The sequence below is a fragment of the Mobula birostris genome, chromosome 15, assembly GCF_030028105.1.
Source record: "Mobula birostris isolate sMobBir1 chromosome 15, sMobBir1.hap1, whole genome shotgun sequence".
Classification (NCBI taxonomy): domain Eukaryota; kingdom Metazoa; phylum Chordata; class Chondrichthyes; order Myliobatiformes; family Myliobatidae; genus Mobula; species Mobula birostris.
The window spans coordinates 60,455,795-60,527,883 of NC_092384.1; the positions used below are offsets into that span (position 1 = coordinate 60,455,795).

Below are 72,089 nucleotides of genomic sequence, written 5' to 3' on the forward strand. Positions count from 1 at the left end.
AATACTTAATTTAAAATAAGTAGTACAAAATAACAGAAATAAAAAAGAAGTGAGGTAGTATTCATGCGTTCAATGTCCATTTAGAAATCGGATGGCAGAGGGGAAGAAGCTGTTTCTGAATCACTGAGTGTGTGCCTTCAGGGTTCCGTACTTCCTTCCCCATGGTAACAATATGAAAAGGACATGACCTGGCCAGTGGGGATCTTTAATGATGGACGCTAGCTTCCTAAGGCACTGCTCTTTGAAGATGCCTTGGATACTACGGAGACCCTTCATAAGGACTTAGTAGCCATCTTGATTGAGCATCTGTAGACCTCTGGATTAAAGAATGTTAAGATTTACAACCTTCTGAGTTGTCTCAATATGAAATGGCTGACCTGTTCATGAGTGCATGCCCCAGTGTTCCAGACTCATCAACTTCAGTAATGCCTTGCAGAATCTTACATGTTTCTGTGAGACCAGCATTGTTCTTGTAAACTCTATAGAACAAGAGCCAATCAAACTCAATTTCTATTTATCATCGTAGAAACTAAATTAATGTAACTATGCTGCACTGATTCCAAGGTAAACATCACTTTCCTCAGGGGGAAAGAGCAAACCTACACACAACCTTCTCAACTGCAGCAAGATTTCCTTAATGTTGCATGTGTATTAACTTCCACTGAAGATCAACGTACTCCTTACCTTCTGAGTTGCTCACTGTCCTTCTAAGTTTGTGCATGTTGTGAACCAGCACATTGGTAACTCTTGTAAATGCACACCAATGTTTTACTAACTTGTTTGGCGGTTAAGTTGGCGGTTAAGAACAAAACCTATGCTGCCATTAGTTAATGGATAATAATTAAGTTTTAATTTTGAGATTGTTATAGAAGTGGTTTTGAGGTAAACGTAACAATTTGTATTATGGCCTGAAGTGTTAGGCAAAATATTGTAAAGTTTACTGCCTGAGATATGCATATTAAGGCATCTGTTAGTCTTGCGAGACCATGGATCTGCGCCTGGAAAGTCTTCACTCTCCAGGGCGCAGGCCTGGGCAAGGTTGTATGGAAGACCGGCAGTTGGCCATGCTGCAAGTCTCCCCTCTCCATGACACCGATGTTGTCCAAGAGAAGGGCAAGGACCGATACAGCTTGGCACCAGTGTCGTCGCAGAGCAATGTGTGGTTATGTGCCTTGCTCAAGGACACAACACGCTGCCTCGGCTGGGGCTTGAACTCACGACCTTTAGGTCACTAGTCTAATGCCTTAACCACTTGGCCACGTGCCCAACAGATATGCATAGACAACTGGGCATATTGCAGATAGCTGGCAACATTTGCTTTCTTCTCTGCACAGTCTTTTCCACTCTGACCAAAATTACTTTATATACACCTCATCCAGAACCACTCTGGTAGGACTGGAAACAAGGAATAGAGAGATGATGAAGTAAAGAAATATGGAACATTAAAGGTAAGGACATAATTTTGAAACTCAATGGAAAGTGGAGTTCTACAATATCTACTTTGGGAAAAGATCAAAATTGTATAAACAACCAAAATTGGGAAATCTCTAGTGAGTCATTGCTAATTATCCAATGTATAATGCTTGCATTTGTTATCTTTCTTGTTTACAGTGACATTCCTAACTCTAGAAGCCACTTAGTTTTCTGGATAGAGATCCAGTAGTAAATGGATCACCTTTCCCAAGTGACCATTCATTATTCATTGTGGATATCCAGATCGTAGCTGGGAGGCAACAAAGATAAAAACAGCCGAGGCTCAGATCCCCGGCAAACATCACAAACATAAATGTACCACAGAGTGTTAATCGTGGCCAGACGGACTAATAGTTCAAAGATCAAATTAAATTTATTGTCGAGGAACGTACAGTATATATGTCATCATATTCAGCACTACCCTGAGATTGATATTCTTGAAGGCGTTCACAGTGGAGCAAAGAAATACAATAGAATTAATGAAAAACTACACACAAACCAGGACAGATAAACAAACAATGTGTAAAAGAAGACAAACTGTGAAAATACAAAGAAAATAATAATATTGAGAACATGAGTTGTCGAGTCCTTGAAAGTGAGTCCGTAGGTGGAGGATACAGTTCAGGGTTGAGGTGAGTGAAGTTATCCACACTGGTTCAGGAGCCTGATGGCTGAAGGGTAATAACTGTTCCTGAACCTGGTTGTGTGGGGACCTAAGGCTCTTGACCCTCCTTCCTGATGGCAGCAACAATAACAGCTTCCACTTGCATATAGAATACCCTTAGCAAAATACCTGCAGGATTTTTGGCCATCTGTCATGGAAAAATACTTTGCTGGTATTGCAGCATGATAATTATGTCCCCTTGTTCGATGTTTAAATAATTAATTAATATATATATATATATAAAGAGCAGCAATTATTGTTCTCCTATTTTATTCCATTGTTTGTTAAAGCTGTTCAATGCCCAGGTTAAGATTTCCACCGCAATGCGGCAGATATTTCATTTTAGCAGTTTCTGCAAAAGCAGTGTGTCCCGCTGGTAGAACGCTCTGGTTTTGGCAGAGATAAAAAGCCCTGCTGTTCAATTTAGGAATATTGCATCAGCCAGGCAGAATTAGGAGAAAGTTCTAGAGAGCGCAGGCCAGAGAGAGATTTGTGGTGGGCAGTGGTATGGTTCGGAGCCTTCTTGCCAGGAGCTGTAGAGAGGACAGGAGGGAAGGTGCCTGAGATTGCCGTAGGAAGGAGTGACCCCATTGCACGAAGTGAATGACCCCATTTGTGCAGATGAATGGTTCCAAGGAGGAAGGTTTCATACTACTGAGAGAGAGCCTGTTGACGCTGCCTGGCCTGCTGCGCTCGCCTGCAACTTTTATGTGTGTTGCTTGAAATTCCAGCATCTGCAGATTTCCTCGTGCTTCTGTTTGTTCAAGATAGATTTTGAGTGAAGTTTGAAATGTGGTGTGTGCCTTCACAGAGACCGTGGGTGTGGCGTTTGAGTAAAGTCAATCCAGAATGCACACCAACTTTATGTGCACATTGAACTTGTTTAACCGTAACAGGCCCTTTTATTGTGTTTTTTTTCCCTCTTTTTCCTACTAACTGTTCGAAAAAGCTGAAATTTGTAAATATTGTTTATAATTTTATGTGTTCTACAATCTGTTATTTCTTGCTGACCGACAATTGTGTATGGGCAGTATTTACACAGCATTTGCTCCAATCAAGGTTTTAATTAATCTCAACATCACTATGTTCCCGTTTGGTTGAACCTCAAATCATACTGACCCAAGCCGTACATTGTTTATGAAAGGTGGCCTTCTCACCTCTGAGTCAGGGGCTACAGCTGTATACCATATATCCCAAACACACGTCATCTCCACTCTCTCTAATGTTCTAGGACCTTGGTTAGCATCAGGATCAATAGTTTCTGCTTATCTTACCAGGTTTCAAGTGGGGAAAAGAAATAGAGAAACTGAGGTGAATTAGAGTCAATCAAATGCAAAAAAGTGAATTAACAAGAGGGGAGAAAAATACAGAATTGAAGAGAGGCAAAACAAATATTAAAGTATCAGTATGCAGGAACAACTTACTATTTACAGGAATGAGGGACTGCAGTTTAATTTTCCTCTTCTGGGGTCCAAATTGAATGGCATTATTAAATTAATGTTATTCACTACTATCCAATATTTTAAAATAATCCGATATCCAGCAACAGGATGGATGGTCCGGCATCCTTAGTCCAGAAGTCGGACTGGTGATCTTGAGCGCAAGCGAGGTGTATGGCCAGGATTGGAGTCTGGGGTGTAACTGCCACCAGGATCCCGAGGGTTGGCCTTGGTGTGTGGCTGAAGCTGAGGCTGGGGACCTGAGCACAGTCAGTCAGAGCATGGGTGGGTTTGCAGCAGGGTCAGAGCCTGCAGTGCTCTCGTATTTCCTGCTCCTTTTAAACTTACTGGTTTCACTGGAAATCTATTCTACTATTGCGTAAAAAATTAAAATATGTGTAAAGTATAGGAATAACATATAATTTTCTGAAAAATGTACTTGTCAGTCATGACCAAAGTATGAAATATACTGGATGATCAGAGTTTTGCTATGGTTAATGTACCTACCTTTCTCATTACTTCTGTTTTCATTTTTTTTGTCCACATGGTGGCAACATTGTATGTTTGAAAGGTTACACAAAGCACTGAAACTCGGTGTCTGCTAAGAACATCATCATACTTCCATTTCTCTAGACACTCATAAAGGATTTGGTATGTCCTCCAAATAATATATATATATCTTGCACATCCTACCATATTTCCTGAAATTGTAGAGCTCAAAATATGAATTACTTATGACTCCCATCCATTAGAAACTCAGTTGTAGCCAAGAAGATAAAATTGCTCTAGTTTCCAGATTTAATGCAGGTATTTCTTGATACTGTTTGTGTGTGTGCATGTATGTATGTATATATATGAGAGGCTATTCAATCAAATCCCTGGAATAGGTCCATCTACCAAGTTGAAGAATACTGTGCTGTGTTGTGCAAATAATTAACGTATGTACATATAAGAGCAACAATGATCATAATCCCATTTTATTCCCTTATTTGTTAAAGCTATATATGTCCTTAACACACAGGTCATCTGCACTCTCTCTAATCTACTATCAGATGGCTAATATAGATGCAGGTTAATTGTAATAAAAGATACTACTATTAAGTAACTGTAACCTCAACATTAACCAACATCTCTAATCTTTGAGTCGATCAGCACAGCAGGTCAGCACAACATTGTGGGCCAAAGGGCCTTTACTGTAATGTAATGTTCTATGTTATAAGAAAAAAATGGGTTGATTAATTCTCCGCCTGCCATCCCAGGGGCCACAGTTTTGTGTCGTGTTACTGACTGCCAGCCAAATAGACTCAGAGTTCAAATGAGTTTCTCAGTCTGGATTATCGGCCCTGGCTATGTGCAGAGGAAGGAGGAGCCATTCATTTGTCAGAGTGGGAGGAGCACGTGGAAGGAAGCATTAACCCAGGCTGCATCACTGAAGGAAAACAGATGGTAAAGCTATCAGTGCCATTCCTGATAAGATCCTTGGAATGTCAAATGTCTGGAGGAATGGAGGGCTGATAACAAGTCGAGAGACTGATAATGTTGTGTTATCATTAATTGTCTGAGCATCCCAGGGAAAGCCTTGCAACAGTAATTAGCCTTTTTCTTTTGAATTACAGATCTAGCTAGGACAACTATAATTTATTGCCTCTTAAACTTGCTGGGTCATTTCAGAGAGCAGAGAAGTGTCAGACAGTTTGTTATGAATTCAGCTAAACAGGTAGGCATGACAGATCCCCGTAGGAGGTTAATGAACCCAATCGGTTTCTACAGGCAAACCACAATTATTGATCAAATTGATTAAATTTATATTCCCCAGAGTGAAGGAATGCTCTTAATTTATTAGTCCTGATTGTTGCCAGGTAAGCAGTTAGTAAAGTTAATCATCCAGCAATGAAAGTATTCCAAAAATTAGAAAAGAAAAATTAAGTCCATCATTAATGTTTTATTGATCCTGAAGTAGAATAGATGCATCTCTATATGCCCCATAGAGATAGAAATAATTCAAGTTAATCTCTGATCATTTCAGCTAAATTGCTTGATGTAATTAATGTATGTTGATGGAAATTCAATGTTCAGAGTAAATGTATTATTATATATATATGACCTAAAGTTTCATTTTCTTGCATGTAAGAACAAATAAATACAATAGAATTCCTCTTTTGAGTGCAAAGAAGAGTTTTTACCTAGACTTTTGTGAGCCTGCTGGTTTTGTTTTTGCCCAAAATAAGTATAATATTTTACTTAATTCTGACTGAGGTCGTAAATCCTTTCAAGTGGTTATAAGCATACTGATCAGAAATTGAGAAGGTAAGAAGGAGCTTCAAAAAACTATTATCCCTGCAGAGCCCAAGTATGAGTCTTTTACCCTAACATCTCAGGCAACTGTAACGCCTGTCTATGTTAACCTGATGTGTCCATATTTGATCTGTATCCCTCTACTCCCGTCCTATTCAATAACCTGTCCAAAGGCCTTTCAAACACAATTGTTGTACCTGCTGTGCTCAGCTCCTCTGGCCACATGCTATAATAGTCACAACCCTTTGTATGACAAATGTGCCCCTGAGTCTCATTCAAATTTCTCTCATGTCCTTCTCTTCACCATTTACACCTCGGACTTCAACTACTGCACAGAGTCTTGTCATCTTCAGAAGTTTTCTGATGACTCTGCCAAAGTTGGATGCATCAGCAAGGGAGATGAGGCTGAGTACAGGGCTATGGTCGGAAACCTTGTCACATGGTGTGAGCAGAATTATCTGCAGCTTAATGTGAAAAAGACTAAGGAGCTGGTGGTAGACTTGAGGAGAGCTAAGGCACTGGTGACCCCTGTTTCCATCCAGGGGTTCAGTGTGGACATGGTGGAGGATTACAGATACCTGGGGATACGAATTGACAATAAACTGGACTGGTCAAAGAACACTGAGGCTGTCTACAAGAAGGGTCAGAGCCATCTCTATTTCCCGAGGAGACTGAGGTTCTTTAACATCTGCCGGATGATGCTGTGGATGTCCTACGAGTCTGTGGTGGCCAGTGCTATGATGTTTGCTGTTGTGTGCTGGGGCAGTAGGCTGAGGGTAGCAGACACCAACAGAATCAACAAACTCATTCGTAAGGCCAGTGAAGTTGTGGGGATGGAACTGTACTCTCTCACGGTGGTGTCTGAAAAGAGGATGCTGTCCAAGTTGCATGCCGTCTTGGACAATGTCTCCCATCCACTACATAATGGACTGGTTGGGCACAGTAGTACATTCAGCCAGAGACTCATTCCACTGAGATGTAACACAGAGCGTCATAGGAAGTCATTCCTGCCTGTGGCCATCAAACTTTACAACTCCTCCCTTGGAGGGTCAGACACCCTGAGCCAATAGGCTGGACTGGACCTATTTCCTGGCATAATTTACATATCACTATTTAACTATTTATGGTTTTATTACTATTTGATTATTTATGATGCAACTGTAATGAAAACCAGTTTCCCCTGGGATCAATAAAGTATGACTATGACTATGTCACCTTCAGATTATGCCTTCTAGTTTTACACTTCACCATACTGGGAAAGAGACTGACTGTTTACCCTTTTCTGTGGCCCCTCATATGGATTGCAGTAAGGAGACCCCTCAGCCTCCTATGCTCTAGAGAGAATAAATCCATTCTATCCAATCTCTCCTTGTTGCTAAATCCCTACATTCCAGCAATGTCCTGGTGAATATCTCCTGCACTGTACCTAATGTTACCACATCCTTGCTGGACCACGCACGATACTGCAAATGTGGCCTAAGCAATGTGGCAACACAGCGGCAACATGATGTCCCAGCTCTCTTACTCAATGCCCCAGCCTAGGAAAGCAAGCTTGCCACATGTCTTCATCATTATCCTATCCACCTGGGTTGCAATCTTAAAGGAATAATCAACCTGCACTTTATGGCCACTCTACACATCAACACTCCCAAGGTCCCTGCCATTTCTTGTAAATGTCCTGTCAGTAGTAGATATCACAAATTGCATTATCTCACACTAAATTCCATCTTCAACTGTTCCAGCAACACACATCAAAGTTGCTGGTGAACGCAGCAGGCCTGGCAGCATCTCTAGGAAGAGGTACAGTCGACGTTTCAGGCCGAGCCCCTTCGTCAGGACTAACTGAAGGAAGAGTTAGTAAGAGATTTGAAAGTGGGAGGGGGAGGGGGAGATCCAAAATGATAGGAGAAGACAGGAGGGGGAGGGATGGAGCCAAGATCTGGACAGGTGATTGGCAAAAGGGATATGAGAGGATCATGGGACAGGAAGTCCGGGGAGAAAGACAGGGGAGGGGGGGAACCCATAGGATGGGCAAGGGGTATAGTCAGAGGGACAGAGGGAGAAAAAGGAGAGTGAGAGAAAGAATGTGTGTATAAAAATAAATAATGGATGGGGTACAAGGGGGAGGTGGGGCATTAGCGGAAGTTAGAGAAGTCGATGTTCATGCCATCAGGTTGGAGGCTACCCAGATGGAATATAAGGTGTTGTTCCTCCAACCTGAGTGTGGCCTCATCTTTACAGTAGAGGAGGCCGTGGATAGACATATCAGAATGGGAATGGGACGTGGAATTAAAATGTGTGGCCACTGGGAGATCCTGCTTTCTCTGGCGGACAGAGCGTAGGTGTTCAGCAAAGTGGTCTCCCAGTCTGCGTCGGGTCTCGCCAATATATAGAAGGCCACATCAGGAGCACCGGACGCAGTATATCACCCCAGCTGACTCACAGGTGAAGTGTCGCCTCACCTGGAAGGACTGTCTGGAGCCCTGAATGGTGGTAAGGGAGGAAGTGTAAGGGCATGTATAGCACTTGTAAGCAGGATCTCCCAGTGGCCACACATTTTATTTCCACGTCCCATTCCCATTCTGATATGTCTATCCACGGCCTCCTCTACTGTAAAGATGAAGCCACACTCAGGTTGGAGGAACAACACCTTATATTCCATCTGGGTAGCCTCCAACCTGATGGCATGAACATCGACTTCTCTAACTTCTGCTAATGCCCCACCTCCCCTTCGTACCCCATCCATTATTTATTTTTATACACACATTCTTTCTCTCACTCTCCTTTTTCTCCCTCTGTCCCTTTGACTATACCCCTTGCCCATCCTCTGGATTCCCCCCCCCCCACTTGTCTTTCTCCCCGGACCTCCTGTCCCATGATCCTCTCATATCCCCTTTGCCAATCACCTGTCCAGCTCTTGGCTCCATCCCTCCCCCTCCTGTCTTCTCCTATCATGTTGGATCTCCCCCTCCCCCTCCCACTTTCAAATCTCTTACTAACTCTTCCTTCAGTTAGTCCTGACGAAGGGTCTCGGCCCGAAATGTCGACTGTACCTCTTCCTAGAGATGCTGCCTGGCCTGCTGCATTCACCAGCAACCTTGATGTGTGCTGCTTGAATTCCCAGCATCTGCAGAATTCCTGTTGTTTGCGTTCAACTGTTCCACCCAACTTTCCAGCCATTGTAAATCCCTCTGTAGCCTTAGACACCCTTCTTTGCTATCTATGCCTCTCGCAATTTTCATATTGTCTACAAACTTACTGATCATGTTCGTTTATATATGACTACTGTTCACTAATCCCTACAGTACATAACTAGTTACAGAATTCCAGTCAGAAAAAGGCACTTTGATTACTCCCTCTGCTTCTGATACCAAGCCAATTTTTGATCCAACTTGGCAATACAACTCAGATTTCATGTGCTTTAATCTTCTGAGCTAGTCCATCATATGGGACCTTGTCAAACACCTTGCTAAAGATGGTATACCACATCTACTGCCCTGCTGTCTGCTCTCTGCTCTCCTGTCATCAATTCTCTTCCTTATCTCCTCAAAAACTCATTCAGATTTGAGAAACAAGATTTTCCCTCCCCAAACCCTTTTCTGAATGAAGTTAATCTTCATTCTGCATTCTGTTATTGTTTTACCTTGTACAACTGTAGTGCTCTATGTAATATCTGCGTTTACACTAACAAGATTTTCACTTTACCTTGGTACATTTGACAATAATAAACCAATTCCAATTCCAATCTGCTTTTCAAAGTGAACAAAATCCCTCGGATTTTTTCCTGATAATTTCACTGGCCTGTAGTTTCCTGGTTTATGCCTACTGCCCTTTTTGAATAAGGGAAAAAAATTGTGTGCTACAAACAAGAAGAAAAAAATGAAATTTGAATAACACTCTACATCCAAATGTGATAAGTACTTTGGGATCAAATGAATTACAAGTAAAAGCGATCACTAGATACAGAGATATTAAATTGGAATTAGCTTATTATTGTCACAAGTACTGAAGTACAGTGAAAATCTAATCTTGCATACCGTTTATACAGATCGTGACATGCTTGTGTATATGTCTGTATGCAAATCCATACAGTTGGGGTTCGAGAATATGTTGATCCAGAAGTTAGTTTTCATTTTAATTTTAAATACAGGTCCTAAATACTTAGTACAATTAGTTGATGAGTAGTTTTAATTACTTCAATGGAATTAAGTTTATTGTCATTTAACTACATACAATTATATAATGTATATAGAAATGAGCCAATGTTTCTTCCAAAGATAGGACTTTCAAAGGCAGAGCATAACAGGTGCTAACAGGCAGCACATACAGTATTACCACTGGAAGTTGTACAGTTAGTCAAAGCAATTTTAATTAAGTTATCACAAATTGGTTGTTCAGTGCTACACGCATGCTGACCGTGACTTCGGAATTGTTTTTCTATGTGAGGCAAACTCCAGCCATTTTGGTGAAACTAGAAGGTTAAATGGAGTGAGGTAAAGCTGTTGAAGGTGAGGGGTGGAATGTATCTTCTTCTTAAGAGAAACAAGTCACAATAAATGGTTTCTTATAGCAAGGCTGACCCAACCCATGTTAGTTCCTATTTATGATTTCACATTTGGAAACCATTTAGTTCATTGGAAACATCTGAAGACCAATCTCTTGATAAAGTATTTTATTGGTAGGGAAGAACATTCATGAAAGTCATCAATATAAGATAATCTACCAGAAAATAGAACAAAGATTTCAGAGTTTTATCTAAAACACAGTGACAATATGGAACTCACTGCCTCAGAAAGTGGTTAGAGAGAATAGTACTGATACATTTGTAGAGAAGCTGAAAAAGCATAGAAGAAAGAAAATAACAGAAGGTAGCACTGGCATTGGCTGAGATTAAGTGGGGAAAGCAGGAGTGGAACATAAGTGCCAACAAGGACAATTAATATTCTGTGTAATCCGATGTAAAAATGAATTGAGAGAGGTTACAAGAGGTTATTTGGTTTAGAAATATAGGATAAAAGTATCACTAAATCCAGAGCTCATTGCCTATCCTTTCTTAGCCTTGAGAAGCTGGTGGTGAGCTGTCTTCTTGAATTCCAGTGGATCTAATCAAGATGCACTAACAGTGCTGTTGGAGTTCCAGGTTTCCTACAATGAATAAGAACATAAGAAATTGGGGCAGGATTAGGCCATTTGACCCATTGAGTCTGCTCCGCCATTTGATCATGGCTGATCCATTTCCTTCTCAACTCCATTCTCCTGCCATCTACCCGTAAATTTTCATGTCCTGATTTATCAAGAATCTATCAACCTCCACCTTAAATACAGTCAATGACCTGGCCTCCATAGCTGCCTGTGGCAATGAATTTAACAATGCCTCTGTCTAAAAAAAAATTCCTCCTCATCTCTGTTCTAAATGGACTAGATTATGAAGACATGCAGTCCTCTTTTATTGTCATTTAGTAATGCATGCATTAAGAAATGATACAATATTTCCTCCGGTGTGATATCACAAAACACAGGACAGACCAAGACTGAAAAAAACTAACAAAACCAGATAATTATAACATGTAGTTACAACAGTGCAACAATACCATAACTTGATGAAGAAGTCCATGAGCACAGTAAAGTTCAAAGTCTCTCAAATGTCCCACATCTCACGCAGATGGAGAGAAGGAAGAAAAACTCTCCCTGCCATACCCGACCACGGTCCGACTCTGAATCATCCGAAAACCTCCAGCTCTGATCAGCTCTCCGACACCGAGTACTGAGCGCCATCACTATCTGAACGATTCAATCTCCTTCTTGGTCGCCAACAGCAGGCAAAGCCGGGGATTTTGAGGCCTACCCTCCAAAAGATTCCTGACTGCACAGTAATGACAGCAGCGAACGAGCATTTCAGAAATTTTTCCAGATGTTCCTTTGTGCTTTCATGTCTTTCTTCATCAAATCAGAATTGTCCACGGCCCCTATTTAACAGATACAATATCATTTTTCATCGGAGGGCTACGCATGCGCAGCGCGCTGCTTCTCTTCTCCTCCCACCAATAGATGTCATTCTATTCTGAGTTTGTGCCCTTTGGTCCTAGACTCCCCCACTTATGCTCTTATGGTCCTATAGGAAACATACCCTCCACATCCACTCTGTGTAGCCTTTCAACATTGAATATGTTTCAATGAGATCCCCCTCCCCCCATTCTTCTAAATTCCAATGAGGACAGGCCCAATAGCCAGTGATGTTTTTAAGTCAGGTGGTGTGTGGCTTGAGATGAAAAGAGTTTGTACTGTTCACAGCTACCTGCTCTCCTTGTTTTTCATGAGAGTACAGAGATTTTTTTTTGCATGATTGATCTGAAATCCCTGAAGTAATCATTTTAGGAACTATACTCACTAAAGCTGTGGAGCAAAAAAAAACTGTAACTGCCACATAATTTAAAGTGGTCAAAATTCTTCTTTGGAAAGACCTTGTGCCATATGCAATTTATGTTATGAAACTTAAATAATGCAAAGAAACTTTAAGAGTTCACTGTTACCTTGAAAATAAATTTGTTTCCACAGTATACTCGAACCTTTAGAGAGAGCAAAACACTTGTTTATTTTATAAAACTGTGGCGTTATTTGATATAAATCAAAATAAATAAAGGGTATTGAAGAGGGCTTAGGACGGACATTTCGTTATTATTCATTTTCTTCCTCGTTTTCCTGCTGGTCTCCTCCCCACTTTCTGAAAGACTGAGATTTTAACAGATTTCCATTGGTTGTCCTGCAGAACCTTATCTTTTGATTCTCACGATAGTTGAGCACAGGCAGTAAAACAAAATAGAGAACCCTAGCTGAGCAAAAACCTCTTGGCATCCATGAATTCCTGAAACATTCTTCCAAAATGAACAATTCTGGACAGTGATCAAACTCACCAAATGTGTTCTTCTTAAAATGAAGGCCAACTGTGCTAAGTTCCTCTTGTGTTTCTCAGCTAATCATTGTCATTATATAATACTATACATCTGGGAGCTGAATCTTAATAAAATGCAATAATATGGATTAACTTCTAACTTTTTATTAATTTTTGCTGGTAAGAATTGTTTAATATTAACTGATAATTGACAGATTTAATACTATTTTGTAGCCTGATGGTTGAAATGTTAACCAGCCTATCAATTTAAATGCTGCTGTTCATCCAATCTCTTTGGGGAAATGGTCAAAATAGATCCTCATCTCAATTAGAGACAAATTATTATTGTTATTGGAAATTTCCCTAGATTGGCAGATGCTTGGCTCCTCTACAGGTTATTGCAAGGCCCAAAAACAACAGGACATAGCTGTGGTTCTTTCCTGTGATTTTTAAAAAGATTTTATATAAAGTGTAATATCCTGTTTCAGATGTCTGCTGTGTGATGTCTAGAGCAGGACACAACTTCTAACAAACATCAATAGAGTAACTTTTTCACTGATGTTTCAGTTGATCAAAAATATTAAATGGAAATTTTGAATATGATAGGATGACTAATTTGAGTTCATGTGAAGCCCTTAAAAATACTCTACAAACAACAGTCAGCACAGAACAAAACCCGACAATTGTTCTTTAGCTCAACCCACATGACCCTATTCAGAGTTTCAAAGTCTATTTATTATCAAGGAATGTATACGTTATGCAACTCTGAAATTTGTTTGCTTACAGGTAGCCAAAAGGAAGAAATCTGAAAGAAGCAAATTTAACAAAAAATTACCAACACACAACATTCAAAAAAAAGGGAAAAAAACAACAAATCATGCAAACAATAGATGCGAGCAACATTCCGAACCAAATTGAGTCCTTAGATCCAAACCCCAGAGCAGCCTGGAGTAGGCCCAAAGCCTCAGTATTAGTTAATCATATTAGCAGGCACGGAGCTCAGCAGCCAAAGCAGCCTTTTTAGCCTCAGTGCCACGGAGAGAGGAGTGAACACCGCGGAGAGCAAGCAAAATCCTAAAGCTCTGTCTTTCCAATCTATTTGATTCAGCATTAAAATTGTCCAAACAACACATAATTCCTCACATTAAGACTCAGGCACCGCAGCAGCGAAAGGCTCCGGGCCTAGACAATGCTACCCAGCGACTCACTCCAGGCCCAGATTTCGCTACCCAGCCCGAAGCTGCTCTAAAACTCTTCAAGTTGGCTCAGTGCCTGGAGCGATCCAACCTCGCACCTGGGCCAGTTGTATGGGCATCAGAACCCCTCTGCCTCAACTTCTCCTCTCCGAAAGTTTCACTCCTTCTGCATTGATTCTGCACTGCACTAACAAAGGTCATCCGCCAAACTTGCTTCACCTTCGCTCACTTTTTCATTGTTTACAGTGATAATTTACCATAATTTACCTCAATTAAGGTATTACTAGTAATGTTTTTAGTCAAATTTCTTGCTTTTTGAACTACCAGTAAGCTGTCACATGTGTCGGGTAGCACCATCTTCAACTAGAACTGATGATTCTTTAAGCATTGGCCTTTGAAGGAGGCATGGAGAGACCAAATTATTGAACAAGTCATCACAGCTCAAATCTGCAGTGCTGTGGGAATAAAGCTCGGATGAATATTTTGAAGAATTAATGAGGACAACTTCAAGAAGCTGATCAATACACTGTTGTAGAGAAATAATTAAACTGAAGTCTGAGTGGATCATAACAAAAATACAAGTATGTTTTAGAGCTAAACTGGGCTTGTTCTCAAAAATAGTTACAACTTTCCTTATTGATAGTGCGTTCTGCGCTGATTTCCAAGCTCTCTGAATTACCTGTATCCAGTTTCAGATTCAGATTTATTTAGTTATCACATATACATCGAAACATACAGTGAGGTGCCTCATTTATGTTAACAACCAATACAACCCAAGTGTGTGCTAGGGACCACCCATAAGTGTCACCATACGTTCCAGCACCAACATAGCATTGCCACAGCGTCTGGCACAACAACAGCAGCAAAATAAGCCCTTTCCTCCCTCCCATCCTCCCACCCACCCACTCACACACATAGACCGTCCTCAAGCCCAAGACATAGTTAGATATGGCCCTTGTGGCTACGGGGGTCAGGGGGTATGGAGGGAAGGCTGGGGCGGGGTTCTGAGTTGGATGATCAGCCATGATCATAATAAATGGCGGTGCAGGCTCGAAGGGCCGAATGGCCTACTCCTGCACCTATTTTCTATGTTTCTATGTTTCTATACCAGCTGAAAAGAAAACACTAGAGCTTTAGTTCACCTGATGTCTGATGGCTCCATCCAATTGTTTAAGTGGAAGAGATCCATTATGATTTCCCAAATTATCTACCATCATATCAATCTCCTAAACTGCAGTGGTTCTGCAGAGCAGTGTCCTAGGCTTAACCATTATTTGCTGCTTCATTAATTTGCTGTTGTATTTATTTGATCAGAATTATCAATGTTCAGTGATGATTGAACAATATCTAAACCCCAGCTTGACAAACATTTCAAAACTGTGCCCAACAAGATCTTAGCAACATTCAGAGGGGCTGATAAGATGCAAACAACATTTGTGCTGCAGAAATTATCACTCAGTGACCATTTTTAACATGTAGCAGTCTAAACAGCTTATAATGCATAATGAACACTATTACCATCTTTGAATTTGCCACACCAAAACCCTAGGTGCCAATGTTGATCAGAAAAATAACTGGTGTTAAGTAAGAACATAAATAAATTTCCTACAAGAGTAATTCAGAACCAGGGGTATTCTGTGATGAATGTCTTGCCAGAGCCTATCCTCCATCTACAAGGGCAAACAAGGAATGTGTTGGGCAACTCTCTGCTTGCCTGGATACACACAATTCCAGTGACACCGAAGAATCTAAACACCATTCTGATCAAAGCAGCAAACACCTATCATCCAAAACATTTATTTCTCTACAAACCTGGGGCACCAGATCTATAATATACACTATGCAACGTGCTATAAAGATAAGAATATTATAAAGGAAATGCCATCCCAACATCCACACTTACAAACCTCCTCAAAAATCTTGTTTCAGCAAGATCATACAGCCTTCTTTTGCAGAAGATTTCCGATACTCACCATGTTCTGAAGAAATTTCCCCTCACTTCAGAACTAACCAGCCCACTCCTTATTCTGAAATTCTGTCCGTTGGTCCGGGATTTTTCAGACAGGGAAAACAACCTGCCTACATCTAGCCTGTTGGGATCTTTGTAAATTTTGTTAACACTCCTCATTCTTCAGACTTGAGAGATTACAGTTCCAGTTGACTCAATCTCCATTGAAATGGCAAAGCTGCCATGCCTGGACTCCTTGCACTTTAGATTAGATTAGATTATGAGAACACTCAGTCCTCATTTATTGTCATTTAGAAATGCATGCATTAAGAAATGATACAATGTTCCTCCAGAGTGATATCACATAAAACAGGGCAAACCAAAGACTAACACTGACAAGACCACATAATTATAACATATAGTTACAGCAGTGCAAAACAATACCATAATTTTATAAAGAGCAGACCATGGGAACAGTAAAAAAAAGTCTCAAAGTTCCGATTGACTCCTGATAGTCCCGATAGCAGGCGGCAGAAGGGAGAAACTCTCTCTGCCATAAACCTCCAGGCACCGACAACTGTCGATGCATTGGAAGCTCACGACCACAGCCAACACTGAGTCTGTCTGAAAACTTTGAGCCTCCGACCAGACCATCTCTGCCGAGCGCTTCGACTCAGCCCCGGCCGCCGAGCAACAAGCAAAGCCGAGGACTCGGGGCCTTCCCCTCCGGAGATTCAGGATCACACAGTAACAGCGGTAGTGAAAAGGGCATTTCAGAAGTTTCTCCAGATGTTCCTCTGTTCTCTCACATCTGTCTCCATTAAATCAGGATTGTGCACGGCACCCTACTTGACAGATAACAGATATCGTTCACCGGAGTGGCTGTGCAAGCTGCGTCACGCCGCCATCTTCTCCTCCTCCGTTTTCATAGAAACATAGAAAACCTACAGCCCAATACAGGCCCTTCAGCCCACAAAGTTGTGCCGAACATGTCCCTACCTTAGAAATTACTAGGTTTATCTTTAGCCCTCTATTTTTCTAAGCTCCATGTACCTATCCAGATGTCTCTTAAAAGACCCTATCATGTCGCCTCCACCATGTTGCCAGCAGCCCATTCCACACACCCACCACTCTCTGAGTAAAAAACTTACCCCTGACATTTCCTCTGTACTTACTCCCCAGCAACTTAAACCTATGTCCTCTTGTAGCAACCATTTCAGCCTTGGGAAAAAGCCTCTGACTATCCACACGATCAATGCCTCTCATCATCTCATACACCTCCATCAGGTCACCTCTCACCCTCCATTGCTCCAAGGAGAAAAGGCTGAGTTCACTCAACCTATTCTCATAAGGCATGCTCCCCAATCCAGGCAACATCCTTGTAAATCTCCTCTTCACCCTTTCTATGGCTTCCACATCTTTCCTGTATTGACAATTACTAAAGTAGGGAGGTCAAAATCATGAACAGCACTCCAGTTGAAGTCTCCTGAAGCCCTATAGAATACAATAAGACTTTCTTACCCTTGTACTAATACCATGTCATATTAAAGGCTAACATATAATCTGCCTTCTTACACATGTACCTTCAGTAACTTGTATACCAGCACTTCCAAATCTCTGACCATTTCTCACGATTAAAATATGTTCTGTTTTTCTTTGTTATGTGCCAAGGGTGATGACCTCATATTTTTCCACATTATGTCCAATCTGCATATTCCCATTCCTTTGCTTATATCTCTTCAGTGCCTCTTTATATCCTTTGTACTGGCAATTCAAAGGTTCAAAGGTTAATTTATTATCAAAGTATGTATACAATATACAACTCTGAGACTCATGGCTATCTGGAGACTTTTATACTGCAGTGTTGTATACTGCATACATACTTTCATAATAAATAAACCTTTGTACAATTTCATCAAGTTTAGAATCATTGATAAGCCTGAAAATATGATATTTGGTTCTCTTAGCCAAATTATCGATATATATGTTTTAAAGCTAGTGCCTAACTGTACACAACTAGTCAAAGCCTCCAACCTGAAAACTCTCCCCTTTGTTTTGGGACCAAACTGAGGAAGATAACAGAGCAGTTTAAGCAATGGTCAGTGTAGCAGTCGCCAATAACTAAAATGGCACTGTGTTGCTCAGATGATAATACAGATGAACAGCTGCAAGTGCTTGGAATGGGATTGCCGTCCCTCTCAAACAACTCAGTAAGGACTTAGTTTGGGGCCAGTTTTGGATGCAAAATTCATGTGGCCTTGGCAGTGAAGTCCACACCTCATGCATGAATAAACTTAAAAAGAACTTCTCAAAAGACTAAATCTAAACTTCAGCCAAGAGGAAACAGGAAATGTCTGTGTAACTATTAATCTAAGACAAATAACCTCTCCACTTAGAATAAAATTTGATAACCATGGAAATAGATCGCTCACTGGAAGGAATTTGACCCAATCATACGCAGTAAAACATATTAATCTTAAACTAATGTTGAATGAGGATGTTCTGAGCATTTCAAATTAAGCAAGTGATGAAGAATAAGAAAACAAGATAAAAAATTTAATACTAACATGTGCATCCAAACTCTGCCAAGGATGGTCCCATGCTCGACTGCAAAAGGTGGAGATCCCACCCTATAAAAACCCAGATCTACACCAACACCAACAGCTCCAAAAAATTCATCATCTCTGGGAGAGGAAGGAAACCAAGAAGATGGGCTTACCTGGGGACAATTCGAAACAGGACAGACAACTCTGGTGAACTGCTCTCAGTGGCCTATAACCTGGTAGGGATGACGAACAAACGATGTGCATCTATTTCCTCTTTTGCATGGCTTGGACAAGTAATTTCAGAAATGTGAATGTTAAAGTTGAGGTTCGAAAGCCAGTTCTTTTCATCTGGGACAATTAAGTGGATTGTTTCAGTCTATCCGTTGTACACAAAGGCTTTGAGTTGCAGTGCCACTGACAGAATGCATCTTTTGATGAGTCTTTGATGTCCCATTTCCTCAATAATTTGCACATTGCATATAAGAATACAAGTATATGTTGCTGGCAGAAACCCAGGACCCTGAAGTAAAGACCCTTGTGTGAATTATTGTCTGAGATTGGTGTTACAGAACAGAGATCCCCTGTCACCTCTCAGCACCCAACTGACAATTGTGTGTAACTGGAATGATTTTCAGCTGCCAGTCTGAAAATATACTGTGGATTTGATTTTAATGCAGCTCTGAATAGATTCACAGACTAGTAGACCAGGAAACCGGCACTTAGCTGATGGGTCTGCATCTGCATGAGGCCATTCAACATTCCACTGCATGGATGCGACAGCGATTAACGCTTATTTTGGGTGTGATGGTGGGAAGATTGTAAATATGAATTTGTTTGAATTGTTCTTTAGCACATGAAATGTGTGTAGTGCTGGGCAAAGTCAGACCTTTTGACTGAAAGCATCTCCATATGACATCCGTGGTACCTTGTGTTGTTGAATAAAGAAGCTGCTTTGTATCTTCCGGCACTTTTCTCCAATTACTTCATTTATGCAACAACAACAATGCTTACAGACATCATATATGTGGGTAGCACCCATTTCTAGTGCCAGGATCAACCTACAGAGGCAGGGCATTGCTTACAAGACTGTACCAGCTTGAAAGGTCATTGATCTGACCATTAACCTTTCTCTCTCCACAGAAGCTGCCCATCCTACTGAGTGTCTCCAGCATTTTCTGTTTTATATCAGTTTTCCAGAAACCAATTTTTTTTACTTTCATTGTACTAGTTTTCATTTGATCTCAGCCCTGATTGCTATCTTCTCAGTAGTTTCAAGTATTCGAGATTGTTGAATGTGATTTCCTCTACACAAGTGTAAAGGGGAACAAAATAATTGTTACTCCTGATCCAATGTAGCTCCAAGTACCCAATAAATATAAGTACATAGTGTACCTCCCACGCTGAGGTGTTGTAACATCAACTACAGACAAACTCCATTCCAAAATCGCATGAGAGTCAGGATATAGCCTCTTAGCGCCTTCGTTTTTTTGCTGACTCAAAGCCATGACACAGTGAATAAGGAGTGAAACTGAGAAACAGCAAAATACAGTGCAATTACTGTAACACAGCACAAAATGCTGGAGGAGCACTGCAGCCCAGGCAGCATCTGTGGAAACAAACATAGTTGACGCTTCATCAGACTAGAGAGAAAGAGATGAGGAGTTAGAAGGTGGAGGGAGGGGAGGAAGAAACACAAAGCGATAGGTGAAACTGGAGTGGGGAGGGGTGAAGTACAGAGCTGGGAAGTTGATTGGTGAAAGAGGTACAGGGCTGGAGAAGGGGGAATCTGATAGGAGAGGACGGATGGCCATGGAGGAAAGAAAGTGATGAGATTACTAGGAAAGTTGATGAGGGTAAAGCGGTGGATGTTGTCCATATGGACTTCAGTAAAGCCTTTGACAAGGTTCCACACAGAAGGTTAGTTAGGAAGGTTCAATTGTTAGGCATTAATATCTAAGTAGTAAAATGGATTCAGCAGTGGCTGGATGGGAGACGTCAGAGCATAGTGGTGGATAACTATGTGTCAGATTGGAGGACGGTGTGTAGCGGTGTGCCTCAGGGATCTGTACTGGGTCCAATGTTGTTTGTCATATATATTAATGATCTGGATGATGGGCTGGTAAATTGGATTAGTAAGTATGCAGATGATACTAAGATAGGTGGCGATGTGGATAATGAAGTAGGTTTTCAAAGCTTGCAGAGAGATTTAGGCCAGTTAGAAGAGTGGGCTGAAAGTTGGCAGATGGAGTTTAATGCTGATAAATGTGAGGTGCTACATTTTCGTAGGACTAATCAAAATAGGACATACATGGTAAATGGCAGGGCATTGAAGAATGCAGTAGAACAGAGGGATCTAGGAATAATGGTGCATAGTTCCCTGAAGGTGGAATCTCATGTGGATAGGGTGGTGAAGAAAGCTTTTGGTATGCTGGCCTTTATTAATCAGAGCATTGAGTAGAGGAGTTGGGATGTAATGTTGAAATTGTACAAGGCATTGGTGAGGCCAAATTTGGAGTATTGTGTACAGTTCTGGTCACCGAATTATAGGAAAGGTGTCAATAAAATTGAGACAGTACGGAGGAGATTTACTAAAGTATTGCCTGGGTTTCATCTCCTAAGTTACAGAGAAAGGTTGAACAAATTAGGTCTTTATTCTTTGGAGCATAGAAGTTTGAGCAGGGACTCGATAGAGGTGTTTAAAATTATGAGGGCGATAGATAGAGTTGACGTGGATAGGTTTTTTTCCATTGAGAGTGGGGGAGATTCAAACAAGAGGACATGAGTTGAGAGTTAAAGGGCAAAAGTTTAGGGGTAACATGAGGGGGAACTTCTTTACTCAGAGAGTGGTAGCTGTATGGAATGAGCTTCCAGCAGAAGTGGTTGAGGCAGGTTCGATGTTGTCATTTAAAGTTAAATTGGACAGATACATGGACAGGAAAGGAATGGAGGGTTATGGGCTGAGTGCAGGTCGGTGGGACTAGGTGAGAGTAAGAGTTCGGCACAGACTAGAAGGGTCGAGATGGCCTGTTTCTGCGCTGTAATTGTTATATGGTTATATGGTTATAAAAAGGGGAGGAGCACTAGATGGAGGTGATGGGCAGGTAAGGAGATAAGGTGAGAGAGGAAAAAGGGAATGGTGAAGTGGGGGGGGGGGGAATTGCCTGAAGTTTAAGAAATCCATCAAGTTGGAGGCCACCCAGATGGAATATAAGGTCTGCGTTGTTCCATGCACACATGCAAATATACACAGTTATATAAGAACTTAGTTACATTTCTTGCAGGTAAGTATTATAAGAATCTGACAAGTAAATACTACAGATAAATAGTATGTGTAAACAATTATCATATAGGTTAGTGCCTAATAAACTCAAAAATAGCATTCTATTTCAGCAAAATCTTATTGATACCTTTAGGTTAACATCTCAACAACAAAACACCAACTTAAAAGCAATGCTGAGGAAACAACAGGATGGCTTCAGGAAGAAACTTCTTTCGCTCCTAATATAAACCTCTGGCTTTCTGCCAGCAAATGTGTTTTCCTACTTACTACTTTCTAATTGCACAGGAAGTGACCTAATACAGATCTGAATCTGCTCATTTCAAAATAAAAGCTGGATGTGCTTATTCACATAGTAAAAGCAAATCAATTGCCCAAAGGGCAGGTCAGATAGTTTATATACATAGATTGATGGAAAGTCATGGTAGGCACGGATGTGCTTGTATGAAAGGTGGCTGACAGAAAATAATAAAATAGTGGTATTTGGGGTGCGGAAGGTTCATTAGTGAGTGGAGATGCTACTCAGCCTTACTGCCTTGAGAAAGTAACTGTTTTTTAGTCTAGTGCTCCTGGCATGGATACTGCGTAGCCTTCTCTCTGATGGGAGTGGGACAAACAGTCCAGGAGCAGGGTGGGTGGTATCCTTCATGATGTTACTGGCCTTTTTGTGACAGTTTTCTGTATATATACATCTTTGTTAATGAGTGGGCTGGTGCTGGTGATGCTCTCCACGGCTACTGCTATTAGTGATAACTGACAGTCCCACCGAAGAAATGAATGTATTTATTGTGTTATGGTTGTTCACAAAATAGTGCTGAGACTAGATGAGGTGGTATAAAGAAGTGATTACCATAGATGCAATGGAATATGAGCACTAGTATTCTTCCATGATGTGCAGAATGATTTCAAACAATGAATGCTATTAGCTCAAAAAGCATTACTTTGTGTGGCTAATGCAATATCATCACAAAAAGTAGATTTATTTGAGAAATTAACTTGCATGTTCATTGCATTATGCACCCTGACCTATGCAAGAGGTAAATTAAAACATCCAATTAAACTTTGATTTAGATTTTTCCACTTTAGTGACTTGAAATTAGTTACTTGACAGATGAGATGACATTGCATTGGTAGTGGTAAAAGCTGGACCAAGCTACTCAGAAATGAAACAGAAAGGCACAGTTTAATGAGACTGAACTGTACTGGAGACAGTTCAGGAGAGAATTGAGAATTCAGGGAGTCGTCATCAGTCCTGGGCTGTCATTGCTGAAAGGTCAATGGGTTTTCTAAAATGTACAAGACAGCAAAACAGAAGTCGATTAAAAGAGACTGACGAAGTTCAACTGCAGTAAAAACAAGATGTTTCTCCTTGTCTTGGATTCCTGGGATATGCTCATCACCAAGAAGCCATTCGTAGCTGCTATTGAAAAATGAAAATGAACAACCTTCCTAAAAGTACCAAGTACAAAGTAAATATAATAGTAAAGTACATATTTGTGTCCATATACAGCCCTGAGATTTGTTTCTTCCAGACATACACAGTAAATTCAAGTAAAGACCAGACCCAACAGGACAGACAAACAACCAATGTGCAAGAGATAACAAACTGTGAAAATACAAAAGGAAAAAATTATGGTAATAAATAAATAATCAATAAATATCGAGAACATGAAATGAAGAGTCCTTGAAAGTGAGTCCACAGGTTGTGGAAGCAGCTCAGTGATAGTGAGAGTGAAGTTGAGTGAAATTATCCCCTCTAGTTCAAGAGCCTGATGGTCGGGGGTTAAGTACTGCAGTTTGCATAATGATAGCACTGTTCAATATACAATGCAATACCATGTCTGAAACCAGCCACAATAACACAGTCATAATAGTCAGAATGGTTGGTGACTTGGACCAGTTAAGACTTCTGTGAATCTACTGCTCTTGTTCTTTTAGAATATGGATATAGGGGTTTTGGAGATGCTATTAAATGGGAAAGCCAATTAAAAACAGTAAGGAATTTTAATATGATGAAAGCAAAATGAATAAGCAGTTGGAAGCAAATACCTTCATTACCCTGGAAACTAAACTAATAAATTGACATTGAGATGTCATCATTGTCGTTTTATAGAGTCACAGGGTCATAGAGAAGTACAGCAAAAAAACAGGCCCTTTGGCCCATCTATTCCATGCTGAAACCATTTAAGCTGCCTTTTCCCAACAAATGTTTCACCTTCCAGCCTTAACCATGACCTCTAGTTATAGACCCACCCAATTTCAGTTGAAAAAGCCTGTTTGCATTTACCCTATCAATGCCCCTCATAATTTTGTATACTTCTATCGAATCTCCACTCAATTTTCTAAAGAGTCAGCCCCAACTTATTCAATCTTTCCTTATAACTCAAGTCCTCCAGACCTGGCAATATCCTTGTAATTTTCTCTGCACTCTTTCAAACTTGTTTACTTTTTTCCTGCCTCTTGACCTTCTTGACTAGCCTCTCACGAAGGACCTTGTCAAATGCCTTACTAAAGTCCATGTAGACAACATCCACTTCCTTACTTTCATCCCTTTTCCTGGTAACTTCCTCCAAAAACTCATTAAGATTGGTTAGACTTGACTTAACAGACATGAAGCCACTCTGACTATTCTTAATCAGTTCCTGTCTATCCAAATACTTATGTATCTAGTGCCTTAGAATACCTTCCAATTACTTTCCCACAACTGATGTCAGACTCACCAGCCTATAATTTCTTGGTTTCTGTTTAGAACCTTTTGTTAAACAGAACAACTCTCTGGTGAACCCTCTGGTATCACTCCTGTTACTAAGAACGTTTTAATATCTCTGCAAGGGCCCCGACTTTTTCTGCACTTTCCTCCCATAGGGTATGAGGGAACCCCTGGGAAAACACCTTGTCAGGTCCTGGAGATTTATCCACCATGATTTGCAAACACTTCCTCCTCTGTAAGGTATAGGCATGCAGTTGATGTCACTCTGCCTCAGTTCTATAGACTCTGTTTCCCTTTCCTGAGTAAATACAGATGTGGAGAATGCATTTAACATCTCCCCAACCGTTGTGGTTCCACACATGGATTACCATTCTGGTGTTCCAGAGAACCAGTTTTGTCCCTAGCAATCCTCTTTTCCTCTTAGCGTACCAGCAGAATCCCTTAGGATCCTCCTTCACCTTGTCTGCTAGAGCAACTTCATGCCTTCTTTTAGCCTTCCTGTTTTCTTTCTTAAGTGTTCTCTTGCACTTACTGTACTCCATCAGCACCTCATTTGTTCCTACTTGCCCACACCTGCTCTGCACCTCCTTTTTTCTCTTAACTAGAGCCTCAATATTTCTTGAAAACCAAGGTTCCCTACACTAGTTATCTTTGTCTTTTATTCTGACAGGCACATATAAGCTTTGTACTCTCAAAATTTCAGTTTTGAAGGACTCGCACTTTCCAAGTGCACCTGTGCCAGAAAACCACCTATCCTGATTCACACTTCTCAGATAATTTCTGATACCATCAAAATTCGCCTTTCTCCAATTTAGAACCTCAATCCACGGACCCAATCTATCTCTTTGCAAATCTACTTTAAAACTAATGGCATTGTGGTCACTAGATGCAAAGTATTCCCCTACAAAATATTCTGTCACCTATCCTGTCTCATTCCCTAATATCAGATCAAGTATCAAACACTCTCTTGCTGGGACTTCTACGTATTGATGAAGGAAACTTTCCTGGACACACTCTCCCCCATCTAGTCCCTTTACAGTGCAGACACGAGGAAATCTGCAGATGCTGGAATTTCAAGCAACACACACAAAAAATGCTGGTGAACACAGCAGGCCAGGCAGCATCTATAGAAAGAGGTACAGTCGACGTTTCCGGCTGAGACCCTTCATCAGGACTAACTGAAAGAAGAGATAGTAAGAGATCCGCCACCCCACTAGGAATAGGGTTCCCCTTGTCCTCACCTACCACCCCACCAGCCTCCGGGTCCAACATATAATTCTCCGTAACTTCCACCACCTCCAACGGGATCCCACCACTTAGCACACCTTTCACAAAATACTCTGCAGATGCTGGAGTCAAAGCAACATTCACAACACGCTGGAGGAACTCAACAGGTCGGGCAGCATACGTGGAAACGATCAGTCAATGTTTTGGGCCGGAACCCTTCGTCAGGACTATCTTTCCCTCCGCTCCCCGCCCCCCACTTTCCACAGGGATCACTCCCTATGCGACTCCCTTGTCCATTCATCTCCCCCTCCCATGCATTCCCACCAATCTCCCTCCCAGCACTTATCCTTGTAAGTGGAACAAGTGCTACACATGCCCTTACACTTCCTCCCTTACCACCATTCAGGGCCCCAGACAGTCCTTCCAGGTGAGGCGACACTTCACCTGTGAGTCGGCTGGGGTGATATACTGCGTCCGGTGCTCCCGATGTGGCCTTCTATATATTGGCGAGACCTGACACAGACTGGGAGACCGTTTCGCTGAACACCTACGCTCTGTCTCGCCAGAGAAAGCAGGGCCACACATTTTAATTCCACATCCCATTCCCATTCTGACATGTCTATCCACGGCCTCCTCTACTGTAAAGATGAAGCCACACTCAGGTTGGAGGAACAACACCTTATATTCCGTCTGGGTAGCCTCCAACCTGATGGCATGAACATTGACTTCTCTAACTTCCATTAATGTCCCACCTCCCCTTCGTACCCTATCTATTATTTATTTATTATTATTATTATTAATTTTTTTCTCTCCCTCCTTTTTCTTCCTCTGTCCCTCTCACTATACTCTTTGCCTGCTCTCCATCCTCTGGGCTTCTCCCCTCCCCCTTTCTTTCTCCCTGGGCCTCCCGTCCCATGATCCTCTCCCTTCTCCAGCCTTGTATCCCTTTTGCCAATAAACTTCCCAGCTCTTAGCTCCATCCCTCTCCCTCCTGTTTTCCCCTATCATTTCTGATCTCCCCCTCCCCCCCCCACTTTCAAATCTCTTCTTTCAGTTAGTCCTGACGAAGGGTCTCAGCCCAAAACATCGACTGTACCTCTTCCTATAGGTGTGTGTTGCTAGTCCTCTTACAGTATGGGATTCCCAGTCAATATGTGGAAAGTTAAAATACATATTACAACAAACTTAGGTTTCTTCAACAGTCTACGATCTCTTTACAAATTTATTCCTCTAAATCTCTAGAACTGTTGGGTGATCTGTAATAAAGCCCATTAACATGTCATACCTTTCTTACCTCTTAGTTCCACCCATAATGCCTTACTGGTTGAGCTCTCCAGTCTGTCCTGACAGAGCACTGCTGTAACATGTTCCCTGAGTATTATTACCCCTCCTCCTTTAATCCCTCCCACTCTGTCACATCTAAAACAAAGGAACCCCAGAACACTGAGCTTCCAGTTCTGCCCCTCCTGCAACCAAGTCTTACTAATGGCGACAAAGTTATAATTCCAGGTATTAATCCATGCTCTGTGCTCAATGCCTTTCCTACAGTACTTCCTCCATGGAAATATACACAGCTCAGGACACCAGTTGCACCATGCTCAACTTTTTGATTCCTGACTTTGTCTGAGGCCTTACCAACATCTGCCTCCACAACCTCCCCACTAACTGTTCAGGCAGTCTGGTTCCCATCACCCTGCAACTTTAGTTTAAACTCCACCATGCAGCATTAACAAAGCTTCCCGCTAGGATATTACACCCCTCCAGTTCAGATGCAAACTGACCCTTCTGTACAGGTCCCACCTTCCCTGGAAGAGAGGCCAATGATCCAAAAATCTTAGGCCTTCCCTCCTACACAAGCTGTATGAAACTGTATAATCTTCCTGGTTCGGGCTTCACTAGCACATGGCATGGGTAGAGTCTTGAGGTCACAACCCTGGGGGTCCTGCCCCTTAGCACCTTACTCCCTGAACCCTCAATGCAAAACCACTTGTCCTACCAATGTCATTGGAACCTACATGGACCACGACTTCTAGCTGTTCATCCTCCCTGTTCATCTCGATGCAAGATGTCCCAGGCCCTGGTACCCGGGAGGCAACACACCATCCAGGAATCTCGTTCTCACCCACAGATCCTCCTGTGTGTTCCCCTAACTAACAAATCCCCTATCGCTACAGCATTTCCCTTCTCCCCGAGTCACAGAGCCAGACTCAGTGCCAGAGACCCGACCACTCTGACTTTCCTCTGTTAGGTCAACCACTCTGTCCCCAGCAGTACCCAAAGTGATATACCTGTTGTTGAGGGGAATAGCCACGGGGGTACTCTGCACTGACTGTCACCCAATTCCCTGTGTCCTGTGCCTTGGGTGCAACAACTCTATATCAGAGTCAGAATCAAGTTTATTATCACTGGCATGTGACGTGAAATTTGTTAACTTAGCGGCAGCAGTTCAATGCAATACATAATCTAGCAGAGAGAGAGAAAAAAGAATAATAAATAAAATAAAACATAATAATAATAAACAAGTAAATCAATTATGTATATTGAATAGATTATTTTAAATTGTGCAAAAACAGAAATACTGTATATTTTAAAAAGTCAGGTAGTGTCCAAAGCTTCAAAGTCCATTCAGGAATCGGATGGCAGAGAGGAAGAAGCTGTTCCTGAATCACTGAGTGTGTGCCTTCAGGCTTCTGTATCTCGTACCTGATGGTAACAGTGAGAAAAGGGCACGTCCTGGGTGCTGGAGGTCTTTAATAACGGACACTGCCTTTCTGAGACACTGCTCCCTAAAGATGTCCTGGGTACTTTGTAGGCTAGTGACCAAGATGGAGCTGACTAGATTTACACCCTTCTGCAGCTTCTTTCGATCCTGTGCAGTAACCCCCCCCCCCCCACCCCACCAGTCTATTACCTCTTCAGCCTCTTGAATGATCTGGAGTTCATCTAGTTCCAGCTTCAACTCCTTAATGCAGTTTGTTAGAAGCTGCACTTCTCGCAGTCGTAGTCATCAGGGAAGAAAGAAGATTATTATAGAATTATTGAGTGACTATTATCTTTTTAAATGCCTACCATTGCGATATTACCTCATTGCCTCTGGACCTAAATAATGGACCCTCCCTATCCTTTAGCATTATCTTCCCCTCACCAGTTCATCAGTTCACTCTCACATTCTCCTGGCAGTTCGAGCAGGAAGTGCTTACTGGTCTTGGCAGTTATGAGTACATCCTGTAAATCAGTATAAGAAGATTCTGAAAGAACATGTCAATTGTGGTTCAAGGTGACGTAAGACATACTTGGCAGAGTACTATTCAAGGTCAATGATTTGAGGAGCTAGCTTACTTTATCTAAAAATTGGAACTTACACAGACGACGGTCAAATTGATTATTTATTTGTTCCAGCATCACCTACACATCCTCATGGACCACTTTGAGCCAAGCCCTTCTTTGTGACATTCATTTTCAGGTGGTGAAGGGAAGGCCACGTGAGCAAGGCATTAATATGCTTGAACATTCCAAAAAATGTACACCCAAGACCAGTTCACGTCTTTTTCCCTGCACCGTATAAATACATGAAAAGAATTCCCAGCCGATATACTCTGTGAACACAACAAAAATTAATCAAAATGAATTTAACCCTTCCTTCTCTGGACTAGGAGTTCTATGCCATAATTAACATGTTTAAGTAAATCGTTTTGGACGAGTCAAAAATTAAAGGAGCTTAGTCCAAGAAATAGAGTTGGGTCTTTTGCAAATTAGGGTTTAAGGTCATCAGGTGAAGAAGAATATATTCTTTTCACAGAATATAGTGGAACCCTAGATCTCTGTTCACCAAAAAATGATAAAGGTAAGAAGCATCAGAACTTGGATTACTGGGAAAGCATTGTCAGTGGCACACATGTAAAAATTGATGATGTGTTCTCAAGCAGTGTTGTGACAAGAAGAATGGTGATGAGCAGTAGAATAGAATGGGTCAGCGGCTGATAATAGTGGGTGATGTATGGCTGGACTGAGACATAACTTGATCAATAAGCAAATTAAAGTTGGACATTTTTTAGTCAATTATTTACATACGTCAGGGAAAATACTGTATTTCAGTTCCATTCCACTAGAGAAAATACTTGTTCATAATTTTGTAATTGGTAAACAAAACATGCAGCATTCCATTTCAAATAAGAGACTTTGTAGAATATTTTCTTTAAGAGAGTGGTCAATGTTTAATTATTAGAAAGGGGCAGAGGACTGGCTCCCTTCCACAAGGAATACAAAGGTAGTCAGTGTACTGGGACCAGTTATCCTTGCACCAACCTTCACTGGGAGTCTCTGACATACAAGGAAAGAAGAACTAAAATTACTAATTTAAGCTGTAAGCTATTTCAAGTCATTTGCCTTACAACTCAGTTTTAAATATAAATTATCACCACTATTTAAAAACTGTGTACCGATATTCAGAGAACACAAAGGCCAAAGGTTCTTAGAATTTCCAGCTCACTGCTACTACAACGCCAACGGAAATTGGGTCAAAGAGCAGCATTTCATCTTAGTTTTTAAGGAAAGGCTCATTGGTTGAATTAGAAATTCAAAGTTGTCCCTGTTGGGACAAATCCATTTTTAAGTAAACAAAATAGAAGAGCTCTCAAGAGGCAATGAACAATCTGCAGGAAAAATTCAGCGTGTTGAGCAGCATCTATTAGAGAAAAGAACGGTCAATATTATGACTTGAAACCCCACGTGGAGAGATGATACCCTAAGAACTTTGGTACAGTCATCAATGAAGCCACAGATGGATTTATTTCAAAAATTTACACTAATTCTTCACCCTATCCCATTTCAGATCAATGGTAATGTTAACCGCCCTCCCCAGTTCAGATCAGGCACAAAAGCTGTCCTTTTGGGAATTTCAGCCATAGTTAGATACTGCTGAGTGTTTTAATTTCCTAATTTTCTCTTTTCTTTTGGAATTCTGTTTAACCGGTGTTGATATTATTCAGATTATTCGTATGTCAGTGAGCATTGGTGCATTAACTGGCCAGCAACTTCAGCTTTGTAATTAATTCTAGGTTTTTATTTAGGGTACCAAACTATGCACTTTCCAATTGGAATTACTTGAGACCTGTGAGGCTAATAGTTGTCTGCCACCTGCTGTGATCTCTCATTTCAAGTGGGCTTTTGATTGAGAACAGATGTAGTTTTAAATAGCATTTTTAAACATTTAACATTATAAAGAGAAAACATATGTCAGCTCAGGTTAAAGGTTAATGAGGATATTAAGGATCAGGTACATTCCAGTCAATCTGTGGGGATTATTTCTTCCAATAGAAGTAATGTCGGCCCTCCATGGGGTCTTAGGATGGTCAAGAGCCACGAACATTGTAGTTTTCTCCTGCTTGTGAATCATTCTGTGAAATATCAACAACATGAGTTATAATTTGATTTACTATAACAAAAAAAATCAATACTTAACCGTCCCAATGGCCATTTTATTAGGTACACCTGTACACCTGCTTGTTAATTTAATTTTTTATTTTTATTTAGCACTACAGCGTGAAATAGGCCCGTCTGGCCCTTCAAGCCATACTGCACAACCCCAGTCAAACCTGACTAACCCTAACCCAATCACAGGACAATTTACAATGACCAATAACCCACCTGGTTCATCTTTGGACTGTAGGAGGAAACTGGAGCACTGGGGAAAACTCACGCATTCCATGGGGAGGGCGTACAGACTCTTTGCAGAACAGCACCGGCATTGAGCCCTGAAGTCCGGAACACTGTGCTAACCACGATACCACCATGGCACTCTTGCAAGTTTCTAATCAGCCAATTATGTAGCAGAGGAAGGTTTAACTTGTTACTGAGGTGTTTTTGAACTCACAGAAGTCTTCAATAAAGTGTCACACCAGAGATTATCAAGCAGAATTAGAACATGTGCATGTAGATTGCTGATTTTTTATGGGTTATTTTTAATTTTTATGTGTTCTTTTCTTATGGGCATGATGTGGTTTTTATTCCCTGCACATTGGGTGTTTGACAGTCTTCTTTTTTATCTTTTATATATTTTTGGGGGGAGGGGAGTGTCTTTGTTTCGTGGCTGCCTATTAGGAGACGAATCTCAAGGTTGTATAAAGTATACATACTTCGATAATAAATGTACTTTGAACTTTGAGATAGAAAACAGAGAAGAATAAACAGAGCATTTTCAAGTTGAGAGGCTGCAGCCAGTTGATGGGAGGGCGGAAAGTGTTGTGTGCTGGAATTCGGCTGTTTCCAATTTATATCAATGATTTGAATGAAGGGATCAAGTGTAGTGAACGCAGCTCTGTGGATGATACCAAGCTGAGTGGGAGAGTAGTGAGATGGAAGGATGGATGCAGAAAAGCTTCAGGAAATATGGACAGGTTAGATGAATGGGTGAAGACATGGCAGAAAGAAATATAATGAAAAACACGGGAAACATGGACTGATCTTAAGTGGTGAAAGACTGAAAACTGCTTGTGTCCAAAGGAACTGGGTGGTCCTTGCAAATGAATCACTGAAAGTTGACATGCTTGCATTGCTAGTAATTAGGATTGGTCATTATTGCAAGAGGATAAAAGTACAAGAGTAAAGAGGTATTGTTCCACCTACATAGGGTCGTGAAGAGACTGCTACTGGATTATGTAACGGTCTAGTCTCCCTGTTTAAGGAAGGAGAAGATGTGACAAAGGTTCACAAGGATGAACCCTGGGATGAGACAATGCCCTTAAAGGAGAGATTATGCAGGCCTATTGAGTTTAGAAGAATGAGAGATGATCTATCTGAAATGGGTAAAATTATTACAGGACTTGGTAGGGCAGATGCAGAGATGATCATCCGGGGTTTCTGGAATCAGGGCTTGATACTCAAGACAAAGATGAAATGAACTTTTTTCACCCAGAAGGTGGTGAATTTTTGGAATTGTCCACACAGAGATCTGTGAGAGATCAGTTGTTGAATATATTCAAGACAAAGATCAATAGATTTTTAGATCCCAGGGGAATCAAGGGATATGTGGTGGGTGCAAGGAAATGGCTCTGAGGTGGAAGGTCTGTCATAATTTTATTGAATGGCAGAGCAAGCACGAGGGGGTCAAATGCTCCCTCCTCCCTTTACCACAGAGAAACTTTTGAAAACGACAGAGACGTTGATGTCTTTATTATTTGTCACATGTACATCGAAACATATAGTGAAATGTGTCATTTTCCTTCATCTACCAACATGCTCTGGGGATGGTGCTGGAGACAGCTCACAAGTGTCACCATGCTTGTGGCACCAACATAGCAGCACACAACTGATTATCCCGAACCATGTGTCATTGGAATGTGGGTGGAAACCGGATCATCCGGAGGAAACACAAGTGGTCATAGGGCGAATATACAAGCTCCTTTGGCATGGGCATGAACCCCAATTGATGATAGCTGCTGCTGTAAAGCAATTGCGCTAACCACTACGCTACTGTGCCAAGAGGAAACACCTAAAAGGTTATAGGGAAAATGGCAGCAAATGCGACTTACTTAGAGAGGCATCTTGCTCGGCAGGGACTAGCAGGTCTGAAAGGCCTTCTTATGTGCTATATGACCCTAAAACCCTTAGATTCTACATAGCTGGGAAGGACAAGGAGACTGAATGCACTCTGCATAATCGGTTTGGACGTTGTTTTCGTCGCAGTCTAATTGACATCAGTCTAGTTGGTAACTATTATCAGACAAATCTCTGTCTCAAAACCAGTCCTTGAGGTGCAAGGTACTTCCACATCTCAGTTTCATCACTAATCTCAGCCTGAACTGGCAGCAACACATCTCCGTTTTATTGCCACTGGATTCCACATGGAGTTCAATGGAATATTCTGATCTTCCACAGGCTTCCCAGCACTCAGGCTGAGATACCCGTCTACAGAGCCTGGTCCGAGCGAAACGCTGTACAAGCGCAGCAATGCCCGTCCAAATAAATGGCAGACCTGCCCCAATACTTATCATTACTTCCAATTTATTAAAGGCCGATCCACTTAAAGGAAATTTGCTGAGCCAAGTTCAAGTTCAAGTTGAAGATCAAATTTCAGTCATATACACATACAAAGCAGCATTCCTCCAGACCAAGGTGCCCAATCCAGTACTGTACATATAACTCACACACAACACATAAAGTAATATTACCACAAATACACTAACAAATATTACAGTGCCTTTATATCACAAATTAAAAAGTAAACAGCATAACACGACTTTCATTACATACGTGGTGAAATCTGGGTGGTGGCAGGGTGTTCAGTCACCTCACAGCCTGGGGGAAGAAGCTGTTTCCCATCCAAACGGTCCTTGTCCTAATGCTACAGTACCTCCTGCCTCATGGTAGGGGGTCAAAGAGATTGCTAGATGGTTGGGAAGGATCATTGACAGCCATCTTTCATGCTGCTTTTAGCAAGTACAAATATTATAAGGTGCACCAATGCAAGTCAAACTGAAATAGTTAACTGCATTGCAAAACTATCTTTGTATAATCTGTAACCAGATTGAACTAAAATTATGTTGAGCTTTGTTTTTGTAGTGCCATAAAGCAATGCTGGTTTAAGGTCCAGTTCACTGAAGCGGAACTTGGGGCTTGGTGACCTGGTTGCTTCCCTGAAATAGCCAAGATCAAATATGTATTTCTCCGACACCACTAGAGGTCACTGTTGAGCAATAAGTTATCACAGTGTCCATTGATACAAAGCATTTCTGCTTTTCCAATTGGCGAATGAGGTTATTTGCTTGCCTTTTAAGGAAATATATATCTGCTCACTGCTCTCTATTTCTCAGTTTCACTTAGAAGGAGCAAGGGATTTGGAACTCTTATTGCTGCTGATTCTGTTTGAACATGGCATCTAGTGGGCACGTGCACATTCATGATTGAGTTTCACCATACACCTACCGGTGAGGGGCATGAGTAGGTGTGTGGCCAGTGCTCACCAGAAACGTGCAAATCAGGCAGATTCTGATATCAAGCAGCATGAAATACCAGTCTAGTCCTGGTGCTGAAGCTTTGGAGATGAACTGCCCGGTTAACGCCTTGTATTATTGCTGAGTGTCCGTTCGCACTAAAAGTATTTGTCCCATCTTCAAGGTTTCTGCACACTGGTTATCATACTTTCATTAGCAGGCATTTCTTTTGAAACGCAGCATAATTGGGAAACTAAGCGAAAGGCAAATGGAGCAGACTCCCTTGGAGAATATATTTTGGGTACACTTAAAGCAGAGGTTGATTGGTTCTTGATTACTAAGCTCATCAAAAGCTATGGGGAGTCGGCAGGAGAATGGAGATTAAGAAGTGGAAAAAATCCAACCATGATTGAATGGCGGAGAAGACTAGATGGGCCAAACATAATTTTTATGTTCTTATGGAGAAGGGAAGAGGAGGGGGAAGCTGATTCCTCAGTAGGGGGTCATATCTATCCATGGTGCTCTTGAAGCAATTCTCCAAATGGAACTTCAGGATACAATATTGCTTCACTAAGACCATTCTCATTGATTGTATCTTGTTCTTGCAAACCATGTGAGCTGTGAACTAGTGATCATATCTGTTAATGTCACTGCGACCATGAACTTTACTACTGTGGACTGGGGTTGGAGATATTTGCAACACTGTTGTTCCTCTTTTGCATCGGTTTAAAGGTGTACAGTAATTCAAAGAGAACTGTCTACATTTCATTCCTCCTGACAGAAAGCAGAGAACAGCAACCTCACAAGAATATTGCAGGTTCTCCTACAATGCTGGCTGCATCAAATATATTTGCATAATTTGAAGATAACCGAATTAGTGTCTTGAAGCCATAAAGCATGGAAATGCTGTCCATATAGAAAGGGTTCGGTCCTATATTACGTAGCCAATGTGCAACCAAGGGAAATGTCCAGCTTGTTCCTTGCCACCAGCTCAATGATAATCTGTAAGGAATATAAGGAAGAGAAAGGCAGGAGGTAAAAGACTGTAAGATCATAAGACATAGGAGCAGAATTAGGCCATCTGGTCCATCAGGTCTGCTCCACCATTTGATTATGGCTGATTTATTTTCCCTCTCAACCTCTTCTCCTGCCTTCTCCTCCTCGTGTCCTGGAACATCCTTACTAGTAAAAAACCTATCAGCCTCCACTTTCAATACACACAATGTCTTGGCCTCCATAGCTGCCTGTGGCGATTAACTCCATAGATTCACCACCCTATGGTTACAAATTTTCCTCCTCATCTCTGTTCTTACTTACTTACTTTCTGCCCTGACTGGCACTGAACATAGCATTGAAGGTCCTCCATCTCTGTGTCCCTGGCCATCTTTTTTATTGTGCCCCAGATCTGGTTCAAGGTCCTTACTTCTGCCTCTTATGGTACAGCACCAAGTTGTCTTCGGTCTCCCACGTATCAGGGGTCCAACGATGGAGTTGGCCTCTCTTCTCATCACATGCCCAACCCATCTCCAACGTTTCTTCATGGTGATTGTGGCCATGTCCTCTTGACACCGAAGGAATAGGGCGTGGCTGGAGATCTTTATTAGCCAGAAAATACAGAGAATCTTCCGGAGGCTCATGGTGTGGAATGGTGACAGCTTACTCTTGTACAGATCAGAATGCTAGTGCATGACAGAGAGCAACCTTGCCAAGCTGTCGTCATCTCTATTCTAAAACATGTAAGTACAAGCTGCTGTTCCTGCTTAGCAGGCAGAAAATCTGCTGCTAGTATCTGCCTAAAAGGACATATACTGGATCTTTTTCCAATATGGAGTGCCACTCTACAGAATCTGTAGATAACCTGTACTTTACTCTGATGAGGTTCCATGCCAAGAGGGAAGTCCTGTACAATTTGTTCTTGGCTAAGTGTAGGACTTCCATTATTGTCTGTACTGCAGTGGTCTGAGTTCTTCAACTGGCTTTCTGTGGGAAGTACCAAATTTCACATTCAAGTCAAATCAATAGAACATCACACTGAATAGATTGCTGATGAATGGGAGAATGCTTATAGCTAGCGAACTAAAAAGAAAAATTATTCAACTTGTTATAAAACTAATAAATCTAATATTGTCCCTAATTTTTTCCCCTTTATCAAACTGTCTATCTGGATCAAATGTTCATATCAATTATGCATAATGTAATATCCACAAATTGCATGTTATTTTGAGTCAAAAATTAAATAAAATAATGTGGTCAGGTATAGTTCCTCCACTATAGTGCTTTGGATATGCCAGGGATGTTAATAAATATTGTTATCTCATTAACAGATAAAATGACATACTCATGAGATCCTGTTTGCCGGTCCAAAGCAAAGTCTCAGCTGACCTTTCTACAGTTTTGTGGATGCATTTGTCATCCATCAAATGAAGCAAGAGGAAATGGGAACAGAATCAATGTTACTGACGATGCATGGCGTGCCATTCTTCTTCGTTGCTCACGATGGTAGGATGTGGTTTGTACCTCAACGCACTTTGAGGTTTCGTTCTTGATTGTGCTTTCACCAGATGTCTTCTGAGAACCATAGCTAAATTCTATTTAAGTAGGGCGGGAAAACTGAAGTTGGATTATATTAAATAGGTGGTACTCACAGAGCACTATGAAAACTGAAATGGGTTTTCCCTCATGTGAGGGATAACAGAAATGGGAAACATTTATCAATGAAGAAAGAAATCAGTAATACTTCTGCGGGCACTAGCAATGACATAAAAGTAAAAGGCTCCAAAAATAACTTTGCTATAATCAGTCAGTGATGAAACATTTAGGTAATTCCTCTGTCAATCAAGCTTGGCGACCTCCCCAAGGTATACAGGATGCCTGTGAGGCCACACTTGAAGTATTGTCTTCAGTTTTGCCGCTCTACTACAGGAAAGATGTTATTAAACTGAAAAGAGTGCAGAAAAGATTAACAAAGACTGGAGGGACAGAGTTATGGACAGAGATTGGACAACCTAGGATCTTCCTCCATGGAGCATAGGAGACTGAGAGGTGATCTTATAGAGGTGTATAAAATCATGGGGGGCATAGATAGGGTGAATACACTTAGTCTTTCTCCCAGGGTTGGAGAATCAAGAAATAGGGGGCATAAGTTTAAGATGAGAGAGGAAAGATTTAACAGTACTTGGGGAGCAACTTTTTACTCAAAGGGTTGAATATACATATAGAGAACGAGCTGCCGGAGGAAATGTTGAAGCAGTTACAATAGCAAACTTCAAAAGACAATTTTTCAGGAATGCTGATTGTCAAGGTTTAGAGGGTTATGGGTTAAATGCTTGAAAATGGGACTAGCTTGGATGGGGCATCTTGGTTGGCATAGATCAGTTGGGCCGAAAAGCCTATTCTTTTGCTGCATCACTCTATGGCTCAAGGATTATGAATCTTTTTGAGAGCATGTGCCCAAATTAGCAATAGTCTTCTAAAAAAACCTATCTCATGTGCCATGGTAATTTTCAGTAGAGATTATTGTTGATTAATGAATTAGTAAAAATAATTATGATGCCTTTTAAGGAAAAAGGATGAGTCCTTTTTCTTACTTAATGTATTCATTGTTTTACAAAACTATAAGAGAGACAGATTGAAACAAATGAAGCTTTTAGAAATCCTGTTTAAAAATTGTTAATATTTGTCTTGTAAAAAGACAATTGAAAAATACATCATTTCTAAATAGAATTGTATTGTAACCATTTACTATACCAATACTGTTGTTTACACCAGGTCTATGAAGATTCCAAATGTATCATCCAACGTCACATATTCTCCCAACTGTCCAGCTGGCACAAGCTGGCCGGACATTTCCTGTGAAAACATCTCACAGCTCTCAGCCTGTAAAAATTGTTTGTTGCTTCACTTGGCAGTAAAGAAAATTATTATGTATCTTTTTATTACGATGGGGGTTTAAAGAATTGAGGTGTGACACTGCAATACTGTATATGCCCTCTTGAATGTGCGTGCCATAAGTTCATCGTCCCTGCTCTGTAATTTCCTGCTGCAAATTATCCCCACATAACTTCAATGTGACGATCCTCCACTTACTGCAGTTTCTAGGAAAATTATTCTATTTTCATTGGCATTTACCATTCATTCTTAATTTGTTTATGCTGTCACCAGTGCAATGAAATTTTCTTCACTTAAAACAAGTTCATCAGCATGGAGACTTCAGGGGACAATTGAAATTGTTTTACCACAACACAACAGGATACTTTGGCTACAGGTTTTCACCATGAGTACTGTTCACTCGATTTTTCTATCCATTCAGTCTGTAAAGTGAAAACAAGTTTTTAGTTCTCTAGTCATTTCTGTTGTGTTCATCTGACCCTGTTCCTGAATGTCACAGAGCACAGAAACAGGCCCTGCCAGACCATTTAAACTGCCTACTCCCAGCAACCTGCACTGGGTCCGTAGCCCTCCATTCCCATACAATCCATGCACATACCCAAACGCCTCCTGAACATTGAAATCGAGCTTGCCTGTGCCGCTTGTGCTGCCAGCTCATTGCACACTCTCATGACCCTCTGAATGAAGAAGTTTCCCTTCGTGTTCCCTTTAAACTTTTCAGCTTTCACCCTTAACCCGTGACCAATAGTTGTAGTCCCAGCCAACCTCAGTGGAAAAAGCCTGCTTGCATTTCCCCTATCTATACCCCTCATAATTTTGTGTACCTCTATCAAATCTCCTCTCAATCTTCAATGTTCCAAGGAATTAAATCCTAACTTATTTAACTGTTCCTTAGAACTTGGGCCCTTGTACATTTTTTTCTGTACTCTTTCAATCTTCCCTGTAGATAGATGACCAAAAGTACACACAATACTCCAAATTAGACCTCACCAATGTCTTATACAACTTCAGCATAACACCCCATTTCTTGTACTCAATAATAAGTGATGTGTTAACACATTCGTTATTTTTCCAAAAGCTCATCCATATACCCGTAAATGATTCCCTGAAATGTCCACCTCATGCCAATTGCAAAGAGGACAGATTTTAGTTATTTGATTGGATAATTCTTGATTTTTTTTGTCAGGACAATTCCATGTGCACCAATTTTAATCATTATCTTTAAGCATAAGACCATAAGAGATAGAATTAGAATTTGGCCATTCAGTCCATTGAATCAGCTATGCAATTTGATCATGGTTGATCTATTCTCCCTCTCACCCCCATTAAACTAACTTCTCCTACTCACCTTAAACACCACTAATAAATAAGTACATATCAACCCCAGCTTTAAATACACCCATATTCTGTGGCAATGAATTCCACAGATTCATCACCCTCTGGCGAAAGAAATTCCTCCTCATCTCTGTTCTTAAGGGACATTCTTCCATTCTGAGGCTTTGCCTTCTGCTCCCAGACTCTTCCATTATTAGAAACATCCTCTGTATGTCCACCCTGTCCAGGCCTTTCAAATAATAACTAAATATTTGTTCTCTCACTTTTCACACAGCAGCATTGAAACATTAGTATAATTCTTAGATTGGTGCTATTGTCAGAAATTAAATTCCAACTTTCAATTGGTCAGAGCTTTAATGACCCCCCCCCCCAGGACCTTGACACCCACCATCATGAAGAGTTTCAAGTGGCTGGTAATAACAAGCATAAACTCAAGCCTCCCGAACAACCTTGACCCATTGCAATTTCCCTGCTGCCAAAACAGATCTGCAACAGACACCATCTCCTCAGGCCTACACACATCTCTGGAGGATCTGGACAGTAAAGACTACTCTTTGACTACACCTCTACCTTTAATACTATAAATTCAAACAAAATCATCTTCAAATTCCGAGGCCTGGGAGTCAACACTTCACTCTACAAATGAGTCACTTTCTTCCTGACCAACAGACCGCAATCAGTAACGATAGGCAGCAACACCTCTGCCATGATTATTCTCAAAAATCATGACTGCATTCTCAGCCTGCTTCTCTGCTCCTTGTACACTCATGACCGTAAGGCCAGATTCTGCTCTAACTCCATCCACAGGTGACACCACTGTAGTGGGCCTTATGCCAAATAATGATGAACTGAAGTACAGGAAGGTCATAGTGATCTTAGTAAAATAGTGTCGTGACAACAAACCTTCCCTCAATGTCATCAAAACAAAAGAGCTTGTCATTGGCTTTGGGTAGTGGGGAGGGGGAGGTGCACATGCTCCTGTCTACATCAACAGTGTTGAGAGCTTTAGATTCCCAGGGATGAACATCATCCATGTTCACACCACAATCAAGAATGCTCAACAATGATTCTACTTGCTCAAGATGCTAAAGCAATTTGACGTGTCTCCATCGACTCTTATCAATGTTATCATTGCACCACAGAAAGCATTCTACCTGGATGCATTACAGCTTGGTATTGTAATAGTGACTGGAAGAAACTGTAGAGAGTTGTGGACACAGCTCACCACATCACGGAAGCCAGCCTCTCCCCTATCTGCATGCATTGCTGCTCAGTAAAGCAGCCAGCACAGTGAAAGACTCCACTCTCTCTTCACCCCCCCCCCCACTCCCATTGGGCAGAAGATACTGAAATCTGAAAGCACACATTGCCAGGCTCAAGCACAGCTTCTACCCAGCTCTTATAAGACCATTTTAATTGTTCTCTAGAACAATAAGATGGAGTTGTGACTTCACTATTCACCTCATTCTGATCTTGCACCTGAACTGCGTTTTCTCTGCACCTTCTGCACTTCATCCTCTGTTCTGTTATTGCCTTGTCTTGTACTACCTCAATGCACTGGTAGTACAAGCTGCATAAACTGTATGTAAGACAAGCTTTTCACTGTATCTTGGTACATGTGACAATAATAAACCAATTCCAATTCTAGTTTTCTTTGTCTTGATTTCAAAATTAAGAAATTCATTACATACAAGTAATAGTATTTGGTTCATCAGGTTGACTCTAGTCCCAACACCTCATTATTTATTTCCTGCTCCCACCATGCATTTGGTCACTGTGTTTCCCCTTTGCCACAGTGCTGTGGTAATTTTACGTAATTGTACTGCTGCAGCAATTTAAAAAGACACATTTCTTGACATATGTCAATGAATATAAACCTGATTCTGATATGGGTCTCTATTGTGGACTGAGAGTGGGAAGGAGACAGGGAGAGGGGAATCATAGTTGGGAAAAGGGGAAGGGAGAGGGGAGGGAGCAGGAAGAACCCGAGAGACATTCTGTAATGATAATGAACTTATTGTTTGGAATCAAGCGACCTTGCTTGATGTTTCAGGGCTGGTGACCTGCCACTGGCACCCCTTTGCTGTCACCTGTCCCGCACCTCTACTACAGCACCCCACCCTCCCCATTCCCAACATCCTTTGCTCCCACCAGATTTACAAACACACTCTCGGCTCCATGTTGACATACGCAGCACTGTGCCAAAGTCTCAGGCACCCTAGCTATATATATGTGCCTAAGACTTTTGCACAGTACTGTATGTTTGTCAGGGACCATCTCATTCATTTCAGGATTAATTTTGTATGATCAATTCTTTGATGCTTAAATCTTGGTACTCAACAAGATAAATATTTAAATTATGCAGTTTAATATGCATTGAAGCATACTCCATGTTGGTCAATAAAGACTTTGTTGTATCACACTGATCATGATATAACCTAAAAATACATAATAAAATACAAAGACCTTGAAGCTCTGTATGCATCATGAGTTGTAATAAAAGGTAAGACAGCTTTTGTCATCTTTTGTATGTTGTAATGAGATAGAATTTTGATACAGATCTTAAAGCTAATTGAACTTCACTGGGTTTCACATTAAAAATCCATTGTAATACTTTGAACCTGAGCTGAATTTGTAACTAAGCAAAGTGTTTTTTTTTCCCTTATTAGGAATAAAGATTTCAACTAATGAGCCTGACAACAGGACTGATGTGTATCTATGTTTCATTCATCCCTATTTCAGTAGTCTGTGGTTAGCTCTGCCTTCTCCCCAGTGTCTACTTGTAACCACCTACCTACAGTGTCACTCTGTACCTATTACCATATATGGTAAAATCATCCAAGCTTCCAACTAATCAACCACTCACTAAACCCACCGTCCCTGAATGCAGCTCAGAATGAGCATAAATTATTGGTTTTATTAGCAAAATCGTCACAGTTATTAAAAAGTGACAGTAGCATTGTTAAAATATTTGTATAGCGAGATGCATGAGTTGTTAAATGCAATGGCTTTAGTACTTCTGCTTTTTATATGCAAATGAGTTCAACGTCAACTCACACAATAGACATTGTGTCAGTCTAATGCAGACAACTGTCTTGAGGAAATGTTTTTTGAATATATATAATTCAAAGCTCATTCAAACCACCATTTCCCTTCCAAGATTACCATAAAGCATAAAACACAGGAGCAGAATTAGGCCATTTGGCATCACAGGTCTGTCCTGCAGGATTACTTTTCTAATCCTCATATAAAAATAAGTTAATCTGTGGTATGTTTTCATCAGTTATAGTTCACATCATGAGCACATAATTGTTAAATGTATTGATGAAAATCCTACTGCCCTTACATCTAAAAAATGTGTTAAATATATTCAACCTCAAAACCAAAACCTTCATAGCTAGGGTTAAATTGGTATGACTAACTTACAATTTACAGCTTTAAAGCAGATATAATGTCAACTGATTTCTCCCTCAAAACACTTAAAAGAAACACCAATAAAAACAGAAGATATGTGGAGACACTCAGCAGGTCTGGCAGCAGTAGAATTAATGTTTGGAGTCAGACCCATCATCCTGTATGACTAGGCATAGCTTAAATACCATCTGTTTATTTGCCGATGACATACAGTAACTATCATTGACAAAATTTCAGATGGTAGCAAGAAGGCATACAGGAGTGAAATAAATAGCTGGTTGAGTGGTGTTGCAATAACAACCTTGCACTCAGCTCAGTAAGACAAGGCATGATGGTAGACTTCAAGAAGGGGAACACATGCCAGTCCTATTCCAGGATCAGAAATGAAGTGTGAGCAGTTTCAAGTTCCTGGGTGTCAACATCCCTGAAGATCTATTCTGGACCCAACTTATTGATGCAATTGCAAAGAAGGCAGGACAACAGCTATATTCATTAGAAGTTTGCAGAGACTTGGTATGTCACCAAATGCACACACCAACTTCTACAGATGTGCTGTGGAGAGCACTGCTCTGTCCAGTTATATCACTCTCTAGTATGGAGGGGTCAATGCACAAGATCAGAAAAAGCTGTAGAAATTTGTAAACTCAGCCAGCGCTGTCTTGAGCACCACCCTCCCCAGCATCAAGGATATCACCAAAAGGCGATGCTTCAAAAAGGTGGCATCTATTAGTAAGGAATCCATTCCCCAAGACATGTCCTCTTCTCATTGCTACCATCAAGGAGGAGGTACAGGAGCCTGAAGACACACACACAATGTTTCAGGAACAGTTTTTCCCCTCTGCTATCAGATTACTGAATGGAAAATAAACCCATATGCACTACTCACTATTTTTTTTCTTTGCTCTCTTGTTGCACTACTTAGTTACTTTGTTTTATTACTGTAATTTACATTTTTATTATTATGTATTGCAATGCACTGCTCCTGCAAAACAACAAATTTCGCAACACATGTCAGTGATATTAAACCTGATTTTGATTCTGATTCTGATCCTTTGACCCATTGTTAAAACTATAAAAAAGAGATAACAGGTTAGTTTTAAGTTGCAGAGAAGGTATGGTGGGTTAATGCAAGGGGTGGATAGAATAAAACAAATAAAGCAAGGCCACGATTGCTGCTGAAATAAGTTGTTGGGTTCAACTGGTTGTTAAATTATTGGGGACAAAAAGAGAGAGAGTTGATCAGAGCAAAAACTCACTTTCTCTGTAACAGCACTTCCTATTTCTGCTCTAATTCATCCATCTTCTTCTTCATTTGACTTTTAATGGCGGTTGGCAGTGCACCTTAAAGGTTCATTACTGCCACCAGCTGGACTGGAGTGTAGTGTAGAGAATTAGCTACCCTTTTCAAATGAAAGCAAAATTACCCCAAAAGCCGTGTAGATTGTAAGTAATGAAAGAGGATACTGTCAATTAAATTAAATTCACTCTCATAACTTAACAAAGTTTTTAGATGTATACTATCAACCCCAAAACGTTGTAATGAAGCCCGCACTTGAATTCTTTCAACCTTATATGCTTCACACTGTAATAATATATGTTCAACTGTTTTATGATGATGACAAACCTACTCAATCCAGAATGTTGTTTTCCAACAAGATGTAAGGAATGCCCAATTCTAAGTTGTGTCAAAATAATTGCTTCCCTTCTTGTTTCACCCCCTTCTCCCATAAGCCCAACAGTTTTATTAATTCTGTAGAGGGGTCACCTCTTGTGCCCATTATCCCACAAGTCTTGCCATAACCCCCTAATCCTTAACCCTACCAACTCCTTAGCTCTGATTAATTCATCCATCTATGATATTGGCTCAGTTTTTCTATCTCTATTAATATGCCTGATATATTAGGTATGCACTAGAGTTTTGCATTTCTCTGTTTTTATACCTTTTGTTAATATTATCACCTTCTAACTGTCTTCATTTCCAGGCTTTCTCTCAGTTTATTAGCCTTTAATAAATCATCAGATAATCCCCATAAATAATCTTCTCACCATCCCTGGCCTCACCCAATGAGATGTACACTCAGTGGCCACTTTATTAGGTACACCAGTACACCTGCTCGTTAATGCAAATATCTGATCAGTCAATCCTGTGGCAGCAACTCAATGCATAAAAACATGCAGACATAGTCAAGAGGTTCAGTTGCTGCTCAGGCAAATTATCAGAATAGGGGAAGAAATGTGATTAAAGTGAATATGATTGTGGAATGATTGTTGGTGCCAAATGGAGTGGTTTGAGTATCTCAGAAACTGCTGATCTCCTCGGATTTTCATGCACAATAGTCTCAAGAGCTTACAAAGAATGGTGTGAGAAACAGAAAATAACAGCATTCAGTGAGCAGGATTTCTGTAAGCAAAAATGCTTTTTTTTTCAGCGTGTCGCATCAGACAGTCAGCCATTCTTGTCTGGCGCGTGGTGTCAGGATTGATCTCCTTTCAAATTAACCGGGTCACGATATGAACATTCCTGACTCGACCTTTTTTTTTTACAAGGCCGAGTGGCTAGCTCGACGCTTGACCCAGCACGGATGGAAAGCGGCTCAGGGGGATGGCCCAACTTGGATTCGAACTCGGGAGCCTTCACTCCGGAGTCCGGCGCTGATGCCACTGCGCCACCAGCTCTCTACTTATTAAAGCCTTATTATGCTTTAATAAGGAGAGAGGTCAGAGGAGCAGCTGACATTAACTCAAGTTACCGTACGTTACGACAGTGGTCTGCAGAAGAGCATCTCTGAGCTGACAACACATCAAACCTTTAAGTGGAGAGGCTACATGAACAGAACACAATGAACGTACACGCAGCAGCCTCTTTATTAGATACAGGAGGTAAGTAATTAAGTGGCCACTAAGTGAATTCTTCCTGCCTTATGAATCCCTTCCCCATCTTTTCTGCAGCTTGAAGTTAACTTGTATCCCTTTTTTCCAAGATCTTCAACCTGAAATTTTAACTCTGTTTCACTTTCAATCAGTATTGCCTAACCTACTTAGTGCTTCTTCCACTTTGGAGTTTTATTTCAGATTTTCGTCATCTGCAGTTTTCTTGATTTAAAAAAATATGTCGTTCATCATGTTATTTCTTCATATGGCAGGCAAACGACAATTCTTCAGAGTAATCTAGAGGAGTGCATATTATGCCAGAAAAAGTATTTTGTGGTGACTTTCCTTTCATCAGATGCCATTTGTCCACTGATAACAGAAAGTCATAATTCAGCTGAAACTATTGTTCCACAAGCACACAGAACTGGAAGACTGAAAGCTGATGTGTCTGTATATACTTGTCATAACTGTCAAGAAGAGTGTTTTTATTGTTGCTGCTGTCCTGGGATACAGTATCAGTATAAAACAGGCTGTAGTGACTAGAGAAATGGCATCACGCGCATTGAGGCAAAAAGCTACTGGAAATCCAAAACTAAAACAGGAAATGTAAAATGCAATAGCAGATCAAGCAATTGTTGTTGAGAGAGAAACAAAAACAAACCTTCCAACTCAATGACTCCCTCATCAGCATGTTTCCCATATCTTCTGTTTTTGTTTTATGCTTTTTGGTGCAATTGTTACTGCAAATATGTCTGAAACAGTGTTCATGAAGACATTTCTGTACCAACTTTTGGATGGAAGCCTTAATTTAACACTCAGTTGTTAAATCAACAAATCAATTCATTGCTTGAGTCGAGTCTTGATTCTTTCTACTTTTACTGTGTTGTCTAATTTTCTTGCTCATGTGTTACGTGAAAAGTCTGGGGAAAATCTGGGGCTTCCAGTTTAAGATGGTGCTGGTAAACTTCAGCGATCTCTGGCTGGTGGCTAATAAAACAAGGAAAACAATTAAATACTTTGTTAAATCGCACTTTTTCTGGCAAACAATTGTCACAAGTAGTAGCCTGTAACTTCCCTTTGGATCCGAAGGCAGTTCATCATGGCAGAACCAAGGCCAAGTGAGGAGGACCCAAAGTGCCATAGGCTGAATCAAGGCGGCAGGGTTCAGGCACCAGAAAGTACTGATTTGACTGAACTCGATGTTTGGATGGAAACTTAACCACTGTGCCAGTTACAGGCAGGATCGAGGTGGTGAGCTCCAGTCCCCAGAGCATAATGATTTGACTCAACCGAACTTAGTGTTTGGACGGAGACTTAAGCACAGCGCCGAATTGGAAAAGTCAGTTACAGGCAGAATCAAAGTGGGGAGGGCCAGGTCCCAGAGCATATCGAGGCGATTTAACCCAATGTTTGGCCGTCCATTTAGGTGCTGGGCCAGATTGAAAAAGTCAGGGTGTTAGGGGTCGAAGCAAGGGACAAGCCAGTTCAAATCACTGCTCCATGAGGTTTTCTCGTCTGTGTGCTAAACTCTGGGATGCTCTTGTGAACTTCAGTTCTGAATGCTATTTGCTTGCTTTCTTTTTCTGCACATTGGGTATTCAACAGTTTTTTTTTACGTTTCTTTTTGGGTGTCTTTGTTTTGTGACTGCCTGCTAGGAGGCGAATCTCAAGGTTGTATAATGTATACATACTTCGATAATAAATGTACTTCTAACTTTGAAATAAATTAATTTGAATAATAATAAATAGTTGGTTTTGCCTGTTATTAACTATTTTCACCAGACATATAGAGAAAGCTTATCAGGCCAATTGTTTAAAAAAATGCATCACTTATCTTTTCCAAAGAAAATTCCCTTTGCAACATGACCACTGTAATGTTGACATTGTTCTTTAATGTGTTTAACATACCTCTGTGCTATTTGAGTACAAGTATCAACATGTTAGTGCTTTACTCCGATACCTTACCAAGTATTGTACAAAAGTAAATGAAGCTCTTACAATGTTACTTCCTATTAGCATAAACCCCTGGTTTTCTTTCTCTTACTTGCCTCTCTGTTGTCTCTCGGTTTCAAGCTCTGATGGACACCGATGGTTCTGCCATTGAAATAAACATTAAAAGTGGCACAACCATGGCCTTCTCTCTGGCACTTAAGATAACATTCATTAGAATTGTGTGCTATTTGCTCCATACATGAAACTAGATGATTAGAAATGAAAACAGAAACATTCCATCCAGAAGCAAGGAGTTAATTGATTGGTTTAGCTATGACTTTCCATGGTTTGCCAACACCAATTAAATGCAAGCAGCCATGTTTTTGATTTGCTTCCACGAGCTGAGGCAAGAAAATTTGACAACGTGGAACAATTTTCTATTTTAGGCCTCTATCGTCATCGTAGAGCTCCCCTGGTGTATCTATAAGAAGGACTGTACAGAATGTACCTCTCTGTACTCTGTCCCAACACAATGGTTTAACCCAGTCCAATGACTGCACGTCTGCTGAATTGGTCTAAAGTGTACCAGCACTCAAATGATTTCATGGGCTGATGCTCATGAAATTCTGCCAGTTATGTGCCAGATTGTGTACTAGCTTTGCTCTGAGTACTGACTCTGCAAATCGAATTGTGGTAAGTCATCAATCAGTTTCTCAGCAAACTGCATAACATTTTCATAACATAATTCACGGGATCATGTTAAACCTATCCTTGACTCATTCCTGTAGGAAAAAAGCATCAAAGACGCAGATATGTCAACAGCAAGTTGTTACGATGTAGTGGAAGTCTGCAGAGATATTGAAAAATAGCATTTTTCATTTTTACAATATTAGCTAATCTTGTAATGTGCTACTGACATAATTCTGAAATTTAACAGAAAAGAGGAGCATTAATCCCATCTCAAACACTGCACTGTCACAAATTCACTGAGACAGCAAGGGAGTAGTTAGAAGCCTTATCAATATGTTGATCTGAAAAATAAAAATAAAATTTCCATTGTCTGAAACAACTTCTGCCTTTAGATGTTTCTTGGTTAGAATAACAACTTGCAAAGATTTCCTTATTTGTCTTCCATTCCTAATAACTTGTTAATGTGAGTCTTGATTGGAGGCCACAGTCTCACCTGACATGATCTCCAGGGGTTTCTCAAGATCTTTCAGGTGTTTCCAAAGCTCTCCAGGGCATTTTCTGACCCTCAAATAGCAGCATGAAATTCCATGCTGTTGATCAACAAGTCACACAAACTAATCTACCGTATTTTTACATTGCTAGCTGACTTCCTGTTGTGCTGCTCAGAGTAAATCCATGGGTACATGTACCTACCTATTACAAGAGTGCTGCTACAAAGGACAGAATGAATGGAAAGTGCCAGGAGTGTGTTCAGTATTGCAAATCCTTGACCAGTTATATATGGAACAATTTAGCATTCATTTCCGTATGTTATCTATTATAGGTTAAATTCCACTTAACGTGCAGTTAATGTTTCATTAATGGAATTTTTAGGTGAAGACAGTTTTGTACGACTGCTGAATAAAGCACTTTTCCCATTGGACTTGCCCATGTGCAACCAAGTAGTGTCTTCCATACATTATTTATTTATTGAGCTACAGTGCAAAATAGGTCCTTCAGGCCCTTTGAGCTGCGCCACCCATTGACCCCAATTTAGGTTCAATAAGTACATTTAACGTCAGAGAAATGTATACGATATACATCCTGAAATACTTTTTCTTCGCAAACATCTGTGAAAATAGAGGAGTGTTCCAAAGAATGAATGACAGTTAAACGTTAGAACCCCAAAGTCCCCCCAAGCTCCCCCCCCACGCACAACCAGCAGCAAGGCAACGACCCCCCCCACCGCATCCCCCACCAGCAAAAAAGTATTGACGCCCTCCACCAAGCACTCAAGCGTGCGACAAGCAACACAGACTTGCATTACCCCAAAGACTACTCATTCACCCAGTAATCGACATACCACAGACTCTCTCTCTCCCTAATGAGGAAAAAAGAGGTGTCCCCATAACCTAGCCTAATCACAGGGCAATTTACAATGACCAATCAACCTACCGACCAATATGTCTTTGGACTGGAGGAGGAAACCGGAGCACCTTGAGGTAACCGACACAGTCATGGGGGAGAACGCACAAACTCCTTACAGACCGCAGTGGTATTGAGCCCCATTCACTGGTACAGTGAAGCGTTGCGCTAACCACTATGCTACCATGTCGCATACATTGTTTAGTAGAGAATAACACTCCATTGTACATGTTATTTAAAAAATGGGAGAATGGCTTTGAAAGTCTCTCTTAGGGTTTAGATAAAACAAATCTATTATATTATTTCCTCTACTGGTTCTGAGTAATCCCTTGTGGTCCCACTGGACATCCTTAACACTTGCATTAGAGGAATTAGCATGGAAGCAGGTATTGAAGTGTGGTGTTATTCAGCGATATGGAAGCTCGAAGGGGTAGTGATGACTGTGGAGAAAAGGAAGAGCAGCATGAGAAAGACATAAAAACTTCTTCTGATTCCTCCAAACATTTATTCTGCATTCATCAGCAAACATCATCACCTTGGATAAAACGATGGAAGGGAGGTCACTGATGAAGCAGCTAAATATGGTTCAGCATTGGACACTTCCCTAAGGAATTCCCACTGTGATGTCCTAGCAACGGGATGACTGACTTCCAATAACCATCTGCATTTCCGGTTGGCTCATTATGGGAAGAATATGGAAGCTCTGGACGAAGGTACAAAGAGGTTTAACAGTATGCTGACTGGATTAGACAGTATGGACTTTAAGGCGAGGTTGGACAAACATGGGTTGTTTTCTCTGGAGTATCAGGCACCAAGGGGAAACCTGAAAGAAGTTTATAAAGTTATGGGAGGTGTTGAAGGGGTCAGAAAGAGTCCGAATTTTGCTCCCATGGTAAGAATGTCCAATACTAGAGGTCATCTATTTAAGGTGAGAGAGGTGAAGTTTAAAGAAGATGTGCAGGTCGAGTTCCTTTACACAGAGATTGGTAGGTTCCTGGAACAAACTGCCAGGAATGGTGGTGGAAGCAATTATGATTGTGGCACTTAATAGGCTGCTGGACACATGAATTTGCAGGGAATGGAGTGATCGTGTGCAGACAGAAGAGATTTAGTTTCATTTTGCATCATAATTGGCACAGATATTGGCCGAAGGCCCTGTTAATGGTCTGCACTTTTCTATATTCTATAATCATGATTATCTTCCCTTGTCTGAGAAATGAGTCCAGCCGTCAGGGTGCATCCCCCTTGAGACCCATCGACTTCAGCTTTAACAAGACTGCCTGCTACCACACATTCACTCCCTTTGGCCTCTTCTGGCTTCCTTGGAGCTTCCTGCTTGATATCAAGTTCATCTTTGTCACCAAGAGTCCTTACACAAATTTAATTGTGGTACTGGTGGTGTAATCAGGGTGCAGCTTTTCACAGTCAATTTAGACTCTCTGCCATCTGAAGCAGAAACGTTGCCAACTTTAAATACATGGCATCTGCAAAATGCCATGTCTCAAGAAGGTGGCATCATCATTAAGGACTCCACTACACAGATCATGCGCTCTTCTCCTTGTTACCAGCAGGGAAGAGGTATAGCTGCTTGAAGACTCAAACTCATTGAACAGCTTCTTCCCCTCTGCCATCAGATTTCTGAATGGTAAACTATGATCACTAGTTCTCTATTTTTTATCTCTTTTTGCTCTACTTATTTATTTACCTATATACTTATTATAATTTATAGTGTACAGTTTTTTATGTTATCCGCTGTATTACTGCTGCAAAACAACAAATTTCACGAGATATGTCAGTGATTATAGACCAAAACATATGGCATGGAGGCCTGGAGGTGGGGCACGGGCCCATGATCAACTCCATTCACACTTATCTCGCCAATTATAAGGAAGATTGGAGCCATCAAGGAGGGTGTAGAAGCCAAGAGATTATTCGGTGCCATCTACCAGCCTCTCGCCCGCCGCTTCCGGAAAAGGTGTCTGCGTGTGGTGGTCCCTCTCTCGCCCGCTGCTCCCAAGGGAAGGTCCTTGCGTTTGATTGATCTCTTTCTCCCTCAGTGATGTTGACGGATGGCTCCAGGGCAAGGCTTAATTAACACTAATTGGTCTCTAATTCAGGTTTATGATGTCTTCCAGTTTCTAGTTCTACTTCTGGCCACTCTGTTTTTGCTGCTATTTTTGGGCGATTTTTGAACTGGGGAAGCCTGTAGGTAATGAACACTGAGCTGAACAGTACAGAAATATGCCTTTTGATTTTGTGTTTTTTGCTCATTTTTTGTCCCTGTTTGTGCAATTTATTTTGCGCTGGGGGGGGAAGGGGGTTTGATGTTCGATTAGTTCCATTGTTCTTTGTTTCGTGACTGGCTGTGGGGAAGATGAATTTCCAGGTTGTATTCTACATACACACTTTGATAATAAATGTACTTTGAATCCTTGATTCGGATTCAGTTGCTGTGTAAACCCAGACTGATCCTAATTGGTCCCTCACACTATTGCACTAGAAAGAGGGGTATCAAACTTACACCATTAAGACTATTAATTATCTTTTTACCTCCACCCTTTGATCTTCTATTGGAATAGATATCTTAAATATCTAAAACACTCTTTATAAACATGTGATTTTAGTGCAAAGCTATCAGAGTCTTTTCCAGATAATGCAGTTTGCAAAAATGGAAATATTAGATAATAGTATCAACATCCAACACATCATTCTCTGCATTTCCGCCATCTTCAACATGATCCTACCACCAAGCACATCATTACTTTTGCGCGCCCCCCTCCAACTCTGCATTTCCTCAGGGATTGCTCCTTCCATGATTCTTTTGTCCATTCATCTCTCCTCACATACATTCCTGCAAACAACAGAAATTCTCCACCTCCCATTCACCTCTCCCCTTACCTTCATTCAGAGTCCCAAAGAGTCCTCCCAGGTGAGGCAACACTCCACCTGTGAATGTGTTGGGGGTCATCTATCATATCCGGTGCCCTTGATGTGGCCTCCCCCCACATTGGTGAGACCAGACGTAAAATTGGGGGACCGCTTTGTCGAGCACCTCCACTCCATCTGCCAAAAGCTGAATTTCCCGTTGGCCAACCACTTTAATTCCTTGCCGTATTCACATTCCATCACGTCAGTCTATGGTCTCCTCTTCTGCTATGATGAGGCCACCCTCAGGATGGAAGAGCAACACCTCATTTTCTGTCCATGTAGCCTCCAACTCGATAGCATGAACGTTGATTTCTCCTTCAGGTAATTTTTTCTTTCCTCCTTCCCTCTTTTTCTGTTGTCTGCTCTGGCCCTTTACTTCTCCTCTTCACCTGCCTATCACCTTCACCTGATGGGCTTCCTTCTTGCCCTTGCTCCTGTGGTCTATTCTCCTCTCCTATCAGATTCCTTTTCCTCCAGTCCTTTACCTTTCCCACCAACTGGCTTCACTTATCACCTTCTAGCTAATCTTCCTTCCCCTTGTCCACCATTTTATTCTGGTGTCTTCCCCCTTCCTTTCTGGTCCTGATGAAAGGTCTCAGCCTGAAACATTGACTGTTCATTTCCTTAGATGCTGCCTGACCTGCTGAGTTCCTCCAGCATTTTGTTTGCGATGCTCTGGATTTCCAGCATCTACAGAATTTCTTGTTTTCAACATCAAGTAAGTGCTTATTTTCAAAAATTAACCACTTGGGTTGCATCTCATGATTAATTATAGTATTCCTTGACAGTGTCTCCCAAAGCCGCAGCTTCACCACTTAAAAGAACAAATCGCACTGTATCCTAATTTGAAAATATCCTTAGTCAGGTTGCAGTCTTGAACTTCATGAACAATCTCACCACAAGGACTATAGGAGTACACAGTATGGAAGGTCAGACCAGACCAGCAATCCAGAAACCTGGATGAAAAATCTAGAGATTAGGTTTAAATCCTACCATGAATTCAACCACTTAGATTCTGTGGATGGAGACACAAGAAAGTCCACTTTCTGAAATCTGGAGAAACATTAAAAATGCTGGAAGAACTCAGCATTTATAGAGGGAAATGGACAGTTGACGTTGTGGGTCATGAAGTCCAGATGAACTGTCTCTATTCAAGGTGTTCACTACCCATTTACCTACATAAGTGCTGCCCAATCTGGAGAGTTCCTTCACAATTTCGAGGATAGATCTTGCTGATGACAGGCATGTGCTCTGTTCATGTCAGGCAAGGGAATCTTTCCCCTGTTGTAGCTATGACTTGAAATGATTTTATTGCTGGGTAATTTTAAATTGCACTTTGGTTTAAACTGGTTTCACTCAAAGAAAGTTTCGGTTTATGAAACTGTAAAGTATATTTGGTGCAAGTCATCTTGTTAAAAATTACTCAGTTTGTATTTGTCTCAACAGTCCACAGATGCCATCCTTCAGAGTCAATGACAGTCACATGGCAAGTGACATCGAAACCTGTGTTTTAAAACAGAACATTAATTATAATTAGAGCCCTAAAGCCATAGAACACTCCAGAAATGAAACAGGCCCTTCAGCCCTTCAGACCTATCAATAAAATCGTTTCAAGTCATAGCTACAACAGGGGAAAATTCCCTTGCCTGACATCAACAGAGCACAAGCCTGTCATCAGCAGAATCTATCCTCTAAATTCTGAGGGAACTCTCCAGACACCTATGGATCAGGCCCATCTAGTCTGTGCCGAACCATTAAACAGCCTAGTCCCATCAACCTACACCCAGACTATAGCTCTCCATATCCCACCCATCCATGTACCTATCCAAAGTTCTGGATAGGTAAGATTTAGAATCAGATTCAGGTTTAACATCACTGACATATGTTATGAAATTTGTTGTTATGGTGGCAACAGTCCATTGCAATACATAATAATAAAAGCTGTAAATTAAAGTAAGAAGTCTTTATTTTTTTTTAAAGTTAAATTAAATAAATAGTACAAAAAGAGAAAAAGTAGTGAGGTAGTGTTCATTTACTTTTAAATTTGAATTGTGGAAGTAAGTTGGACGTGCGCTTCTCTTTCTCGCACTGGTACTTCCTTATTTAAGTGTCTTAAAGCAGTTCCATTGCCATAAAAAATTCAAAGCAGAAAGTGGTCTTTCTTTTGGAAAACCTTTTCTTACATTCCCTTACATTGGTGCAACCGCAATAAAGGTCAGAATTTATTTTCAGTGGATGCTTACTTGTTCAGTGATGTATAATGTCAGGTCTTTTCTGCAATAACTGCTTGGAGTTTTCTGACTTTGACTTCATCCTGTCATATTACAAATGCAACCATGCACCACTTCCTCTTTCAGACACCACATCCCCCTCTCTGTTCAAGAAATGATTAGTTACTGTAAGCTCGAGCAGTTCCTGTACAATACCAGTGGCTACTTCATGTGTTTTGCCTTAAAGGTGTCTGAACTTGAAGGAAGATAAAAACTAGGTTCTGCATGTAGAAGGACAAATATTCATTTTGCAAAATATCTAGGCCATTGAGTTATATTTGAATACTGAGAAAAATGACTTAAGTTAACAGTTGCTATCCCCACTATCACACTCCCTCTCTCAGAATGGTTGAGAATATTGATGATTTTAATATTTGTAACTTCTGAGAGCCACAAAATCACTGTCATATTAAATAATGTTTCAAAGTCAATGCATTTCAGAGAATTTAAATACAAGGAAGGTATTTTGGAGAGTTACTAAGAAAAATGATCGAACGTGATATAAGGTCAAACATTTCTTCCTCTTCTAATATTCAGCAACAAGTTCCATTACAACACCAACAAGAGAAGATCTGCAGATGCTGGAAATGAAAGTAATACATCAAAATGCTGGAGGATCTCAGCAGACCAGGCAGCAGCTATGAAAAAGATCACACTGTCGACCTTTTGGGCCAAGACCCTTCATCAGGACTGGAAAAAGAGATTAGAAGTCAGACTAAGAAGGTGGAGGAGGAGAGGAAGAGGTACAAGATAGTAGGTGATAGTGAAACCAGGAGAGGGGGAGGGGTGAATTAAAGAGACAGGAGGTCAATTGGCAAAAGAGATAAAGGGCTGGAGAAGGGAGAATCTGATAGGAGAGGACAGAAGGCCATGGAAGAACAGGAAGGGAGGTGTTAGGCAGGTAAAGAGGTAAGGTGAGAGAGGGAAATTGGATTGGGGAATGGTGAGCATAAGTGCTCGGCGAAATGGTCTGCCAATCTACATTGGGTCTCACCGATGTACTGGAAGCCACACTGGGAACATTGGATACAGTAGATGACCCCAACAGACTCGCAGGTGAAGTGCCACCTCACCTGGAAGGACTGATTGGGGCCCTGAATGGTAGTGAGAGAGGAGGTGTAGAGGCTGGTGTTCCATTTGCAAGGATAAGTGCCAGGAAGAAGATCAGTGGGGAGGGACAAATAGACAAGGGAGTCACGTAGGGAGCAATCCCAGCTGAAGCTGAAAGTGGAGGGAAGGGAAAAATGTGCTTGCTGGTGGTATCTCATTGGAGGTGGTGTAAGTCATGAGGAATTATGTGCTGGACACAGAAGCTGATGGAGTGCTAGGTGAGGATGAGGAACCCCCTCCCTGGTGGGTTGGCTGGAAGATGGGGTGAGGGCAGACATGATAGAAATGGAAGAGTTGTGGGTGAGAGCAGCATTGATGATGGAGAAAGGAAACTCCTATTTTTGAAGAAGGAGGACATCTCATTGGTTCTGGAATGAAAAGCCTTATCCTGAGAACAGATGTGGCAGAGACAGCGGAATTGAGAGAAGCAGATAACAGTTTTACAAGTGACAGGGTGGGGAGTGGTATATTCCAGGTTGCTGTGAGAATCAGTGTGTTTATAAAAGATATCAGTGAATAAACTGTCTCCAGAGTTAGAGACAGAGATCAAGAAATGGGAGGGTGGTGTCAGAAATGGACCAAAGTAAATTTGAGGGCAGGGTGGAAGTTGAAGGCAAAGTTGATGAAGCTGATGAACTCAGCATGGGTACAGGAAACAGCACCAATGCAGTCATTGATATAGTGTAGGAAAAACTGAGGAGTGATCTCTTACTATCTCTTCTTTCAGTTAGTCCTGACGAAGGGTCCCGGCTCGAAACATTGACTGTACCCCTTCCTATAGACGCTGCCTAGCCTGCTGTGTTCCACCAGCATTTTGTGTGTGTTGAGTGATATAGGTGTAGGCTTGGAACATAGACTGTTCCACGTAGCTGAGAAAAAGGCAGGCACAACTGGGACCCATGCAAGTGCCCATGGCTACACCTTTTGTTTGAAGGAAGTGGGAGGATCCAAAGGAGAAATTATTGAGAGTAAGGACCAGTTCTGCCAGATGGAAGAGAGTGGTGGTGGAGGGGAACTGGTGGGGTCTGGTGTCCAGAAAGAAGCGGAGGGCTTTGAGGCCTTCCTAATGGGGGATGGAGGTGTACAGGAACCGAATCTGTAGTGAAAATAAGATGACCAGGGCCAGGAAGCTAAAAGTTGTTGAAAAGATCAAGTACATGTGAGGCATCAGGAATGTAGACAGGAAGAGACTGAACCAGGGAGGATTAAACAAAGTCAAGTTACGTATATGTAAGTTTGGTGGGGGACGAACAAGCAGAAACAATGGGCCTACCTGGATAGACAGGTTTATGGATCTTGAGAAGGAATTAGAAATGGGAGGTGCAGGGTAAGGGAACTATGAGGTTGGTGGCAGTGGATGGGAGAGCCCCAGAGTTAATAAGGTCAGTGATGAAACATTAAATCTGGAGATCTCCCATCAATGACCCTATGGCTCTACAAATTATCAGTTCTGTTATCACCTCACTCTGGTGCTCCTCACCCTTCTATTTCTTCCATGGCCTCTGTCCTCTCCTATCAGATTCCCCATTCTCCAGCCCCGTATCTCTTTCGCCAGTCAGCATCCCAGCTCTTTACTTCAGTCCTCCCCCTCCCCTGGTCTCACATATCACTTTGTACGTCTTCCTTTCCTCCTCCCCACCTTCTTTATCTGACTTTTAATCTCTTTTTGCCAGTCCTGATGAAGGGCCTCGACCCAAAACATTGACTGTTTATTCTTTTCCATGGATGCTGCCTGGCCTGCTGAGTTCCTCCAGCATTTTGTGTGCATTGTTTCCATTTCAACACCTACCGCTTGACTGAATTCTTCAACATTATGACGCCCAAAAGGGTAATGCAGTCTTCTGATATTTACCTTTAATAAAAAACCACAATCTGTTTTATTGAGTATCATTCAGTTAGTGATGTATTTTTTCATTTCAGAGCGCATCACTTGTGCTCCTTCTTATTAGTCCTTTAAAATCATCACATTATACTTCTATAAATTTGGAATAAAATAATGTAAAATTCAAACATATTAACTGAGCTAAGTTTCATTGTCAGTGATTTTAATGTCTCATACACCCACAACTTCACAAATATTTTAAGAACTTGTCTTCAAGCCCACCCATAGAGCTGCCGAAAGATCATCCACAATTTTACTTCAGTCCATGGTTCCTAACCTTTATATATGCCGTTAGTCAAAGGGTCTGTGGACACAAGGTTAGAAACCCCTCCTTTTGACTTAGTATGGTTACTTCAATAGTGTGGTTACACTCAAACACTGATCTCAACCCAGCCTCAGAAACAGGTCATTTAAATCAGGGGTCCCCAACCTTTTCTGCACCACGGACCGGTTTAATATTGACAATATTCTTGCGGACCGGCCGTTGGGGCGGGGGGGCGCAGGGGAGGGCAGGTGTTCAACTTGTTCAAGTTCAACAGTGCGTGACGAGGAATGAGGAAAGGTGCAGCTGACTCATATTGCTTCATATCGCCAAATCATATCGTTTCCTCGCAGCCCAGTACCGGTCCACGGCCCGGTGGTTGGGCACCACTGATTTAAATGGCTACATTGAGTACAACATGAACAACACAGACAAACTATTCCAAGCATCCACCCAGGATACTAAATCCAATACCCTGATCCAATAGCAGAGAGGGCACCTAGCAAAACCTATTAGAGATTCTCCTTGTTGCAATTCATAATAGCACAATCTTCAGACTGGTAACAAACCTCCTCCAAGACTGGTTCCTTTGAGGACTGTTAAGTCTATATGAGAGTAGTCCTCAATAGACCTGAGATCCTCCGCAAATGTGTCATTTGCTGGGGAGGGTTTGAAGGAGGTGTGCACCTGGTCAACTCCTCCTCCCTTTCCCTTTCCCAGGTAGAATTAATTTATCAATTTACATCACTGCTACCATCGTGAAGAAGGTAGAGGAATCTTTGGTCCTACACCACCAGGTTCAGGAGCCATTATTACCCTTCAACCACCAGGCTTCTGAACTGGCGTAGATAACCTCCCTCAACTTAACTCTGAATGGATTCCACAACCTATGGACTCACTTTCAAAGATTCTACAACTCATGTTCTCTATATTATTTACTGTGTTTTATTATTATTATTCGTTTAGTTTTGTGCTTCTACAGAATTCCTTTTGCACATTGGTTCTTTGTCCATCTTTGTGTGTAGCTTTTCATTAATTCGATTGTGTTTCTTTGTATCTACTGTGAATGCCCACAAGAAAATAAATTTCAGGATAGTATATGGTCATAGATATGTAGTTCAATAATAAATTTACTTTGAACTTTGAAGTAAATGATGTATAGTCCTACTACAGCTCCTACCAATGGAAGAGATAAAGCTTTGTTTTCTGTGTTGTCTCAAAGTCTCTGCATTTGATAATATCGAACAGGTCCTTACATGATTGAAAAAAGCATGCCTTTTAATTTTACAAGAGAGAGATCCTGCTTGTTTGATGTGTTTCTAGGCATAGCTCTGACATTATCTCATGAGTTGCTTAACACAGTTTGCTGTTGCCAATTGTTAGCTCATGAGGAGGAGGAATCATGTCAGCACATTTCTTTGCAGTGATGGTTAAGCTGTGTTCACCGAAATGACTAACTCTGTGCAATTACTTGCAACTGATTTCACTTGCAGTGTAAACCATGTAGACTTCCTGTTCAATAACTAGAGTACGGATTACTCAACTTGCCACCAAAAGTCGGTGTTAGGAATTTGCAAAAGAAAAGGAACTGGCCACTAAAGAAATAGCTGTAGCAGTGTGTAATCCTGGTCATTAAGAGTTCCAGTTGATCCACTTAGTATCCTGAGGAACGCTTCTCCCTGCTGCCCAGCAGTAAAATAACAAAACCTCTTCTTTTTTGTTGATTAGTAAGGATGTTAAAAGTTACGGGAAGAAAGAAGGAGATTCGTGTTGAGAGAATGGTGTTGAGAGAGATAATCAATCAGCCATGATGGAACAGCAGAGCAGACTCAATGGGTCAAATGGCTTAATTCTGTTCCTATATCTTATGGTCTTACATACAGAGCCCATAAAAAGTATTCAACCCACTTGGAAGTTTTTATGTTTTATTGTTTTACAACATTGAATGACAATGGATTTAATTTGGCTATTTTTGACACTGATTGACAGAAAGAAACTCCTTTGTGTCAAAGTGAAAATTCACAATCCCCATGCAATCTTACAGAGCTTGAGCAGTTTTGTAAAGAAGAATGGGGGAAAATTGTAGTGTCCAAATATGCTAACTTGAAGGAGGTGAATACTTATGCAATCAATTATTTTGTGTTTTGTATTTGTAAGTAATTTAGATCATTTTATAGAGATCATATTTCACTTTGACACCAAAGAGTATTTTTCTCTTTGCCAAATTAAATCCACAGTAATTCAATGTTGTAAAACAATAAAACATGAAAACTTCCCGGGGGGGGGGGGTGGGCGGCGATGAATACTTTTTATAGGCACTGTATAAGCAGTTACCTTTCATGACATGATATTTCCTTGGGTCCAACATTGTAGGGAACCTTATGTTTAACCAAAAAAAAAATGAGTTCAATGTGAACTTTTTCTTTTATTTATTTCTAACTTGATGTGTCTTAAACATACTCTGCATAATAATGATCAGTTTAGATAATTAAACACAGCACAACTCAAAGATAGAAAAAGAAGCCCCCTTTTCCTGACATTGATTTTGTGTTCACATGCTCTGGATCTGACCTCACATTGTAAGTTAATCAGGAGTTTTGTATCTACATTATCAATTCCTTTCAGAATTTTAACTACCTTATTTCTATCCCCTCTTAATCTTCTTTTGACATATTAAGACATACTTTGTTTTGCAATTTTCTCTTCACTCATCTAAATCCTTTCAGGTCTTTGTAAAGCATTAGCATTCAACACTGTGAAGAATTCGTCACATGTGGCATCCCCCTGATCTGTATAATGTTAGAATTATTTACTGTGATTAGTTGCCAAATATTCTTGGCATACAACTAAGTATCTAGCCAGATATTCAATCCTGCAATTAAGCTCAAAAGAAATCTGATCAACCTATTGTAATTCAGGACTCAGCTATTAGACAGAAAATGGTTAATTTCAAAGTATTTCCAAACAAGCTATTTACCATTTTGCTGCTGAATCTTTTCAAGATGAGGCTTGAAATGTGTGCAAGTTCCAAACAAGAATGAGGAACAGATGCATTGAACATGTCCCCCACCCCCCCCCCACCCCCATGGAAGAGTCTGCTGTAACTTGGTGTGTGGAAAGAATGTGCTTTTGCCTTTGAGACTTGGATGACTAACTTTTACAGAATCTGATTTCACACTAATGACAGAGAGATAAAATGGGCCAAAATATTTATTTACAATTCTGGAAGATCAATCTTTCTTCAAATAACTTGCTTCAAATGCTGGAAACACTCATCGTTATCAGACGGTATCTGTAAAACGAGAAAAAAAGAGTAATAATTTTAGCTTGGTATAAAGAAATAGAAAGCAATTGTCTGCTGAAGGTAAACAATATGCAAGGACTGTAAGTCTATTTACCCAACCATTATATTTCAACAATGTTCTACCAGCAATGAGTGAGCAATCAGTTAACCACTAAATTAAGTGCTTTAATAGCAGTTCTGCCACATTAATAGGCTCATAAAACCTTTAACACTATTTCATCATTCCTATCTGCTTGGTAAGTTTTAGAGAGAATATCAGGTTATTTATCCTGAACCAAAAGGTTACAAAACTTAGTTCTATAATGTTTGCCCTTTGAGTTTTATCAGTCTGAAATCAATGTCAATCAGGCCACAAAGTGAATAAAGCCCTGTGAATTATGCCAGTCATCATTTTGGGGTTGATGTCAATGAGAGTGCTTTATTCATTCAGTGTACGAACCGGACTTGATACCTCTACTGCAAAGTTGATGATTTAGCTAACATTCTCTCTTGCACAACTGGACACGCGTTTAGAGCTGAGATGGATTCAAACTTCACAAACCCCGAATCAGCACCATTTACAGGAATCAGTAGATTGCATGTAGATCAGCTGCTGACGGATTTCTACAAATTGCTGCAACAATTATACAGGCATGAGGTTAGCTAAAACTATTATAAGATTACAGGATGTGTCGTGGCAGATTCTGAATTGACTTTTGCAAACCCGGAGCTCCCCAACATTGGTGCATTAGTAGCAATTTTCTTTGCAGTGTGTTGGGAACATGTTGGAGGGCATGTGGAGAATGATAAACTGCTAGAAGGTGGATTAAACTCTTGGTGTCTCACATCTCCACCCATGTTGTTCAGAGAGCAAGCTTTCCTTCTAAACCTCAACATGGAACTTCTCTCAAGGTACTTCAGTAGTATGCTGAGACTTAGGGAGGAAAGTCAGTCCCTGAATACCCTGGCTAGAAATGATTTCTTATTGAAAGCAACGAGTAACTTGCCAGGGACAATATGGACATTAATTCTTATGTGTTGGTTCCCTAAGGCTGAGATGGTAAAACCAGAAACAACTCCTAGTCTGCAATTTGCAGTGACATAGCAAGTTACGTGGTGATAACTAGATCTCGGTCACTAGTCGGAGTGGGGTATTGACTGTGAGTATGACACATCAGTCTGAAGGTGTCCCTAGTCAATATTTCAACTGAAAGGGGCTCCATTCCCACAGTGACCAATAATATTCAGCAGGGCATCAAGATTGGTTCCAGTCATGTGTCCCTTCTTCAGAAAGTCATAGAGTCATGCAGAGGAGAAACAGGCTCTGTTTTAGTGGGAGTATATTGTTCCATCTCCATTTCACCCACCATGACCAGCCTAAGGGTGGCTTTGGGTTACAATGATAATCTGGTTACCTCCTGACAACCTGTGCTCCCAAGAAACATACAGCAAATACCATGCTGCCATAGAAAAATATGATCAGTTAACCTCTATTAGTTTGCTATTCCACTTTATGGACCCCTCTGAAAGATTCCTGCAGCACGAGGCTTGGGATCCGTTAGCGATCTGCTAAATGCTACACAAATCGCCATTACAGGACCAACAGACAGTGAGAGAGAGAAGTGGGCGCAGTAACAAGAGGAAGTGAGCAGACAAGTGCGACACACACAAAATGCTCGGGGAACTCCACAGGCCAAGCAGCATCCATGGAAAAGAGTACAGTCGATGTTTCGGGCCGAGTCCCCTTCGCAGCACCAGGATCTCTTTTCCATAGACGCTGCCTGGCCTGCTGTGTTCCTCCAGCATTTTGTGTATGTTGCTTGGATTTCCGGCATCTGCAGGTTTTCTCTTGTTTGAGACAAGTGCGACAAGCATTTCCAGGCCAGTCCATGAGAAATACAGCTAGCCGTGCTCCCCAGGTACAGTGCTTCAGAGGTTCAATGTCTGGGCAATTAGGACCTTGTATCCAGAGATGTGAATTTAAATTCTAGTATGGCAGCTGTGGAAAGTAGTCTGGATTTTAAAGAGAGCTGAAACTCTCTTTAACAATGAAATCTCTGGAACTATCAGTTTCTCACGAAAGGAAATCTGTTATAGAAACATAGAAAATAGGTGCAGGAGTAGGCCATTCGGCCCTTCGAGCCTGCACCGCCATTCAGCATGATCATGGCTGATCATCCAACTCAGAACCCTGCACCAGCCTTCCCTCCATACCCCCTGATCCCTGTAGCCACAAGAGCCATATCTAACTTTATCCTTATTTATCCTTATTTAGTGTGAACTAAATGTGAGTCCAGTCTTAACAGCCTGTCCCTTCCTCAGTTCAGGGACAAATGTAGATGCTGGTGATTCCAGCAACATTAAGATCATGTGAATGAATAACTAAACAGTAAACCCAATACCCCATTTAATTACAGTCCCAAACTTTACCCCTCTTTGCAGTAGACCAAAATCTGCTCTCCTTGGCTGATATTCCAGGATGAAAGCCAGGAAAAAATAAAGATATCAAATAAAATTTATAAACCAAAGCATGCCAAATACCATACAGGCATCAACAAGCCTTTCACGCTCGCATCTTCCTGGTACCAGCCTTGAGCACAATGCCTTATCAATGGTCCCACAAAGCTGGTGGAAGGCTGATGACAGCCTTGAGAATAACATCTTTCCCATTTAGAACTCAAATCTGCAGATGCTGGAAATCTGAAATGGAAATAGAAAATGGCGGAAACCCTGAGCAGGTTAGGCCTCAGCCATTGAGCCTGTTCCTCTCAACACCAGACCTGCTGTGTTCCCAACAGTTTCTGGGTTTGCTTCTAGCAGGTCTAGCTCGGAATTGCCTGCCTTATGATTGTACCTTTTTGAGATGAACGAGAGAAGTCTTTTCCAGACCGGCAGTAATGCAGGTATCCTAAGTGAGAACAACAGATTGGTGGAGGATGGAACTGCCACCGCTCACTCAGGCGGTACCTTGGCAACCTTAGTAAGTAGCTGCAGGGAGCGATCTCTCTCTCTCCCTCATTAGTGAGAGAGAGGGCCTGTTGAGATGTCAAAGTGTTGGGATGGGCAGTAGTTTTTGTTGGACTCCAAACCATGGTCCCCTTGGGGGCTTTTCTGTGCTTGCATGGTGAGAGGTGGGGCTGATGCTCTTTGCTAAAATAAGTGGAGGGAGGGGGAGGGGGGAAGGATGATGATTTTGTTGCTGCTTGTGTGTGTGAGGGGGGAGGATGAGCTTTGGGGTTCTTATGTTTTATTCCATCATTTGTTCTGTGGGGCTTTTCTTCTGTTTTGTGGTTGTCTGCAGAGGGTAAGAATTCCAGGTTGCATATTGTATACACTCTCTGAAATAAAATGGAACTATTGAATAATTGAGTCTTTGAACCATTGAAATGTGTGACGTTTGCAAACCAATTGAACTCTGGTACTCACAATAGTAATGATAAATGTCTGAGCTTGCATGGCAAAAACCTAACTGAACTGTGAGAAATCTTGTATAATATCCAGAGGTCGAATGCCTACTGCCAATCCTGCAGTAAAAGCTGGAACATCAACCATCATATGTCACGGTTACGTGAAATAGGGTTTCCTCCCAATTCTATGCTGGAAAGAATGGATTCCAAGCTCTGCATATAGCCTGATACAAGGAAGTTGTTTGCCTCCACTGATAGCTGGAATGAGTTGCTTATCTCCTGAGGAAATCCAGGATAGACAAGGCTTGCAGCCGCTGGAGTTCAAAAGAATCACTGAGTCATATAACATGACTCACCACGTGCTCACCAACCAGTTGACGCTCAGCTGCATTAACCCTATCTTTCAGCTCCAGGCCCGTGGTCTTCATTTGCCCATCTAGACCCTTCTTAAATGCTGTCAGTGACTCAGTTTCCAGCAGTACAGTCCAGGTAATTCCACCTCAATTCCCTCAAAATGGTTTATTCCTTACTTTAAATTTATGTAATTTAATTTAATTACCTCTGATAAAAGGAAATAATTCCCACAGTCTACCCAATCCATATCACTCATACTTAAATAAATTTCAGTCATACTTCCTTCTTAATCTCTTCTGCTCTAGCAAAAACAGATCTAATCTTTCCAGTCTCTCCTTATAATCAAAATCGTCCATTACAGGCAATTCAGTGGTGAATTTCCATTGCACCCTTTCCATAGAATCACATCTTCTCCAAAGTAATGATGGTCGAAACAGCAGTAGTGTAATCACTTGAATCAAGTATGATGTTCACTCAAGAGGTTGTCTATTGGTGAGTCTTCAGGTAGCTGCAGTGGTTGATCCAGAATCCACACATTCTAGTGCAGTATGGACAAGAGTAAACACCCTTATCCACCTTCATTGGTCCTTTGTAAACCCAACACCTTGGATCCTGAGCACGTCCAGATCTTACAGTCCTCTCCCTTTCACCGCTTGCTGATTACCATAGTACATGATCTGGGACTTTGTGGTGAATTCTTCTTAATGGAGAGTGCCTGTGCCTGACTTTGTTTGACATGGGGAGGCTAAGGCATAGGCAGCCTCCTCACGGCCTTTGATGGATTGGGGTCAGAGTTTAATGGCATGGCCTTCCTCTGCCTTCAATGCCATAGTGATGTGTCATCATCTTCTGCCAGCTCCACAGGTGAGGTCTTGGTTGGATCACTCTTCCTCTGGAACCCCCCGCTTGATCACACCACCTTGGGTGACCCTAACAGTGACAGATCCGTAATCTCCAGATGGCATACCTCTTGGGATCTCAGGAACTCAGAAGCATCTCCATCATGACAAGGTGATGATTCTCTGAGAAGTTCCCCAAAGTATGGGGTGACCAGACTGCATGAGGTCTGACCAATGTTTCATAAAATTAGAACATTATATGCTATCCTTTTTATTCAGTATCTGCTAATGAAGGCCAGCATCTCATATGCCTTCTTAACCATGCTATCTTCCCGCACTGTTACCTTTGAGGATCTTTGGACTGCACACTAAAGTTGCTCTTTATTGAGAGGGAGAAGCAATGTTAGAAATGTGAATATTTATCCACCTATAGTTTCCATGCAGGTCCCAGTCATAAGTCGAGCAATGGGTGCATTAGTGGTGGAGAGCATTGCTTCATGGGTTGAGGTGGCTCTGGATGGTTTGCATTATGTTCCCTGTGCCTGTTTTTGGGTACCTTTGAATTTATTAATCTAAAAGACCTTCCTGTGTAATATTATGAGTTAATACTCAAAAGAATAAGATTTGTCACAGCACAGTTGTGTCAGGTGAGAGATATTGATGGCTACAAGTAAAGAGTTTGTATATTATGGAAGTATCCCAAGGTGACTAGGATATAAAAAACAAACTGCTGGAGGAATTCATAAGTTTACTGCATCTTTGGAGGCAGAAAGATGGTCAACCTTTATTGTTTTGTCTCAGATCTGGAGGTTTGTGAAGGCCAAAAATCTAACATAAGTCCATAACCTAAAGAAAATAAAGTGGATATAAGGAGCGGGCAGGAGATCCAGCAGTTCACCAAAAAGCAATATGTGCGCAGATTCTTCATCCCTAACAAAACAATGTATGGCCCAAGGACCAAAGGACCCACGTGTGGAGAGCCAGGAACGAGAGCCAAGCCAGTAAAGCAGTCAACCCCCAATGGAAAAGCACTTTGAAGATCTCATTAATCAAGACTCCATCTTTGACCCAAGTGTCATTGACTCCAACCCACAGCACCGCATGAAATAGATTCTTGGGCCTACCCCATCTCAGTGGAAGGTCATCCAGCAGTTATAAAAATAACAAGGCTCTGGATCAGACAAATTCTCAGCTGAACCACTAAAACCACTAAAGAAGTATTTCTGAATATATGACCTCCTTGCTGCCATCTGGGCAATGGGGAGCATGCCAGCAGACATACTGAATGTCACAATCATCATCGTTTTCAAGAAAGAAAATATCTGATTGTGGTAATTAGGGGGTGATCCCTCCTGCAATCATCACTAAGGAAGTCATTGTCATCTCCTCAAAATCTTCTCCCAGAGTTGGAATAAAGATTTCATCCGTCAGGATATACATTGGATGGTATTTTCACAGTGCAACAAGTCTAAGGAAAATGCAGAGAGCAGAATCAACCACTATTAATTCACAGATTTCTCAAAAGAGGTGTCACCGGGATTTTCCTAAATATGACCATCAGCGGAAATATTCAATGTCAGATTTACTGGTGACTCAAATCAACCAACCCGATCCCATTATAGACTAGAATTAAGTTTATGCTAGCATTTTAAATCTTCTCAGTTGTTCTTACCACAATATTAAACTCCCCTAACAAATTTTCTGATTGTGTGGAGCTACAGGACAAATGGAAAACTATTCAAGATTTCTCAGCTCCAGTCCAGACCCACGATCACTCCAACCTCAGTCACCAAATTACAGTGTACAGAGACTGAGAGAAAAGCCATCATTGATCCTTCAATGAAGCATATAAAAGGACAGGCCTTCCATGAATACCCAGAAGGCTGAAAGCATCTCCCTTTGTTCCCCATTCAAGTGCAACATCACTTAGTGACCCTCTGGAAAATGAGACTCCCTTTCCATATCTCTGGAAACATCTTGCAGAAAAGGTAGAAATTCGTGACAAGATTCATCATCAATGTGTTGTACCAGCACACCTGAAGGAAAAAAATAACAAGACATCAATGCCTACACCAAGTTCATGGTCTACCCAACAACAATGATTCCTACCTCACTGTATGCTTTGGAGGCATAGACAAAACATTAAGGACCCCCATCATGGCAACCATGCCTCCTTCTCATTGCTGCTTTCTGGTAGAAAGTACAGGAGCCTGAAGACGCACATCTCATGGTTCAACAACAGTTCCTCCTTCCAGAGCTGACCTGAAAACCTCTAACACTACACTGTTTAATTATAAATTATGTAAGTTATGTATAATTCAGATTAATTTAAGTTTATGTAAACTAATATTTGTCTTCTTTGACTGTACTCTGCTGCTGTTTGAAGAAGCTATATTTCATTGCATTTATACCCTGGATTTGTATGCCTGTTAACATAAATTTGAAAATTCTCCAAATTCATTGGCAGAATAGGTGAACCAATATCAGTGACTTCTTCCAGATTGATGCCATCAGCATCACAATTAATCAACTCCAGCAAGTATCATCTACATCCCTGACTCCCAAAACAATTGCCCTACTCTGAACACTATCAATATAAGAGATGTCTGGGTTGACAGAAAAACACTTCAACAATATTCTTGAAGATTTGAATATATTTTGATTTAATTTGAGAATGGGAGGATTTACTGAATAGGTTCATGAAAACAAGGTGGGAAAAGGTTGTCATTGAGTATAAACCTATCAGAGACAAGTTGGGTTTAATTATGTAGCTCTATGCTGTAAATAAAATATTATGGTCAAATTGCTCATTTTAACCCATACATGCATTGAAATGAAGTGCAATATTCACATACAGTCCACATCAAATGAAATAAAGCCATTGCTTTTAAATGTCACAGTGGAAGCTGAGTTATTCCATGATCAAAGAGACTTCTATAACTTGCTGCTTTAATTGACGGCACTTCTCTGCATCTGACTGCTGTGCCAGCTTCTATAAAAGCTAAGGGCTCAACAAAACCCATTAGTATTCAGCAGCACAAGACCATGAAATTCTCCTCTTGCATCAACACATCTTTTTATAATGACTGCATAATTAATTTACCTTGTAGGACTTCCTAAGAAAATGCTATACCTTCTACCTGCTTTTAGTAGAATCTGGAGTATTTAGCAGGCTACCCAATGTATATACAAAAACAATAGTCTATCCCCATCTCCAAAATATTTTAGTTTGTGTTCACGTTATAACCATAATTACTTGTCACTTTGCCCAATTCCACAGTGCACCAACTGCGTGGTTCCTGTTTAATAGTGCAACTGCCACAACTGTGTTTAAACAGCTTCAGATTTTCTGCTTAAAGAGACAGAAGCTATTTCAGAATGGCCTTATGATAAACTGTTCCCCATCTTCAGAAATGCTGCTTGAAGTTGTAATAAAGCAGAATTTAAACCTTTTATCTGGAATATGTGTAAGTTGCTGGCAGTTCTGAAGGGAAATTTCGCCACTCAAGCATTCCAACCTGAGAGCTGGACATTCATAGACCTCCTATAAAGTGCCAAGTCACTCTGTTCTGTCACTGGACTCCATGTGCAGCCAGAGGAAGGAGCTCTCTCTTTTGGAGCACTTGAATTGTCAGTACGTAGAAGTCTATGAACCAAGTACTAACGGGATTAGGAAAGACAGGTAGCTCAGCATTGACATGGCAGACCGGGGTGCCTTTTCTGCACCGTTAGACTATGTCTCCCTCTCTCCAAGTGACATGTGAAGCTAAGAGTGAACACAGACTTAACACACGCACATATGCTCACACTCCCCCATATGCACACAATATTCTGATTCCTTATTCTATGAAGTCTATGAAACTATGTGCTATCATATGTGCAAAGACCACGCACTGAAAAACACACACATCAACAACTTGCCCTCCTCTGAACCTGAGTAGAAGCAAATCATTCTCAATACCAAGAAAGTTATCTTCTCTGAAGTTAAGTAGTTGTATAGTCTTAGTTATGGAAATGACAAAACGCCTTCATAATTGGATCATCTAAACTGAAACTGGGGCAATATTTATTTTGTTTTGCAAACTGAAAGGCCTTTTTATTAATCCTCCTGTTAATTTTCTGCTATGTCATTGATTAAATAAAAATGGCATTAAAAGCCAATAAATGTCCAAGTATTCACTATTAATTTTAAGTTTTCATTGATTTTCCTTCATTGAACCTCTGCTTCAGTGATCATAATTGAAGTAGCAGTATCTTAACAAGGAAAATTCAGAGGCATTTTCAAAAGCTTATTAATTCATTTGTAAGAAAAAAATTAATAAATGAAATGTGATAAATAATAATAAGCAACCATGACTTCACATAAAATGACATCAATTTAGAAGCCACTTCAAAACTCATTCACCACTAGAAATTTACCTATATTAGACATGGAGAAAACCGTTAACTGCACAAGCTGTTGGTCGCAATACGCACATAGCGTTGTTAGACATAACTGACATCTGATGTCTATGTGTCTCAAATTACAGGACATATTCTCCAACCACGTAACATTTTAATCATCTTCACGAAACAACTTATTTGCATTTTAACACACAGGATTCACAGGATTGTCATTTCTGTACCAGGCTAACTGGTGCTTATTGATCTGAGTAGAATGGCAGAATGGAAAGCATCATCTTCACATGGTCCTTTCATTATTAGATCTAGTTTGTGTAATCCCAGCACCAAAGTATCTTGAGATCTGAATTGGAACACAGTCAATGATAATAATTTATCAATATGGAATGTAGAACTCCAGTTTATGGACTATATTCTTTAATATTTGTGTTCTTTAATTGTATTCAATTTTATATGGCCTAATGGGTCTAGCCACCTCGTACACACCTGTTTCCGTAGAGTAATCCAAGCAACTTCAGTTAGACCACGCAAGACCATAACACCATAAGACATGGGAGCAGATTTAGGCCATTCAGCCCATCAAGTTTCTCTGCCATTCGATCATGACTGATATATTTTCCCTGTCAACCATGTTCTTCTCCTTTCCCTGCAATGCTTGACACTATTTCTTATCAAAGACGTATCAACCTTTGCTTTAAATATACCCAATGACTTGGCCGCCACAGTTGTTCGTGGCAATAAATTCCACAGATTCATTACCCTCTGGCTAAAGAAATTCCTCTTCATTTCCGTTCTAAAGAAATATCCCTCTATTCTGAGACTGGGCCATCTGATCCTAGACTTCCCCACAATAGGAGCATCCTCCCCACATCCACTCTATCTAAGCCTTTCAATATCTGATACATTCCAATGAGATCCCAACTTCATTCTTTGAACTCCAGTGAGACCAGGCCCAGAACCATCAACTGCTTTGCACATTAACACTTTCATTCCTAGGTCCATTCTCCTAAACCTCTGGATCCTCTCCAATGCCAGACAGCCTTTCTTAGATATATGGTTCAAATCTGCTCACAATAGTCCAGATATGGTCATAAAGCTTCAGCATTGCATCCTTGCTTTTGTATTCTGGTCCTCTCAAAATGAATGCTAACATTGCATTTGCCTTCCTTGCTATCGATTCACTTTGCAAGTTAACCTTTAGTGAATCTGCAAGATTGCTATATTG

General features: G+C 41.0%; 3 long non-coding RNA genes across 3 annotated transcripts; 1 reads left to right on the forward strand and 2 right to left on the reverse strand.

The window, feature by feature from the left end:
* Window positions 1-10,528: 10,528 nt before the first annotated feature.
* On the reverse strand, window positions 10,529-12,443 carry LOC140210692 (uncharacterized). The gene is made up of 2 exons (XR_011889272.1): window positions 12,402-12,443; window positions 10,529-11,837 (listed from the first exon to the last, which is right to left on the reverse strand). It is a non-coding gene; the product is annotated as an uncharacterized lncRNA (long non-coding RNA).
* A 6,018-nt stretch (window positions 12,444-18,461) lies between these two features.
* Window positions 18,462-42,500, forward strand: LOC140210691 (uncharacterized). The gene is made up of 3 exons (XR_011889271.1): window positions 18,462-18,686; window positions 36,919-37,093; window positions 38,363-42,500. It is a non-coding gene; the product is annotated as an uncharacterized lncRNA (long non-coding RNA).
* LOC140210314 (uncharacterized) lies at window positions 29,038-34,306 on the reverse strand. Its single transcript, XR_011889211.1, has 2 exons — window positions 33,915-34,306; window positions 29,038-31,060 (listed from the first exon to the last, which is right to left on the reverse strand). It is a non-coding gene; the product is annotated as an uncharacterized lncRNA (long non-coding RNA).
* Window positions 42,501-72,089: the final 29,589 nt, after the last annotated feature.